The sequence below is a fragment of the Tinamus guttatus genome, unplaced genomic scaffold (genome assembly GCF_059628265.1).
Source record: "Tinamus guttatus ecotype Peru unplaced genomic scaffold, ASM5962826v1 Tinamus_guttatus_pri_ptg000012l, whole genome shotgun sequence".
Classification (NCBI taxonomy): domain Eukaryota; kingdom Metazoa; phylum Chordata; class Aves; order Tinamiformes; family Tinamidae; genus Tinamus; species Tinamus guttatus.
The window spans coordinates 2,105,170-2,177,258 of record NW_028288546.1 but is presented as its reverse complement, the minus strand read 5'-3'; the positions used below and the strand labels follow the sequence as shown (position 1 = coordinate 2,177,258).

Below are 72,089 nucleotides of genomic sequence, written 5' to 3'. Positions count from 1 at the left end.
AAGTGCTAAGCTTTCTTGGTAAATCTGGTTGCATGGCCACTGACAATCATCTGGAGATTTTAAGATTTAAGAGATGGAGCTGAGCGAAGCAGAATTAAAAAAAAAAAGAAAGACCATGTGTAATTCATTTTTGTGTCCTTCAAAGATTTTAATTTTTACAGATCTTTATTTATGCATCTCTAAGGACAGACACTTCATGCATGTTTATATTCACTGCCACCTTCTGCAAAACACTCAGTTCCATGGAAGAGCAAATGAGTAATAAAAAAGAAATGAAGAGGAAATATTTAACTTAAAGATAATACAATTCTGTCTGCATTTGCTCAATATTCTCCTGATGGTATTAATCTAACTAATTCTTTATTATTTATGACACAAAACAAGACCAGAAGATGTGTGACGATATCTGGTTAATTTCTGAGAAAGCTGGATGTATGTTCATACAGTGTCCAAGTAGCATAAAATTCAGGTCAGCTCTGTACTACTGGCCTTTAAAGCAAGTAAGATGTGACCAAAAAAAAAAAAAAAAAAAAAAAAGCACCTGCATACATATTTCAGCATAGAAGAAATTAGTTAAAGAATTTAGGAAATACTTTCTCACACTTGTCACTCTCTAAGTGGAAATGAGAAAATCTACATCTATTTGTATAGCAGCTGGCAAAGGATTATGTACTGAAGTGCACTGTTACACCTGAGCACCTGATACACCTGATATTATGGTGCATGGGCTGTTATAAAGCCTGGACTACTCACATAGTTTAAGATGAGTAAAGAGGGCAGATGCAATTCTGACACGAGATAAGTTGCTAATCCAGTTGCTAATCAGGCCCCACATGGGACACTAACCGGATCGTCTCCACAGAGGCACAGATGATTCATCAACTTGCCCTCAGGATTTACTGTTGAATGATTCAGCACACTGGGACAGTCGGAAATCCTTTCCTTGTAATGACAGTGTCTCATTGTCATCTAGTTGAATGAGCACAAAATTCTGATTTCTCAGCAATCCATTTTCATTCTTAACTTGTATGAACATCTCGCTAATACTTTTTTAGAAGGAAAAGCTCTGAAAAGTTTACAGTTGAAAATGTCAAACGTTTTATTTTAAAAGTGAAATATTTCTTTTGAATAAAGTAAACGAGCTTAATTTGTTGATAACTGAACTAAAGGACAGACAGCAGGAGGAGGTTTGGGAGTTTTCTGTTTTGTTTTATTTTATTTTATTTTATTTTATTTTATTTTATTTTATTTTATTTTATTTTATTTTATTTTTCTTTTGTTTTCCTGGTAAGAAGGAAGAGAAGAGAGTAACTGCTGAAGAGTCAGAAGTGAAGAAGTTCTGAAGAACTGCAGAGAGAACAAAGATGTCTACACGTGGCAGTTCTGCGCTGAACGTTATCCTTGAGCATCCAACAGAAGCTTGTTCCATACTGGGTCATCTGATAGACCACAGGGAACAAAAGATCCAGAAAGGTGCCTAAAGTCCACAATAAATTCAGACAGGGACATAAAGAAAACATGGGAGGAAAAACAAGATCTGCAGATATGTATTGACCAAAGGACCTGTAAAGCAAATCTGTGGATGGGGACAGTAACCCATCATATATGACTATGAGGACAAAACAGAAGAAAAGGAGAATTAGTAGAGAAGCATAGGAGAATGGAACGGAGAAATGAGGAAATGAAATTCAGGAGATGGTAAGAAACAGCAAAAGGCAGGATGCTACTCAGAAAGCTGTGAGAATAGAAAAGAAAGGACTTAAGATACATAATGAGAGGCAGGTTCTCATCACAGAGGAGCTGCAGCAAAGGAAAATTACTGGATGTACTGGGTTAACAGATGTACTCTGTACACAGCTCAGAGGATAGAAAGATAGGCAGAGGGTTCAGTTTCAAGAGTAGGGCAGCAGGCAGAAACATCCTAACTGGGCTAGAAAAAGCCCACAACCCTTCTTCATTTCGGATTAAATGCAATGGCAAGGTTCTTGCTACAGTATGTGTAAAATCACTGTATCATCTTTAAGAAAATACTCAAAGAGATGCTTTAAATCAAAGGAACAAACTTGTCGTGTGGTATGAATAAACCACAGATCCACTAGGGGAACTTCTTATGAATGTTGACCAAATGTTTGTGAGGCAGGCAGATGGTCAGAGAGATATGGCAAGACTTAGGGGAATTTTCCAAGACGCTCAGGGCCAGAAGATTTGGAGCACAGTGACAAAATGTGAGCGATTTGGATAATTATTGCCTATCCTTGAGTCAACATACAAAGCTTTCCCATCACTATAGTATCAAAGCACACAAACAAGAGAGCTCATGCTAACACAAGAGCATGATCCGAAAGCTGCTCAAGGCTCATAATATATTCTTGGCAAGCCAGTTTCATGCTTGTCAGGCCTGCCATCGCTCATATTGGTGCAGGTTTGTGACACTGCTATAAACCTGGCCTACCTCTGAGTGATAAATCCTGAAGTCTGGCTTTCAGAGAAGGGGGCTCATAAACTGCGCTATGGTCATAAATGGTACATACCTACTCATAATCTGGACCGTCACCAAAGAGCCAGTGAATAAGTGAACCACAAGAGGTTCTTTAAAGCTTTGAGCACCATGGAGCAGGCTTATGAGCACCAGCCTGGGAGGCATTGGCAAGATACGCAACTTGTATGTTTGGAAGAGATGGGACACACACACCCTTGGACAGGCTGGGAGCTTTATTCTTTCCCCCAATAACATTTCTCAATAGGCTGCAGGTGCCTTCAGTTATTCTGAAGAATTCCATCTAGCTTCTCCTGCCAGGACTTATGAAGCCAAGTGTACACAGAGAGCATCTACCCAGTGAATTACAGACACATTACAGCCTGTAATGATTGCAGAATGGTGACAGATTATTCGCTGCGAAGGATGGAGGCAAGAAGGCACATTTTCCAGATTCATTTGGATGCCAATATCACAAACACCATACATACAATGATGACCTGCTTTACATTTTGTAACATGGTTTTTTTTTATATTGGAATAGTACCTGGATGCTGATGAACACACCAGCTGACCTGCAAATCTGGAAAGGACTCCCAGAAGCAATGCAGGTCCTAGTTCAAGAGACTAGGGAAATTAGGAAATTCGCTTTGGAACTTTAGTGTATAATGATTACAAATTGTTCAGGTTTGCTTTATGGCCAATAGTGTTTTTATAGCACCTTTGGTTATTGAAATTCTTCACATTTTTTTCTTGCTTACTTTTTCTGCCTTCATGGAAAATCCTGGGAAGGGCAAAAAGTGTTTTACAAAAAGCAACACCACCTGTTTTATTATATGAAATGTAACACATATAGCTTTTCTCCTCTGTATATATACAAATAAATATAGCCCATATGGTATTCTGAGTATGTATGTGTTCGCATTCATGCCACACATAGTTATTCTCTCAAGAAGTTACCTGCTAACTCAAGTACTATTCTGCAAGCTGGAAGTGCTCCTTTCATTGCAATACTTTCATTGCAGTACTGCACAGGAGATGATGATCTGCAAGGCAGATGTTGTCCCTGGTAAATTCTATTTCTCAGCTTATCTAAAACATGGATCTTTTTTCTGTTGTTGTTGAATTAATTTAATTGGAACTTTTTCTCACTGCAATTTTGGGACCATGAAGCACTGTTTCTGAGGCTTGTATATATTGCTTGGTGGTTTGTAATATTTCAGTAATGTCTTGAGGCTTTCTGTTTCATTGCAATTGCATTTACAGCAATAAATTGTTCAACAAACACTGAATTTTATTAAGCTGGAAAAATATATATGATAAAGAAAGCAAAACAAGCCCATAGACAACTGTGCCAAATGCAAAGAACAAGTGTTTTCTTTTAAACACGAAAATAATGTGCAAACAAGACTAAGCAAAACTAAAATGCAAAATAACTCCAGAACTGAGTTATTTTATACACACAGTGTATACCATCACTCACACCATCAGGCAGTTCCACAATATAAGGGATTTATCATTCCAAGTTTAAGGAAATCCTTAGCCATTTTTTTCTCATCCTTGTCCCACAACGTATTGCCTCTTCAATACATACATGCAGACCAGATTCTGACCCTGCACTGGACTGAAAATGACTCTCTTCCTTAAAAGATCTTTTAAAGTTAATCTTAACTTTAAAATTCTACTTAAGTACTGTATTTCTCCTTTTCCCCTCTTGTATTGTTAGACTTCAACATCACAAAGCCATCCTTTGCAGTTTATAATTTTGTTATCTCTACCCATACCTAAGAAAGGTGATTCAGAAGTGAACATGGGAATGCACTGCAATTGCAGTCACAGCACATGAAAAGTCTTTATCTTTTTTATACAAAGTAGGAAATCAGAGAATGTATGGTTAAGAAACATGAAATCCATCCTGTAATCAAACCATTTGCATTTCGCCTCTTCATAATACCCTTCAGTGACAAAAATGCCACAACCAGACAGTCTTTTGTGAAATCAGTCTTTTGCAAAAGTCAAGTGGTCTTCTGCAGCACTTAATTATCTTTACCCACTTGTCCTTGGTGCCCCATCTCAGTGCACAACAAATCTCCTGTCAATGGCACACCCGTACAGTAGATTCAGAGGACCTCTGTCCCTTGTCCAGGATCTATAGTTTTCATTCAAGCTGAGCATCTTGTTAATGTTCCTGACCAGAAAAGAGTGGCAGTTTACACTTGTGAAGAACTTTCTGTCTTGAAAGGCACATTTTTAGAAGCTCGATGACTGCAAAACACACACTTGAATAGAAGGGAATGATTATTTCCTTACTATGCCCATCAGTAGATATACAAAAATTTGCAAATGTCACCTCCTAGCAGGGGGGAAAGATTACAACTTCAACAGTGGAGAGAGGAAATAAGACTCACATGAACTTTGCTTTGAGAAGTTTTAAGTGCTTTTGTGTAAGCAATGCTTTGATTTGTGTGTTGGATATTTAAGATGAGACGCGCTGCACAAACACATTGTTTCCTCCACTAACAATAATTAGAATCTGAGATCATAGAATCATAGAATCACAGAATGCTTAAGGTTGGAAGTGACCTCTAGAGATCATCTAGTCCAACTCCACTGCTCCAGCAGGGTCACCTAGAGCACGTGGCACAGGACTGCATCCAAGCGGGCTTTGAAGATCTCCAGAGGAGACTCCACAACCTCTCTGGGCAGCCTGTTCCAGTGCTCTGTCACCCTCACTGTTAAGAAATATTTCCTTAAGTTCCTGTGGAACTTTTGGTGCTTCAGTTTGTGGCCATTTCCTCTAGTTCTGTCGGTGGCCACCACTGAAAAGAGGCCAGCACCATCCTCTTCACTCCCTCCCTTGAGGTACTTATAGACACTGATCAGGTCCCCTCTCAGCCTTCTCTTCTCCAGGCTGAACAGGCCCAGCTCCCTCAGCCTCTCCTCATAGGGCAGATGTTCCAGGCCCCTGATCATCCTCGTAGCCCTGCGCTGGACTCTCTCCAGCAGCTCCTCAACCCTCTTGTACTGTGGAGCCCAGAACTGGACACAATACTCCAGATGTGGCCTCACCAGGGCTGAGTAGAGGGGCACGATCACTTCCCTCAACCTGCTGGAGACGCTCTTCTTAATGCACCCCAGGATCCCATTGGCCTTCTTGGCCACGAGGGCACACTGCTGCCTCATGGTCAACTTGTCCTCCACCATGACACCCAGGTCTTTCTTCGCAGAGCTGCTCTCCAGAAGGTCGGTCCACAGCCTGTACTGGTGTCTGGGGTTATTCCTCCCCAGGCGCAGGACCTTGCACTTGGCCTTGTTGAATTGCATGAGGTTTTTCACCACCCAGTTGTTCAGTCTGTCCAGGTCCCTCTGGATGGCAGTGCAGCCCTCTGGGGTATGGGCTACTGCTCCCAGTTTCGTGTCATCAGCAAACTTGCTGAGGGAGCACTCTGTGCCTTCATCCAGGTCATTGATGAATAAATTGAACAGGACTGGACCAAGGACTGACCCCTGATAAGCAGCATGTATATAGACGTCTACACTGTACACATCTAAAGTTAAATAAGATGAATCCTACTGCTGCTGACCTTAAGTGTTAACTGTGTCCATGAAGGGAGTTGTATTATTTGCAGACAAGAACACAACCTTGCTTTGACTGCACTTTTCACAGCATTAACACGCAGATTGTAATGCATGAGGGTTTTTTAATCTTATGTAACAAATTTAGTGTGTATATAACAATGTTATGGCAATTAGAATCACAATTTAGATTGCTATGAGGCATTTTCTGCTTGGCTTTTGCTTTTTTAAAATGTTCTTTCCCTCATTTGGCAGCCATACTGATGAGGATGTGGCAAAGCAGGGGAGATGTTAAGGCAGTGGGAAGAAATGTGGAAATCATCCACTAAAGTTTCTATTCCAAATCCAAGCTGGTCACACTGGTCAGAAAAGCCAGAATCCTCTTTAACTTTGTTTTCATAATCGATCCATTAGAAAACTCCTCGCCCCACCCCTGAGATTTTTCATCCAAAAAGGTCTGAAGTCCAGACTGCCCAGCAGCTATGGGTGCAGGTGAGGCTGTGTTGCCAAAAGGATTCTGAGAGAACTTCACCATGTTGTCTAGCGGGGCAGGTTTGGCGCACATTGCTCTGCTCTTGCCAAGGGCTGAAGCTCTGCAGTTGCAGTATCCATAGTTCAGTACTGCTCTTCAACCGTCTCCTTTCTTTGCCCATCTCTGGAAAGAAGCTTCAAGCTGGACAAGTACTGGATGAAGCAATCAGCAGATTAGTACTCAGAGAACTGGCAAGTACCTAATTCAGTGCTTTGTAGCAGGGTATGCAGTCAAGGCATTCTTGGACCTCTAATGAATTTCTTTTGATTTCCTGTTGAGCTGTTTCATATGTTTGGTGTGATCACGGTTCTGCAGTCTGGTAGAATAAAAACACAGCTGAGGAGGCTGCTGCAAAGAGTGTATTACTACTCCTTTGACTGAAATGGAAGTGTTTGCTGTACCTTATCCAGACATGGAGCTTCCTTTAAATATGGACCGTGCTTCCTAACCAATGCCAATTGCTGACAGCAATTGGGCTGTTAAGAAAGCTGCTAGTTGGAAGTATATATTAAAGGTTGGCCAAGCAGCCTCTAACAGTTTGTAAGGAAAATAGCGTATTAAATGACATTAAATACATTGCCACTAAGCTTCTAAGAAGTCAAGGGAGGAAAAGAGCTGGAATAACTGGAAAAGTTAATATTTAAGTCTGAGACCTCACAAGTGTACCTTAATCGCAGCAGAAAAGGGCAGCATATGGTTGTGAGTAGCATACGAGATAAATATTTGTCTGAATACTGAGCAACCTGTACAATGATGAGATGAAAAATTAGAATAAGGATTTTAAGTGGTACAAATAGGTTGTGCATGAATGTCCGGTTTATGTCTTGTCTCCCTCTTCTTGAATTTTCTCATCTTTAATCCTGAGTGATGCCTTTTTGATGTCAAATACCTTTCTGACACCGAAATGCACAGAGTAAAACTGCTAGGCACCATTACCATTTTCCTCAGTATAAAGGCATGTATCTTGCATGGAATCACAGAGAAGTAATTTCTGCTCCTGCTGAAGCTAAAATGCCCCAGTAACACCAAAATGCTGTCAGAAAACCAACTGCTGGTCTAGCATATTTTCTCAGCAGGTATGATAACCAGTCCCTGCTTCACCTCTGCTTTGCCTTTCTTCATAAGGGCAGAAACACAAGCCAGTCTGTGCATCAGTAAAACATCCTGTCCTTCAAAGAACTAATTTCCCTCCAAGTTCAATGACTGTCCTGACAATAATGCTTCAGCAACTTTGTAAAAGTAATAAGATATAGTTGAATACAAGGAGAGAACTTGGAAAAAGGAACAAAATGAGGATTGGGAAAAGCACCGAAGAAATCTTTCTGAGATCGACATGAAGATTATAACAGAGAATATTTTTTTAAATGGACATAATGTCAGGAGGGTGTTAAAAAACATTCTGAGGGCAGAATTCAGCCCAGGGAGAGCCCTGCAACTCCCCTAACTTCAGTACAATTTATTTCAAGGCAGACAAAAGGAGATCCCGAATGCATATGACACACTGCTGCAGCTATGAGCGGAGGAGCCAGAGGGCTGGTAGCTGGAGAGACGGACGCAGGCCGGGACGCAGCGCCAGGCCTCCAGGCACACATCTGCCTGCAGCTCCCCACCGCGCTCCTTCAGGGACGTCCCATGGACCCGCTCAGCTGCAGGTCCTCTGACCGGGGCCCTCCCTGTGACTCTTCCCCATCTGTTCCCATTACAGCCGGCATCTCCGTAGTGCTGAAATGTTTGCTGCCCCAGGAGACGCTCGCTCGCCAGTCCCTTTGCTTCTCATATATGTTTCTGGTGAAAGAGTTTAGTATTGGTCCCGTTGCTTGGGAAAGCTCTACAGACAGTTGTGGGCAGTATTATTCTCATTTTTCCTCGTTATTTCCTCTGTTCTGTTCATCCCAGGATATTGCTGTTGGCTACAAGGAAGAGCAGCACTGTGCTAACTCGTACAGCTCTGACCCCACGGGCCTGCGCAGGGCGAGCAGTGCTGCCCATGGAGAGCAGAAATGGGATTACAACTGAGAGCCAACCTGTCCTCCACTTCCCCTTTTGCCCCTGGCACTAGAACAGGTCATCCAGGAATTGGAGAAAGAAATCTAGGGCAGCCAGCACGCACCGCGCTCGCCCGAGGCCCGAGCAGGCACCGTCCTCTCACCGAGCTCCCCGTAACTCCCCGTCTGCCCTTCAGAAAACGGAGCAGCTCCGAGGCTGCTCGTTATTACTGGTTTGTTAATTGAAGTTATACAACTGCTTACAATTCCTCCCCCCACCTTCACCCCCCATTTTAAGCTTCTGCACATTCATTAATGGATTCTCACATTTAATTAATGCCCACAGGAACTAGTTAAGCCTATTCAAAAATTCTTCTTTCAAGCTTGTATATTCTGTGCTGGCAAATGCTAAAAATTAAGCACATATTAACTTATCATATGCAATGAGAAAAACTCGGAGCTGCAATGTTCACTTTCTTGCTATTTTAAAATCAATCTCAGGAGGCCCTTAGGATCTAGCTACGAGTATCAAGTGGAGGAGGAAGCTTTACTTTACTTGCTTAAGGCTTGCTAATGCTGTCGATTCGTCATGCTCATTTATATTTCTCGTTTTGCCCAGCTTTTCTAAAGCAGCACTTCTTCGCCTCGTTTTCATGCAATGCTAAATGATGTAATCCTGGCAGTGCCTCTGTCTGTGAGTGTCAATAGCTAGGAAGATTTATATTTTAGGCATAAAAAATGTCCCACAGCTATGGTCACCTCTTGTCCTTCAGTTTGGTAGTCATAAAAAGGGAATTAATTCTGAACTGATGCTAATGCTGATTTAAAAAATCAAAATGGTAAAGTTTTGCAACATATTTTTCAAATATATAACCATTTGTTCTAGTCAATCTTAGAAAATAGGAAAGGAAAAACTGAATTTTAAGATAGCAAAATTTTTACATGATTCTACTTCTCATTTGTGACTATACTGTGATAAAACTTAAAAGCATGTTAAAGTGTTCACCTATCCATATTGCCCCTTTCAGCAACCCACTTACAGCAAATTTATTTATTTATTTTCTTAAATATTTTTCTCTTATGTTGGGAAACAGTAATCTAGAGGTAAGCTAATATCTAAAGTTCCAAAAGGCCAGGTAGGATCAGGCTGAAAAGAAGCTACACTATGGCACAATCCTTTTATTTTCATCCACTAATTGATCTTTATAGACTCATCTTTACCATTACTACACAAGTTAATGACACCTGTAAATGTTTCACATGTGAAATGAAGTTTGCCCATACTCTCGGAAGCAGGAAAAAAATGCATATGAACAAGCACTGTGGTTCACGCAGAGGGCAAAGTCAGCACTTTACTCCCTGCTTACATGGATACTGTACTTGTACAATCGTTCTTGTACCACAACAGTTTCAGAGTTGTTTCCTCTTTTCTTTTTCTCACCTGCTTCAGGGACGGCATGGTTGTTATCTTACTAAACCAACCAAAAAAAACAACCAAAAAACCAACCAAATTAAAAGACACCAGACCCTGCTAGGGGAAAATCTTGTATATCTCTCTACATGTTTCATACTTCATAGGCAAGCCATAGGCTTCCGTGCTTTGCTCTATTGGTAATTTGTAATTTATATTATTTTGTCTTCTTCCTTGGGATGTGTCATTTCTCTGAACTGTAATCCTGAGTGAATTATTATTAAACTGACTGATGTGTTTCATTAAAAAAAAGGAAATAGCAAAAAAAAAGATGTTTGTTGTTTTTTTTTCAGTTTCATTTGGCAAGATGCAGCATTAGCTGTGATACTACCAAAAAGGCTAAGCTGATTTTTCTACAGTTTTTAAAGAGTCACCTCAAAATACCTTACATTTGTAATTACTATATGAAGTCTGGATCACTATCCTGTTGGCTCCTGCAAAAGTAGTGCTTGACAGGAGCACACAACACATTCAGAAAACAGATTTCATATGACAATTGTCTTTTTAGTACATTTTAAACTTTATTAGTAAAACACTTTCAACTTGGAATTAAGTGGTGGAGCTCCTTGGCATTAGAAAACAGTTTTTAAAATCACTGTTTCAATTTCCGAGAAGAAAATGCTTAATACCAAAAACATCTCCGTTTCCAACTATAATATTATCCGGCATAACTGGATATTGTAACAATAAATCCCGGCTCTATGTGAGTGTGGAAGGTTTTCTCCTCTGCAATAAGAAGAGAGGAATGCAGAAGAAGGTCCCTTTCCAGCTGGGCAGAACACAGTGTGTGTGATCCTGGGCAAGCCACCCAGGACTTCATCCAGAAGAGGTGGTGGGCAACACTCGCAGCGTAGCACCTGGGGATCCACTCTGCTTGTACTGTGCATGGAGGACTGCATGTCTTGGGAAGCAACCCAAAATAACCAGAGAGCTCTCTACCCCTACCTAACACTGCTTTTGACAACAGTGGTCAGTGCTTGAACCAAACACCTCTGAAGCACAAGTACGTATACTGTATCTTCTTAAGGGTCTGCCCCTTAATCACTCCAAGCGCAGTTTCTTACCTGTGAAACAGGTGTAACACCTACTCTATAGGACTACTAGCAGAATACCTAAATGTTTTTGAAGGGCATTGTAAAGTTAGCTGGAAGTATGGCTTAGCTCTACAAGGTCAAAAGAGTGGTCCTTCCAATTTACTGATTTGAAAGATTAAAAAACAAATAGAGGGAAAGAAAATAAAGGCCTATCTCTCATTACAGAGAGAGATCCTCTGAAACAGAGGATTCATTTTGATTATGGAGTCTGAAGTTCCCATAAGGGAACTTGTCATCATAGAATCATAGAATGCTTAAGGTTGGAAGGGACCTCTAGAGGTCATCTAGTCCAACCCCCCTGCACACGCAGGGTCACCTAGAGCACGTGGCACAGGACTGTGTCCAAGCGGGTTTTGAAGATCTCTAGAGAAGGGGATTCCACAACCTCTCTGGGCAGCCTGTTCCAGTGCTCTGTCATCCTCACTGTTAAGAAATTTTTCCTTAAGTTCCTGCAGAACTTTTGATGCTTTAATTTCTGGCCATTTCCTCCAGTTTTATCAGTGGCCAGCACTGAAGAGGCCAGTACCATCCTCCTCACTGCCTCCCTTGACATACTTATATACATTGATCAGGTCTCCTCTCAGCCTTCTCTTCTTCAGGCTAAGTGGAAGGCGTGTGTTCCTAGGACAAGTACATTTCTGGGAAGCATTTTCTAAACAGACCAGTTCCTTTAACTTATCTGCATCTGAACAGCTAAAAATCCATCATCATTTTTGCACACCTTTTAAGTTTACTTCATCCCTTAAGCAGAGTTGTACTTATTTCTCAATAAGGCAGTGAAGTTGGGAGGCTTCTTTGCAAATAAATCCTGTGCCCAGAACTACTGGCAGCATTAGAGGACGTGAGGTGGCCAGGGCTGACGTGGTTCAGCAGCAGCAGGTCTGGTTGGGGGTGACCAGAGGGAGCCCCCACGCACGTGAGCAGCTCCAGGGCTCTGTGTGATGGTTCGTAAAGCTCTGAGCGCTTTGCAGCAAGCGAACAAAAACGGGTTGTTGTCTTATCCAGCACAAGCCGTGGAAAGGAGCTAGCAGGCAACACGCTCAAAACAAAAGCAGGTGGAGGGCCCACCCCCGAGTTCGTGTTTTGGGCCACAGCAGCATGCTTTGTGCCTCATTAGGTGGGCGCTGATAGTGTATGTGGATTGAAGAAAGACACGGCAAGCTTTACAACTATTAACACCATCCTTGCTCCCGGACAGCCCAGGGCTCGCCCGGGCCAGGGAGCCCTGCGCTTGCCTCCTCCTGCCCTGTCCCCGCGGCTAGATGCGGGGCTGGAGCAGCGGGGTCTGCCTCCCCACGCAGCTCCCCGACGCACTGCGCTGGGGCTTGGGCTGAGCCGTGCGCGTTGCTGTGTCTGCATGGAGGCTCCGGAGCGCTGCGGCTGCTCGGGGCAGCGCGCTTGGCCACGGCCGGCAGCGCAGCATGGGGCGGCACGGCGCGGCTCGGCTCGGCTCGGCCCGGCGCGGCCCTGCTCCGCCCGCGCCGGGGCGGTGGTTCCGGGTCTCCCCGCCCGCGCCAGGGCGGGCGGCCGCGCGCTGCCGCCAATGAGGGAAGCGGCCGTCACGGCGGCGCGTCACGCGGGCGGCGGCAACATGGCGAAGGTCTCCGAGATGTACGACGTGACCTGGGAAGGTAACGCAGCGGGCGGCCGGGCCCGTTCCCTCCTGGCCCGGCCCGGCCCGGCCCGGCCCGGCCCGCCGGGCGCGTGTCCGCGGCCGCCCGGCCCCGCGGGGTCTCGCTGCGGGCTGGGCCGCCGCAGAGCCGCGGGCGCGGCGGGCCTGCGGCTGCTGCGGGGAGAGCCCTTAAATGCGCAAATAAATAACGAGGCAATTCGGGAAGGGCCAAGCCAGGAGCGCGCGGCGGCGCCCAGGCCACCCCAGTGCCCGACCCTTGCTGCTGAGGGAGCCGGGGATTCTGTTTCAAGCGCAGTTGTGCGTTTTGCTTGGTTTTCTCCCGTAGCGCCCCAAGTTCTTGTTTGTTTTCCATGGTAGAAACAGCAAAATCACTTCGAGGGGAGGTAGGGACGTGTAGTGCACAGACAGCCCTTTTCTCGGAGTACCCTGGACTCAGTGTGTTTTGCTGGAGAGAGCCTTTTCCTGCTGGGATAAGCTGTGCCAGTGCTGGATGCTGGGGCTATTGCTCCATCCCGTTAGCTAAAAGTGGAGGGACAACAGGCCAGGATTTAGGCCTTAGGCCCTTAGCCTTTTAGGATTTAGGGTAACATAGAGAAACATCAGAAAAATGGCTAAAACAATCATTAGAATTTGTGGAGGAACAGTCAGAAACTCTGAAGCGACAAAAAGTTTCTGAAAATCCTGCTTCTTAAATCTTTGTATATCCATTTGATCTTAGTGCTTTTATTATTATCACTAGCTGTTTTAAAATAAGAGCTGCGTGTGGTGGTTCTTCCATGAGCAGTTTGGTCTCACGTCTCCTTGCCCAGATGCTGGTTCCCGCAGCACTCAAGCCCATGGGAGTTTCATACCAGAAATAAGCTAATGCTGGCCTGTAGTTTTGGGCGTAGAAGAGGAAGCTAGAGATGGATGGCCCAATATGTTACAGGCATTATCCAGTAGGGAAGACCAGTACGTTGGCAGGGAGAAGTTTGTGTGAACTTGAGTAAGGAGCAGGCAGGGCAATGGGAAGGAGCGCGGTGCACGTGCGTGTCTGTGTGTGCCTGCATGGCTGTATAAGGCTTATTTCTGGCCTTCCCAAAGGTTGCTGTCAAGCAAACCAACCAAAACTTGTGAAAAGCAGGCTTCTAAGAAATCAAGAAATGACAGGGCCAGTGTTGTGGTACTTTAATTGAAAAGAGGGCCATCTGTTTTGAGAAAGTTAAGTTGTTGCTGGCCTATTAGTGATAGTAGGCCCTGTGTTTGGTTTACTGATACAAATAATGAAAACAAATCCTTAAAACCAGACCAAATGTTAATGCATTCTCTTTGGGTTTTTGATTATACTTTTGTTTTATTTGAATATAAATTGCTACAAAAAATGCATCAGATTTAAAGTTTGGAAAGTTTCACTGTTTGGAAAGAGAAAGTAAGATTTTTTTCAGTCAGGAACATGTTTTGAGGATGCTCCCCCTGTATCATTAGCTCACCCTTGTTTTGGCTGACAATATTGCAGAGTCACTGTCCTTATTCTGTAAGCTGAAGGTTATGCCCAGGTAAGAATAGGATGCTCAAGCTTATTGCTTTTAGACTGGGCTTGGGTGATTGCCCTGCTCTCTTGGAATATTCAATTTTCAGAAGGCTTTAGTTGACATTTGTGTCAGTGTGCAAGGTGCCTGTTTTTGCTAAGGGGATACTGACCATGGGAAAAAAAAAGAGGACTAGTTGGGGTGTTTTGTCATACCAACTTTTGAGTTGATATCTTCCAGTTTACCTTGAAATGAAAGACTTGGGCATGTTGGGGAAGACCTTGAAGATTCGTTTTGGTACCACAGTTGTTTCTGCTTTAGATAACACACATTTGAAACCTTGTTCTTCTTCATGAAACAAATGTTCTTCAATCATGCTTTAAGAGATGTAAAATGGAGTAAAAATTATCAAATTCCTGCAACAAACTCCTCTCGGAGAAGGAGAAGGCAAATGAAGTACAATATGAACCTTACTTGATTTTATTCAGTCACATTCTTTGTGCTTAACAGTGAGTAAATTGCACACTAGGTAGGTGCACTGCAAAACGAGGTGCTTAGAAAAGAATCTAAAAATATTTGTAATTTCTGCAGTTGGAGGCGTTTCCTTCATTTTTCTTTCTTTATGTTACTCGTGTCTTGAGTTTTAAATTGTTTTCTGAAAACAGGAGAGCAGGAAAATGTCTCTTCCCTATCTTGATCAATGGATTTATATAATGCAAACATGGCTTCAACGTGCTGTTGTGGTAAAATAAATGCTTACACGTAGATATTCATCATATATTTTACAGCTTGCTTATTTAAGCATAAGGTGGCATACTGCTTTTGGAGAGGGGTTTTTTGTTGCTTATTATCCCATGGAAAATGACCTTACATTTGCTGGCTTCTTTCTATTTCCAAGAATTAGAAACTGTATCATGACAGGGAGCCAGGCTGTCTGGCAAAGACGTGTGATGCTGCAGATTTAGCACATCAGCAGAAAATGGGGATGTGCCGTCGTCTGCTCTGGGAGCCCCTTAAGACATGTAGAACTTTATAGATACTGTCAACCTAAGTAACCCAACGCTCTTGGCTTGCATCTGTTCTGCTTGGGTTTCTTTCCAACTTTTCTTGCTGTTGATGAACATTTGACATGATTTCAATGATAGATTAAAGATGAGTTTGGCTCGTGAGTCGAAATATAAAAAAGACACTTCTATAAAGTTATTTTAGGAACTGGTTGTGTTCCCGCAGAACTTGGTCTGCATGTGCAGAATTAGCTCAATTGGCAACCAAGAAGCAGTCATGACTGTTGAAACTAAATAAAGTAACAGTTGGCTTTCTCTGTAAAACTCATCTGATATCTTGTCAGTATTGGACAAAATAAACCGAGTTTTCTTTTCCTTCTGCTTGCACAGAAGCACAGTCGTGTTAAATGCCAAATGCAGTTAAACTGAAGCAGTGCCTCGCAGTTAATGATAGATATGTCTTCTGGAGACCTCGGGGTGCTCACTAAGTACAAAACTGAGTCCAACACTTTGTCCTTCAAAATCCATGCACGCTTAAATGTCTATGAGAGTATTTGTTGTGCTGTAATTGGGGACAGATCAACTTCAGATTTTGACAGCAAAGTGATGTGATTACAGGAGGCAGAGGTGAGATCCTGAAATTTTAGCTTGTTATATGGAGAGGAGGCAGCAGTATTGTCCAGCTGGGTTTCTGTTGCCTCTTGCTGTGCTTGGCCACATGTTTGGATGGAGACAGGGCTGGAGACCACGACACAGCCTGGGTTGGGGTCACCCTGAGGAGCTGCTGCCCCGGAGGGACCCTTTTATTCACTCATGGATCTGCCCCCGTGTAAGTTGGCAGTGGGTGCAGCTGAGGTGCTCTCAAAGGTTGGGTGCTTGCAGCTGAATAATAATGTAAAAAATGAGTCCTAGAAATGTGCTGCTTACTGAATCACTGCTCACTGACCGTGTAACTGCTGTCATATGTTCAGGTAGTGTTTTGAAGTGTGTAACGTACGTCCCAACAAATAGGGGATAACTACCAGGTATCTTCCGATGTTAAGCATTGAAAGCTGTATTTCATCTAAGCACTCAAAAAATAAATAAGTATAAAAGTTAGTTACTGTCTAATTGCCCAGGCCAAATTAACTGAAAGCGGAAACAAAAAAAAAAATACAAGTTATTTCTTTTGGCTTCCTACACCTTATTTGTATTTTTTTAGGGATCAACAAATATCTTGGCAAGTTCGTCTGTTTCTTTGAACTTAAAACACTTTGATTTACTTACGAACAGTTTGCTATTAAAAAAAAAAAAAACAAGACTAACACAGATGTATCTATTGCCCAAAACCCACGTATGTATATCATAGAAGTATAATTGTAATTAAACTTAGTCAAGATTTTTTTCAACTTCAGTGTATCTTTTTTTCTCTAAAATCACAGCTTGCTATTGCCAAACCTTGTATTACATATGATACATAGATTTGTCTACACAAATTATTATTGTCTGACTCTTGTAAAATCTTGCTAAGTGAAAATTGGTTAAGTTTGAGAAAGCTGTAAAAAAAAAGTAAGTTTTACTGTATTTTTTAGCATGTTCTTCTGCACGTTGCAGAGAATTCAGTATTTCTAAAACTGTCCTTTTGACAGATGCACCTGAATGACAGCACCTATTTTTGTTTTCTGCTTTTCATCATCAATGGGGTTTGCCTCTCCTGGTGTTTTTTTGTCCTCAGTTGAAATTCTGCAATTAGATGCTGAATGGTAGATATAGATTCATTTAATAAATTAGACGTAATTATGTTTGGAATTGCACTGGAAAGGTGATGTTGGTTATTTCCAAGTAAATGAGTCGGTAAAAATCAGATGAGATATTTTTATGTATGTAGCTTGACAGTTTTTGTGAGTGTCTATGATCTTTTACATTCTTGCTGTCTAAATTTGAATTTCCAGGGACCATCGTGTGTCTAGAACCATTTGACTTAACTCATGCGTGTGAAGCATAACCCAGTGGTGGTTTTGGTTGATTTTCGAAATACAAAATATAGCACAGTAACAGTTTTGTGAGTGATCTGATATCACTTCAACTAGATGGAAGAAATTCTGTGCATAATTTTCAACTGTCACTTATGTTAAAATGAGGATTTTGAAGTACAAGAAAAACTGACAGTGTTTAGATGTACGTTTCTGTTTGTTTTTCCAGCTGTTGTAAAGTAAATAAAAAGTTGGAAGCATTCACAGTACCTTCATATTTATAAAAACACTGTATAATTTTGAAAACTATTCCCTTTATGTTTCCTCAACCTTTTGTTTTAGCATGTGGAACAGATACAAAATTATCTTCTCAATAATTTTTCATTTCAGGGGATATATAAAACCTTGCCTAGTTGGTGCACTCTAGATGAGAATGCTCTGCTACTCAGGAGATCTGTTTCGTAGTAAATGTCCTCTTAGAATTGAAAGCAAACAGAAATCCTCATGCTAAAAGAAGCATTTTTTTTTTCTTTTTCTATGTTAGCTAGATAAGGAATAAGTCTTTATGCCTTTGGGCTCTCCCCTGATAAGAAAGCCCTCACTACCATGACTGTCCTTCCTGGTGCTCCTGCCCCTAGGAGTGTGCTGGATCTTTCTAGGCTGAAATTTTACAACGTTTTATTTAAATTGATCAAAATGAGAGGCCGAAGTTCTCATAGTTCTGCTGCTTGCTTTGGGTGAGAATTTATTCGCTTGGAAAAGATGAAGCAATTTTGGCATGGTTTGCAAACAGAGGTGTAAAACCACTTGGACTCTTGAAGCTTGTTTTCCACTACAATGGATAATGTCTGCTAAATTTGATTAGTTATTGGCTAAAGAGAAATCAGGGGAAATCTGCATATGTTATTAACCATATAGCCTAGAAATTCAGAAGCCGACTTGATTATATATATAAATTAGCCCAAGCAAGCCCACAAGCAAGGTTTGATGCAATTTTGGAAGCCAGGTACATCCATTTCTCCGCAGCTTAATTTTTTAGTATAAGTGGAAGTCAACTGCATTCCAAAACCATTACTCAGATGCTTTTTCAAAAGATATAAAATTCAAATTCTGTTACTCTCTGGAAATCTCATTTTTCTTTTGACTTCGCTCCCCAGATATGCGTGATAAAATGAGGAAATGGAGGGAAGAGAACTACCGAAACAGCGAGCAGATAGTGGATGTGGGAGAAGAGTTAATTAATGAATATGCATCTAAGCTTGGAGATGACAGTAAGTACATGTTATTTTTAAAACTTCCATGTTTTAGCTTTTATTGCATGTGTCTGGTATTGTTTATGCTGTTTTCTTCTCTTGCTCTGCATCTAATACTTCTGTGTGCTTTTTTTTTTTCTATCTGCTGATGTTCATAAAATATATGTTGCTTCCTTAGTTTAATAGGCGGTCTGAATTCCCAACCTCGGTTTCTTTACCGAATATGGGATGCAGAGAAAACTGATGGAAATGTTACCTAGCTGAACCCTTAATTTGGCATGTTACTAGTTAGACCATTATGTGAAAACTTGGAATTAATCTGTTATCTACCTGTCACTCAGCTGATGTCATGTTCTTCAGCAGCGTGACAAAAGTTGGAAAATATCCTTTTATAGGAAAGAAAGCTATTCCTTAGTTTAAGTCATACATAGTGCAAGAATTAATATTAAGGCTGTTTTTCTTACAGCATTACATTTGTGATACTGTATTTAAAGGTAAGTCTAGGTTTCTGCTATCCATAAAATTATTATTTTCAGGGGATTTTAACTATGTTATTCTAATTCTTGGTAGACAGAAACTTGGCATATAATGTTTCACATGAAAAGAGAATTGTTTAGAGCCATGTCACAACAATGCGATAGCACTTTTCTGTAAGAATGAAGCAAAAGATGAGGCATAACTCTGTCAAGAGTGTAGTTGTAAGTTTGCACATTAAAGTTACACAGGCAGTTTAACACAGACCATATAATTTTCTTGTAATACATGGAAGTATCTGGAATTTATTTAAATATTTTTACTCATTTTAATTTTTGAAAAAGAAATACCAGCAATAGAAACCATATGCCATAAAAAAAAAAAAAAAAGAAAAAGAAAGGTACAGTGTGCCTAGAATTCTTGGGTAGCCATGAAAGATAAAGGAATCATCAGATATGATGGATATTAGTCTTGTTGATTAAGGTGCTTTCAGGTAATATCCGGATGTTGTCATGATTAATTTCAGAATGCATATGGAAAGGAAAATAATGAATGGAGTAGGTTAGATTATTTGGGCAGCTCTTTAACTTGATTTGTATATATGTAATTGATTTATATATGTAATCTATATTTTGTGTCTGATGTGTATATTGCATGAAAAAATGTATAATTTATGTTATAAAAATAGACTACAGCTCTTACAAATTGTTCAGAGGGCATAAAAGGATACAAAACAAGTTGCATGTCTGTTCTGTTATGTATTTAGAAAGAAAGAATATTGTCTTAAAATAGCAGAAACTCATTAAATAGAATGTACATTCCAAAAAGGTCATGAGGACCTTTGTTATTTGCTGTCTTTATTTTGCGGGATACTTGCTTCTGGTTTGGTTCTGTGATACACTGAGTATCCCAATTTGACTTACAGGAGTCACCTGGTTCTTGCAATTCATTTTGGATGTTTCCTTCTGCCCTAAACCATCTTTGCCATAGTCTTTGCAGCTGCACCTCTGAGTTTCTTTCTTCTCTGAGTTACTTTCACAATGCAGTAGAGCTTAAATAGGAATAACACGATCTGCCATTGACTTAGAGAAATTGTCCCGTTTCAGGAAGAAAGTCATGTTTATAGGAGTTTGGGCAGTGAAACAGTTAAATAAATTTATTTTCTTTCTAATCCCAATGGCTATTCTCCGGGTCTGATCAGAGAGAAGGTCCTAATGGATATCTGTTTAGAAAATTGTAGATAAAATGTTAGAAAAAGAAAAGAATTAGAATTTTTTGCCTTTCAAGATGTCAAAAGGTATTTTATATTACTAAAAGCAATAAAAATACTTAATTAATTCCAGCAGTTTGTTAAAATGGCCCCTTTTTCAGTAATGATCCATAGGAGCAGAAGGGGAAGAATATACAAATTTCATTAATCTTTTTTTGCATTTTAGATGTTTCCCATTATTTTTTAAAAACTATATCTGTGTTTAATGTCTTTTTTTGTGTGTTCAGTTTGGATAATCTATGAACAGGTGATGATTGCTGCCCTGGATTGCAGTCGAGATGATTTGGCATTGGTAAGTTTTCAAGTTGACTTTTCCCTCAATCCTTAGGTTTTCTTCCTGTGAATCTCTTCCAGATAGTTATAGGATATTCTGAACTCCCTATCTTGGATTTGTAGATTATTGAGAAATGCACTGCAGGGAAGAAACTGCCTCCACCCACCTTCCCTAATGTGTAACTTTTGTTTAGACAGATTATGTCTCTTCCAATAGCCATGAAAATATTTACAACTACTCTGGTATGGGCTGAATGACAAGAATAATACTAAAAGTTGCCATGTTTTACAGAGGATGTTTGTTTATTGAAAACCTCTCAAATTATATATTTTTTGATTGTTTTGGGTTAAAATGTCATGCATGTCTTACTATTTGTCATGTGGGCTATTACCACAGACAAGGATTGATACAGTCAATGTAGAGTAATGCATTTATGGCCAGTGTATATAATTCCAAATGCTACAGCTGTACTAATGAGTTATATTAAAAAAAAGTGTGGTTGTATCCATTTTTGCTCTTACTAAAATGTCAAGACCACATTATAAACTTATGACTGTTTTTTTAGTTTTCTGTTAGCTACCTGTTTTTCTTTTTTTCACTTAATCCTCCCTCATCATCTGAAGAAGTGGCACAGCCATTTCTGTTTACATTGTGAGCAAAAAATAAGGGCCTGAAGATGTTAAAAATCAGTGAAAAACTTCTTTTGGTCTTCAAATCAAGTCTGGTTCCTAAAGGTAGGAATATCTTGCTGTTAACTCTTTTTCAAGATGGTACATTTCAAGTGTAGGAGCTGATCGTCAAGGAAATAACTTCTCTGCGGAGTATTTTCTGCTTTTCTCTATGGACAGAGCATGTGCTTAAGGTGAATTCCATCCAATAGAATTAAAATAGGGACTGGTTTTCTTGTTAGGTTTATCTATTAGGTAAACAGACCACTTATGTTTGAATTGCACTCTTGTAAGTTAGTTAAAAAAGTTCCCTTCTTAAAGCATTTGCTTCTGTCATTAGGTAAAACTCGTATTTACCTTACATTCTTTAACAGGTGATTCCTCAACTTTACTGTATCATTAATGAGCTGCTTTTTATTTTTTTCCCCATGTTGTATTTGAAGAGAGAGCATTTATTAGCACCAACATAGCAACATAGTCAGCAGGCTGAAGGAAATGGAAATGCTTTTCTGTTTGGCCCTGGAATACTGTGTTCCAGTTTTGAGCTCCTCAACACAAGAAAGACATTGGTTTATTGGAGCAAATCCAGTGGGCAACCATCAAGAACATTAAGGAGCAGTAAGGCATAATGCATAAGGAAAGGCTGAGAGATCTGGATTTACTAAGTCTTGGGCTGAGAGGGCTTTTTCTTGCTGGCTTCAAATATATACCAATGGGAAGGTGCAAAGATGGAGCCAAAGAGAAGAGCAACAGACACAGGTTGCCCAAAAGGAAATTCCAAATAGAAATTAGGAAAATATTTGTAGCAATAGGATGGTGAGCCCTTTGGAATAAGTTTTCCAGAAAGACTCTGGAATCTCTATCCTTGGAGGGATTCAGAATTTGACTGGCAGGAGTCCCCGAGCCTCCTGTACTAACTTTGAAGCTGACTCTGTTTTGAGTGGGGATTGGTCCCAGGTGACTTCCAAATGTCCCTGATTTTAGTATGAATACTTTTTATGGATATTTAGTTATAGTTGATTAGTTTGTAAATTTATTTTCAGGTATACAGAAAATGTAAATAAAATGAGCTAATGTAAAACTGTAACACCTTTTCACCAGATTAAAACTGTAAAACACAAACTTAGTTATTCCTTTGCAGGCAGGAACTGGAATAAGCAAAAGCCTCCTTAGCACCCAAATGTTAATGAACTTTTCATCCATCCTTCACAAAAGGCTGGAGAAAGAGATGGGGCTGATTTGTGCCCTGAAAGTCAACAATCTTGGACTTGCTCTAAGTAAATAGTTGATAGAGCTCAAGTCATCTGTGAGAACTGCTCTGCCAGGGTTTTATTCCCCTACAGCTGGCAAGGCACTACACAGTCTTTGAGTCTCATGCTGGGTGGTTTGGGCAAAACTCAGTGGTCTGTGCTACCCAGGGGCTCAGGCTAGAGGATGTACCTGGGAGAAGGGCAGTGGAACTAGAAGGGTCTCAAATCTGTATCTCAAATTCTGTATGTATATGGTAAAATGGAGTACACTGAAAAATACAGCACAAAATACTGAACTTCTGGTGAACCCAGTGAGCTTCCCTTTCTTAGATAATTCTTGTGTTTCTCAAAATACTGTTTTATATAGCTGTCTGTTCAAACAAAAATAAATAGACTTAGTGTTTAAATAATGTATTTCTGTGTGCTGATTTATATCAAAAACATTTTTGATCTTTATTTTGAGGGTCGTCTAGGAAGAGTCATGAAGTTGTTGAGGGAACCAGTGTTGAAAGATCAGTTGTGAAACGTTATTTGTTTTTTCTAGCCCTGGTGGAGATTGGGAGTTTCTGTGCCGTCTAAGTGATATCGCTTCAGATGAGAGGGCAACAGTTTATGCATCTTAGAAAGTAGGCTAAAAGCCTAGAGGGAAATTCGGATTTTTCTTTTTAATGTGATTGATTTATAATAAAGAAATAGTTAATTCAAACAAGCCAACATCATATGTGGGTTTTTTTTGCTACATCTGTAGCCCCGAAGTAGGACAAACCGCTGTGCAACTTCTGTTTTTTAGCAGTGAGCTTTTGACAGCTGTGATGCATTTTGCTTAAGGGAATGGGTCTCATCTGCTCCAAATGAGCAGACTGAGATGGTTTTCATGGAATCACTCATCTGGCTTCTTTTCCCTTTTTTTTTTTTTTTTTTTTTAATTTTTTCCTTTCTTTTTTATTAGCGCTGTCCTCTTTGCCTTGCCCCAAGTGAGTGTGCGTTACGCATGCAACCGCTGCAGTTAGCCAACTTGGTCTTTCACACACATGTTTTAGTGAAATCACCTGCTTTTGGCAGGCACCTGCACTGTGGTGTCTTACACGCCGCAATGCAAGTTCAATTACCATCGGGAAGTCGGATCTGTATGAAAACGTTTCAGGTCTCAGAGTACCCCCTACTGCATCATCTTCTGCTCTGATGTCCATGGAAGGTCTCTGGATGCAGCAGTTTACAGTTTTTGACTTCCTAAGTTTATTGGAGGAAAACCAGAACATACTTTTATTCTGAAAGTTGTTGTCCTTCAGGATAGGCAGATTATTGGACAAGGTAATGCAATTATGGGCTGCAAAAGTTCTTTTTACAAAACAGAGGGTTACACTTGAATTATAAAAGCAAGAGTGAAACTACTTCTCTGGAGTTTTATGCAAGCTTTCCTGTCTCTTGAAAATGCTCACAGGTTAGTTCAGATTACTTAATGTCCTGCTAAGAACATGTAGTTTTCTGTAACATCTGTAGTTCAGAGCAGCCCCGTTTGAGCTGGCCATCATTAAAAGTGCCTGTAAACTGTTTCTGTATTAAGTCTGGGACTTTTGCTACATGAAATTACATTTTGAAATCTTGATTGATCCATGCAAACAAGATCATGATGAAAACAGCCTGTGCTTACTTGAGGCGAGGCATTTTCTCCCTGCTTGCTGTCTCCGTCCTCCCTCTCCTCTCTGTATTCTTTTGGACCTGGGTGATGGGAGGATTTCCCCTGTGCTGTGCTCTAGGAACAGAGCACAAGCAGAGAGGGAACCTGGAAATTTTTACCATTACTTATCTGTAGGTATATTTTTTGCAGCCAGTGGATGTGATGAGATGGATCAGACTATGTAGTTATGCTTCACCAGCCCCTTTGAACTGAAGAACAGGTCTTACACTGATTTGTATAAATCAATGCCTTGAAAAGGAGGGTTCTGTATGACGCTTTTAGCGTGATTGATACCGTTGCTCTTGGCAGAGCCTGGGACCCTTCCACTTTAATGGATCACTACAAACGTTGCTCTGCTATCGAGGCACATGCGTGATATGCTGAGAGTTGGGTTCCTTTGGGGAGGTTCTGACTCAGGCCCTCTACAAACATCCTTTTCCTCTAATCCTGCAAAATCTGCCTGTGATGAATTCCTTTTATCCAGCCCAGGTGTCTCATGGATTTCAGACGTTTTGCCTCCTGTGCCAGCAGGCTCGGTTTAAGCCAGTGACAAACATTTTCTTTGGATTTCAAAGTTTTATTTTAAAAATAAACACAGTGCATAGTATTAGCATAGTTTCTTCCATTGTAAGAGAAAGAAGTATCATATAAGCTCTTCGTGTCTTTATTTTGGGTTTTACTGTTTTGTATTATTATGAGGCAACTAAATAGACTTCATGTTTTAATAGTATCAGAAATCTTTTAGTAGATGAGTATAATTTTCTAGATAAATAACCATTTCCAAGAAGCCTGACAATCGAGCGACGTGTATGGAAGAGATTTCTTAGAATTAGTCTTCTAACACTAAGAGGTTTCAGTTTCTGAACTTCTCTTTAAAATATATTTTATTGCTTATTTCAAACATTGGTATTTGCTTTCATGCTCTTGAAAAAAAAAGTTTTTTCTTCACAGCTTATGTGTGGGTAATTATATTCACAAAAATATATTTCATTTGTTTATTTATGTAGTTTTGTCTTCAAGAACTAAGGCGGCAGTTTCCTGGGAGCCACAGGGTTAAGAGATTAACTGGAATGAGATTCGAAGCTATGGAAAGGTAAAAGCTGAATTTAAGCAAATGTAATTCCTGTCTGGAAAAGGTACTTGCTATTTCTTAAAAAAGAATTCGGTCATGGTAAGAGGAGAGAAAAGTAGTGCTATGTAGTTTCCTTGCAGAAAGTAACAGGGTGCATGATGATTTTACAATGCTTAGACATTTCTATTGCATTATAGTTTGGACTCTGCAGTCCTACGTTTTTCCAGTCTCCCCATCAGACTTCACAGTTTAAAAGGGTCTGTTATGTGCCAGCATAAGTCATTATACAGTAAAACACTAGGTACTTTTTTGGCAAAGTCTGTAAATTATACATCTAATGTTGCACATATAGAGCTGCCTTTGAAAATCCCTGACAGCCTTTTTGTTCTCCTTATTCTCCTGTGCTCCTAATTAGCAGGGAACATCTTAGCCCACGTATGGTGGGTCCAGCAGAATTTAATAAGGATTAAATCTATAGGATTCTTTATAGAAATTAGTCAAAAGCCATCCAGAACAGAGTAGCAGAACCTGAAATACAAACTTTCTGAAATAAGCCTTCTTATAGAAGGGCTATAACTTAGTAAGTTTAGGAGGAATACATAAAATAATGATCTGAAGACTTTGGATTTTTTCAAGAGAAATTGCCTCAGGACTTCAGATTGACCTTCATTGTCTGTCTCTGTTCTTTTAATATATCCTTTCTATCAACTCTCTCTTCTAATGCACTTTTCTTGGATATTGCAGAGAGCAGTTCAAACCTTGTCAAGGACTTTTAGTTTCTGGTAGCTTTGAAGGCTAGTAAATCTCTGCTGTGCTTCTAGTTGAGATTCAGAGCTTTTAGGCTGGCTTCATGTGGAGGAATTAGAATTTAGAAGTGTTATTTTTTTTTCTATTTAAGTGTTTTCTTTGATATTTATCAGATATTTTTCATCCATTTCCTTGCAAAATGAACTCTGCAAATATAATTTGCTATCAGCCAGCTGTGAAGGTCCATTGTTTGGATCGAAATAACCAGACTCCAGTACCACCAGACCAGCCTGAGGGCAATTAAAGTTTTGACATTCACACTCACTTTGAATAAAATATTATCCCTGAAAAAATCCCATTAAATTTAGCTCTCTTTCTGCCTTCATTTGATGTAGGGTGGGAAGATTGGCAGCAGATTTCTCCTTCCCCCACACCTATCCGCAAGTGCAAAAGACCATAATTCTCTTCAGACTTGTGTGACTACATTAAATATGTTTCTGCACGTGAAGAGATGTTTGTGGGAGGTGACTGCTACACAAACATTATGTGTTGTTTCAGCAACCAAATTGCAGTTTTCCAAAAGTGTGCCTAAAAAATGAGGTTAGTTCCTCACGTGACACTGCAATATCCTGGGAGCATTGACGAAAGATGAGGTTTCATCTCCACAGGGTTCCCCCAGAGTTCAGAGATGGGAGAGAGGTTTCATACCTGGGTTATCCTGTGCAGGAGCCTGTCTTGGTACAGGAACTCCGTGATGTCTTTCTCTCCAATGACTGTAAATGAAGCCCAGGGGCACCTGCTAGGCTGATGTGATGACACATCCTGCTGAAGTCTGAGTGACTCCCAGGATCTGATAAGATCCTGCCTTCCGTAGCAGGAAGGTGAAGCAGTGAACAACAGCCTTGCAGATTGAGGACATCACTCACTAACAGAAAGAATAGAGTATTCTGGAACTTCACAGAGTAAAACTGAGTTTATGGTCGTCATGTTCAGGCTTGTAAAATATGCTGGATAAAATAGTAACTAACAGGCTTCATGAAAAGAACATTTTGCAGTACTTCTGCTTAAGTTGTCTGTAGCAGTCACCGTCTTCTCATTTCTGCTTTTGTGCAGAAATTTTGTTTCATGGTTGTTTTTATATCTTATGGTGATCTGGACTGGACAGCCGAGTTTCACAAGGCCCAGTGCAGCTGAGGGCAGCGTGTGAGTGTGTAAGTGGGTGTCCAAAGGGAGAAGGGACTGGGTAGCAATCAGTTTGGTCAGCAGCACTTCTGCAAAATTGTCAGACTGCACATTGAGAGCAAAAGAGTGTCCCCACTGTGTGGTGACAGCACAAGAGCTGTATAATCAAATGTGTTTTGAACTGAATTGTTTTATTTGCCCAGTGTGGGTTCTTTATGTGGCTGGCTAAATGCACAAATCTGTTTACCAGAAGATTTAAAGCATTTATAGCAGTTGCAATAAATTATTTGTGGCATACTTCAGGAAACAGAATTAGTTAATAAAACCTATGTACTGATAATGGAAAAAGTTTTCTTTTATAATCTGTGGTAGTGTAGGGGTTGGACTCTTTTGTATTGACCTTATGCTTTATAAGGTCATAACAAAATAAATTTACTTGAAAAAAAGTGAAAAGTCTATCACTCTGGATGTCCTTTCGAGTTTTGGGTTTTATGCTCCTTTGGCAAAGAGAAGAGTTGGGAAGTGGTAGCTGTACCTATTAGGTACAGAAAAAACAGAGAACAGGAAAAGAACTGAAACAATTTGGGTGTAAAATGTGTACGTTGTTGCTGAAATAGTATTCCCTAGAGGAGTTGCTTTTTTTTTTTTTAATATTGGCATAAAATACTACAGTTCAGATTTAGAACTCACTTAACAGGAATTTTGCAGAAATCCAGCTCTCAATGTTCAGTATGAAAAGTTCAGCAGTGCTATTAACTGTATTGGAAGGATAGTTGGAAAGTCAGGAGTTATTAGCAGAAATAAATATGACTGATTTCTTCCAACAGGTATGATGATGCTATCCAGCTATATGATAGAATTTTACAAGAAGACTCAACCAACACAGTAAGTTTAAAAGATTTTTCTGAACTACAGTGTAACACTGTTTGAAGTTTTCCTAACATTTTGTGGGATTCGCTATGGAAAAGCATTTTGACTGTATGATTTTTTGAATTTGTTTCCTTTAACTTCTTAGTGTAATCACTTAGAACAAATGAGATTTTTCGCATAAACAGAAGGTGTGATTTAATGCTTGCTTAAGTGCTGAGTTTAGAAAACATATTGTTGTAACTTGTAACCCTTTCAGTGATTGCGATAGGGGTTGCATTGCACCTTTCAGCTTTTCCATTTCCCCTGAATATTTAGTATTAAAGGATCAATATAGTCTGCCATGTGTCATCTGTCTTCCTAACACTTAATCTTACTTTCAAATCTGAGTACACTCAGGTGGTGCTTGAAATACCTAGTTACTTTGATTTATTATCTGGGACGCTTTATTAGCTTTTGAATGAAAATGCTATAAAGCTTGCCAACCTTAAAAACAAAACCTGAGACAGACTGTACTTTTTAGGGATTTCTTGAATAGTGGTTGTATAAGAGTCCCTGAGATACTAGATGCCAAAATGAAAGTCTAAAAAAATCTTGTAGCAATATATTCCTACTTTTTGTTTTCTCCAGTAAAGATAAAGCTGGAAACATGAAGAAATCATGAAGTTCCATATTTTTATATCACATGGTGCAGTTCCAGTTAACAGTAACTATTGATCATTGCCCATTTGAGAGTCTGTATGTCTATCTTGATTGGTTTGAAAGAACTGTGTCTCTTTATTGAGCAGTCATCTAGGTAGGTGCAACACTTCAGCTATTACTGTAGATGTTTTGACAGCCTCGTGCAAACCTTCCTCAGTACATTTAGAACTGCTGCCTTTCTGCAGTCTCACCTGGTGTGGTTTGTCCTTCAGCATTGCTGACCTCCAGAAGCAGATAACTGGGCAGGGTGTGCCACAACTGGCTATAGATAAAATGCCATCACTTAAAGTAAACTGTGGAGAGAAAAAACAAAACCAACCCCAAGAAATTATCTTTGAGTCTACATTTAAAAGTGTAAATAACAAGCACTCAGACAAGAATGATAGAATAAAGTCTGCATCTTTTTGTGCTGGTTTAACTGAACAAATGTTTGTGCAAGTGTTTTTGTTTGTTTGTTTGTTTTCCTCTTTGTTCTCCCTAAAGTCGTACTACTTGATCTGTGTTCTGCAAGATAAATATAAATGGTCTGTGCTTGTCCTTTGGAAGTGTATACAGTATTTCTGAGTAGGAGTTTGACTACAAGGTGCATCATTGTCTGCAGTAAAATTGGATGGATTTTAGCAAGATGTGGCTCAAAGAGGTCTAGAGATGCTGTCTTCAAACTCATGCTAAAACAAGATGGAAACAATCCTGTGCAGCCACAAGAATAGGTCACCTAGGTGCACATTTAATGACCCTCTGCTGAAGCCAGTGGAAAATGGAGCCCCATATTGCCATGGCTCCTGCAGACCACAGATCTTTGAAGTGTGCTTTTTTGGCAGTTTTACTCTTCAGCTGTCTCAACATGGCTAACGTCATGCGAGTAAGTGGTTTGTTGGATAGTTTTATAACACAGAATGATATATTTAAATAAGTAACATGCATGGCAATTACCTAATTTGGATTTCCTTCTTTAGAAAATCATAATGATACATAAAATGTTAATACTTAGAAGCATAAGACCTAAATATTAGAACAGCTGCATGACCTATTGGCTTTCTTTAAATCTGAGAACAGAAGTGAAGAGGCTATTAAACACAGAGCAAATGTTCTTTGTTATATAACTATAGAATAGATTGGCTCAGTTTGCATGTGCAGAGTGAAAGTTAAATAGAAAGTTTTGATAAATTATCATATGTTAGAATTCTTTGTGTCTTTTACCTGTTAATTATTTCCATGCACACATGTGGCTGCTGTAGGAAAATAAATATCTCAAGATTTTAAAAAAGAAACTGTTGCTGAGTTTGTCTTGGCACTCACCTCACCTTGCAGCAATTTCTTCTGGTGTGCTGACACATGGAGTTGCTTATATATATTAAAAGTTCTGGCAAGTGCTGCAAGTGGAACACGGACATTGTTCACACGAGTCATGTAGAAATCCTGACAGTATCAAATTGAGAGAAGCATGGGAAAAGTTTTCTTATATATTTTTTTAAAATCATTTATTTTTAAAATGCTGCAGTCTGTTATGGAAAGTGAACTTAGCACTGATGTTATCTAATGGACCTTCACACATTTATATGAGTCTTGTTTGCATGCAAAATTCTGAAGTTAAGATAATAGTAATTATTTTACTTCACTTTTTTGGGCAGAATTTCAAGTACTCTTTGTAGCAGAGGAAGATGAGCAGTCTGTCCATGTTTTATCTCCCTTTAAGCTACCTGCTGAACCAGCCGCCGCCTGGGCAGTGGGGCCGTGTCCATGTGCTCCCTTGGGGGCTGCAGTTTTGCTGCTCAGCGTGTGGAGGCAGCGACTTAGAGGCTGCCCCTTCCCTAAAGAGGTTGCCATTAATGGGGGAGCCTGTGAAAAGCACAACTTGTGTGGATGTTAATACGTTATCGGGGGGAACCCGTCTTCTTTCTAGACCGTTTCACTTGAAATCTGGGAGTATTAGAGCAGTAGCTGGCAGATTATTCTGTAATTAAGGCTGCATAACATTTCCTACTGTAGGATGTTTTTATTAATTAAAATTTAATGTTGTGTCTGACACGTAGATGAAAATCTTTATACCAATGCCAGACAGTGGCTTCGTTGTTTGTAGATCTTCTGATAAAGTGCTTGGTCTGTTTCTGAGAACAAAACAGGGGGGACATTGGTCATCTTAACGTGTTTGGAAGAAGGATTTTATTGCTGTTTGTTGTTTTTTAATGTGTTTCATTGAGAAATCAGTGTGCTCCCCTCGTTTAGAGAAAAGTCTTGGATACTAACAGGAAAAGAGCTCTGAGTAGAATATTACACTGTGAGAACAACATCCAAACTGGCCAAGTCGCAGACATTTGAAAATCTTCATTTCATGTGCTCGGTGTCTACTGCTGGAATTTTTATTAAACTCATCTTCTTAAAATTCCACTTGTGTTGAGTGTGATCGATCCCAGGCTAGAGGGCCTAAGCAGGACTTCCCTGCAGTTGTTCCCCATGGCTGCAGTGCTCTGGGAAGGCACAGAAGTAGGGAGACTTTCTTGTTTTCTGAGTTGCAGCAATCAGGAGAAGGAAAAGAAGAAGGAAAAGGAGGAAGGGAAAGAAAACAGTCTGGAAGCAACTGAGTGATATGAAAAGGAAGCAGAATTGTGAGGACTGAAGAGGAAGGGAGAGGTGAGCTGTTCAGGTAACATTAGGAATCAGGTCAGAAGTAGGAGATGAGAGAAGAAAATGTGTTAACACTTGAGTCTTGGACATTTGTTTTTTTTTTTTTTTAAATCGCATCTTGCCTTGAGGCGCTGTATTTTCTGTTGTCGGTAAATAGTTTTAAAACCTACTGGTGAGATGTGTCTCTCATTCCCGCTGGTACCTGTCGTGTGCTGTCAGTAGCTGACAAAGATATCTGTTGTGGGGGAGCAATTTGAATGAACACCATCTATTTTAATAAAATACCTAAATATTTTTGTGAATTGGTCAAGGTGACTTGTTTAAGAGTACAGAGAAGATAGATGAGTCAAGTCATGTCCAAGGAAGACTGCCAGAACATAGTGTCAGAAACAGGGGAAAATGAGGTTACTGACGCATGGAATCTTGTCTTAATCTAATCAATGGAAAATCCAATGTTTTTATTGGGTTACTGGTTCTACTGTTTCTTTTGCCCCTTTCTCAGCTAAGCTTCTAATTCAAGAAGACACTGTATGTGCTTGCTTGGCTTAGGACATATGGATAATCCTGTTAACTTTATGGGTCTGTTCATATAACCGTGGGTTATTGAACAAAGAACTTAATTAATGACAAGTTTTTTGTTTTTTCCTGGCCAAACTGGACATGTTCCAGAAGAGGCACTAGAGATAGATAAAGACCTGTGGGAATCCAATCACTATTAGAAAAATGTGAATAAAAGGTAGGACTGTATGCTGTTGGAAAAATCTAAATAAAAGATAGGGCTGTATATCACTTACATAGGCAGCATTTATGTGTCGTTAATACCTCAGCTCTTTCAAGCTTTCTAACAAACCTTTTGTCATCGTGTATTACTATCATCTTGACTATATAGATAACTTAGTTTCATCCAGGCCCTTATCCTTAACAAACATGAGGAGAACATTGAACTTTAAGTACAAGCACTTAGCATTTGGATAGTGATAATTCTTTAAAACTCCTGCATTTGCTGTGCATTCATTTTAGGCTGAGAGGGACGTCTTGTGAAGCTCTTGCAGATCTGTACAGCCCACAGATACTTTTAAGTTTCAAGAGGGAAGTTGTTTGCTCAACGAGTACCTGCTAGTGGAGGGAGTTTTCTGAGGTGATGCGTGTATGGTCCATAAAATGCATGGCCAGCACTGCCAGGGAGGGCACTAATAATCCCAAACTGAAGTTTGTTGGATGGTAGTTTTAAAGGGAATTGAAAGTTTGGCCCTTGTCTGATACTGGCTGGAGTTAGTGAGTGGTGTGAGGAGCTGCAGCTGCTGCTTCAGGTGGTCCCCAAGGAGGCCGCATGATTAGGTTGGGGATGCAAATGTGAATCTCCAATAAGTGTTGTCTGCCTTTGGTGGTTGGAGCATCATTTACCTTCACTAGGGTGTTTTTTTGCCTTTTCTTGAAACATGAGTGGTGAAGTGAGAGATTGCGTTCGGTGTTTGACTTCTGACCATGTTACTGGGTGTAACATTTTCAAATGTTGATGGAGATTTTGTCCCTTGGAATTAAGTATTTGAAAATACAAGAAGAGCTATAGGGAAGTCGTGCCCAAAGTCCATTTAGCTCCTTGTTCTGTTTCGGAGAGTGACCTGTAGAAGCTACCAGGAGAGGTGAATAAGAGCAGGGCAAATGCACAGCTTGCCCTGTTCCAGTCTCCCAGCTTTTAGTCTTCAGGTCATGGATTCCCTGTGCCAGCAGTGGTAGCTACTAGCTCTTCTAGTAGCTACCAACTGGAAATTAATGCAGAAAAATTAATTTCTGTATTAAGTTTTTGAGCCGCTTTCTGAATCTTTGTAAAATTTGTGCTTGTATACCTGTACTTACAGCACAATTTGACAGTGAATTTCCATAGCTTACTTCTGCTTTGGGCAAATCTCCTATAATACATTTTGAGCCTTCCACCCATCAATTTTGATAACCTTAATTCTTTTCTTACAGGCAGTTCTCATTTTCTGTTCACTGTAATAATTTTCTTGTTCATCTTTCCATAACGGAATAGATTTCCTTCCCCTCTAAGCAGAGTCCTAACCGGTCTAGCAGTTCTCGTTGCCTGTTCTGGGCCCTCTCTGGTTGCTCTACTTTTCAGACAAGGCAGGAGAGCATGGAAGTGCCGCTAGTGTTCAAAATGAAAGAGCATTATGGACTTATGCAATGGCAAAAAATGTGTTCTGGTCTGTGTTCTTTTCTGATAATGCCAGCACGACTGTGTTGTGGGTGTATTTAGAAAATTTCTGCACACTACACTAACAGTTTGTAGAACATTTTATTGCAATTCCAACATCTTCTTCCTAACTGCGTGCACTCTTGAGAGTGTTGCAGTGTACATTAAATTAGTCTGGTTCTGCCCTTTGTGTATCTGGATTAAATTTCAAGGCCTTTTTTTTTTTTTTTTTTTTTTTGTATATATACTTGAATAACTTACTGTCATCACTTGGCTTTGTCTCATCACAGTTAATTCCCATGTTAGGACACCTACAAATATGCTGAATGGTAGTTTTTTACAGGTGACTGTAGGTTTTTGGTAGGGGAGAGTGACTAGTAGACAGGAATGACCTTCTCCTGTTTTACATCTTTTATCTGGTTTACTCATCTGTTTGAAGACCTCTCTCTCAACCTGTGTCAGTTCAGGTTCCTTAAGAGCATTCAGTGAGACTTTACTATGAGCTATCATTCATGGGAGTTCTGGACATTTTAACACATTAAAAATAGACTCACATTTTCTACCTGATGTTGGTCAGAAGCTCTGTGCCTGCATAGATTCACTTGCAAGATTTGGCCTGGTGTGACTGCCTTTCACGGTTAACTTGGGGGAAAAAAAAACCCTAAATCTGGTACCAGTATATTCACTCCTGTGGTTGGATTCAGATCATAACTTCCATGTTCTTCCTTCCCTTTAACTTTGTTCTGGCTGCTTACACTTCTGTTTTGATTACTACATTGCAATTTGAAGGAAATCTTTGTCATTAGTCAAACTTTTAGACCAAATGCACCTTTTCTAAAATGTTAAATTCTTCATAAAAACAAATTGAAAGAATTAATTTTGAAGCAAATCATAAAGTCACAAAATAAAATTTAACACTGCAGCAGTTACCCAGACAGGAAGCTGTTCCTTTCTTAAGAGAGCCAGTAACTGAGAAGGCTTCTCCAGCGAATACTTTCTTTGCAACCATGAAATTTAGAGCGATCTCAGGCTCTCTGCTGGTGTGTTTTTTACTAATCAAATGCAGAAGTTGATAAATGTTCAACTCTTTGCTTTGCTTTGAGTGTACTTAATGCTAATTAAAAAGAATCATGACAAATGGAGGATTAGTTCTTGTGCCAGATTGGGGATTATTAGTTTTAAAAGAAATAGCTTGGAAAGGTTCACTGTTTAATAAATATGTGACATACTAAAGCACCTTACTCCATATGATACTGATTATGGTATAAGTGTTCCTTTAAGATGACATATATCTTTCCATTAAGAATGCGGGATTTACAGAATCAGCCAATAACCATTCCAGTGTTTTGTTTTAAATGCTGGAAAATTGAAAGGGGGAATTCCATGTCATAGGTTCTGCATGGTCAAACAGTGCATGTCTTGTGGCAACATACTTTTATTTTTTTCTCTTTCCTTCATGATTTAAGGTGGAGGGAGAAGGGAGAATGGCTTCCTTTATGTATTAGAATTGTTATTAAAAAAACCTTATTCTTATGATACAGAGAATTCAAATGAAACCCTTGGGGAGCCTTATATTTCTATCTTGGTGACATAATTGTTACGGCTACTTTACTGCGCTTCATAGATTTCATAATAATCACAAAACTTGCAGTTAAAAGTAGGTCACTTAGTAATTTTTACTGGACTTGAAATTAATGAGTTTGAACATATTCCTAGTCTATGTTCTGCAATTTTTTGGTATCTTGCAATACATCTACTAAAAATTAATTCACATTTGGAAATATGAGGTTTTTACTAAAATAAAGGCTGAAACACAGTAAAATATGACCTGCTTTTTTATACTAGCTAGTGATGAAAAAGGTGCTAAATTGGATGTAGGAAATAAAAATACTACTAAGTAAATCTTCTGTAGTACTAGTGGCATGTTCCTTTTCTTGCAAGAGTAATTAATTTTGTCTAGTAAGATGGTGTTGCACAGTAAAAAGAAATTGCTTGACTTGATGCAGATAAATAAAAACTGGTTCTAAGTGGCTAATTTTTCATTACATACCCTGTTGATTAAGCACCCTAGGAGTGTGATGAGTTATTCCCAGTTCAGCAAGGAAACGGACTCACCCAGAGATCTAGATAAGGGATCACAGGTGATAAAAATCATGATAAGGAGTAAAAGCTGGCAACACTCGCACTTTTCAATGTCCTGATTTTGATGCAGACCCATCTATTTTTATATATGTATTTTTTTTATACATATATAGGTATGTATGGTTTTTTTTTTCTTGAAGCATTGACTGCTACAGGCATACTGAATTTCAGTCTTCATTTAACAAGTAACTGATAGCCCTTGTGGTCTAAAAAAAGCTAGAATTAAAGTGTAGTATATAAATACAGATAAAACCAATGCTGTTTTGTTTTCATTTGTTTATTTTTAGTTTGTCTTAGGATTTTTAGGCATCATAGATCTGAATACTTAATATCACAGCTGTTGAATGCCTAAGTTCCTATCTCATGGTGATATGTACAGAATATTTTTGTTTTTAATTTTATTTATGTGATTGGAAAACAACGCACAGATCCTCATTGAATTCTTTTGAGCAGTTTTTAATATGTTAAGCAAAATGCTGACTTTCAAAATTTTGTTGCCATTATAAAATATTTTGTCCATTCAGTTACTAGATTTTCCTTTAAAAATATCAGCACTGTGTTAAATGTTGTGCCTTTTTTTGAACTAGAAGTTCTCTATATTCCAAGATTTTTGAAGGTATATTTGAAAGGGAAGAGAGTGTGAATTTCAAGCACAGAGGCTGTTTTATCTTTAGTGGTGCGGAAGATGAATGAAAAATGAAGTTTAAAATACTATTATTCTCAAATACGAAACAAAATTGTAGTTTTGCAGAAACATTGTGGGATTTGGAGTAGGAAGATACAGTTTAGAAAAGAGGAAACTCCACCAGGTGCATATATACACATCTGCGTTTTACTCCAAATGCTGCTATCGAAACCTGTTTATTTTACCTAATCCTTTGGTCCTTGTTATTTGATTGCATTAGACAAAGTGCTTCTTACAGGCACACGTCAGTTTATATTTGTGACTAGAAATAGCTGTAATTTTCAGAAGTTACCATCTTGTGCTTGTACGGGTGTGTGTGGTTTGGGAGTGCTGTGGTTCGGGAGCGCAGCCCCCGCTGGAAGCAGAGAGGGGCGACTCGCCTAGACGGCTCCTGTCATCGCAAATTAAGTTGTCAGCTGCACTGATTGATTTCAGATATTAAACAGTACATTTCAGTTGTTAAGCAGTTTGTCTCTTGATTGCTTTTTTTTGTATTTATTTTGTAGATAACTGTTGGGTTTTGTTCGCTTGCCTGCTTGTTTTATAATCCAAGTGGTGGATTTTAAGGCAGGTTTCCGTAAGCCGTCACCTGCAGGAGGGTTTGTGCCTTCGCAGGCCGCGCTCCGCGGTGGCCGGGCCCGCGGCTCTTTGCCTCCCTCGGTGGCCCTGCTCCGGGCCCGTGGCGGCGCTGGGCAGGCTGCTCCGGGAGGGACCCTTCACCGAGGTCAGTGCTGTTCCTGTGGGGCCTCACGTGCGAGGGCACATGGAGGGCTCGTTGGGTTGTGCGCGGCCTCGCTGGGGCCCGGAGCGTCGCGGCCGGAGCGAGCGGGCCGCCCGCTTTGTGTAAGGCCTGGAGATCTCCTCAGAAAGAGGGAGGGGGTGTTTTGTGTTTTAGAAGTAGTGACTGTGGGGCAAACATGTGACATGGCTCCTTTTTATAGTTGAAAATTTTAAAAACTTAATTACATTAGTCGTCCTTATTTTAAAAACTCAAGAAAATAAGGACTGTGTGTTGTTATTGTAGTGATTTATGGTCAGTGGTTGTAATTTCCAGAGTCCGCTAAAGGTTTAGCCCAATGTCTCAAAATTAGCAAGGTGAATGTGATTTCACAGGTTGCAGTTTGACAAAGAAATGAGCAACATGACTCCCAGTCAACCTACTATGCTGTCTATATCCCAATTTATCTTCTGGTAATGCCAGTGAATTTTCCCTATCTGTGCATTGCACTTAAGCAAAGGAGCAAAGCTTTTTTTTTATTATTTTATTTTATTTCACTTGCATCATTTTCAGTGCATGTGCATTGCCTGTGTATTTGTGGGAAGTTAAATGCATTCCTAGCTATGGTGATGCCACTTGTTTGTTTTGCCAGCTTGAAATAATTTGCTTAAATGATACAGGCTGGCTGTTCTTCTTCCAGAAGAGATTGAATTGGTCAAATGATGATGAAAGGATAACAGATTAAGGGAGAGAGTAATCACAGTTAAAATACTGTTAAAGATACAAAAAATTCTTTCACATTGTATGTGATTGAAATCTCAAGAAGCTCGGTCACAAAGAAACAAATTTCACAGCTAACCTGAATTAAATATTAAAACTTCCAAGCTTTCACTGAAGAACTTTGTGTTCTCTTGCACTCAAAGCTTCTGCAAGATACCAACCAAGCTGTCTAACATGTTCTTTAAGATATGAAGTGGAGTTATGAGGGGGAATAAACAGTGGGATTGTGTTACAGAAAGAAAACGCACTAACTTTCCATATTCCGCCATGGAGAAACAGGATGTGTGTGTCCGTACATGTACAGATCTACTGTGCAAAACAGAGCGTTTGTCACACGTTTTGACTACAGCAGTTGTGGTGGCCCAGGAGCTGCCACACAGGGGAGTGGGACAAGAGTGGTGTTTCTCTGAGCCTGTTACACGGGAGTTTGTTTTTCCTCTTGGTTTGTCAGATTCAAGATCTTTCAGGCTGGCCGAGGTATTTTGCTATTTGCTCCAAACTCTGCCAGACTTGCTGGGAAAAGGTCCATTTTTTTGAATTGCAACATAAATCTACCTTGATTCAAAATTTCTCGAGGTCAGAAAACTGCTTTTAGAGAACTATAACCTACATACTTCAAAAATTGGAGTCACGTCGTAATTCAGAATAATCAACTATTAAAATGCTGTGTATCTTTTTTCCTGGTGGTCTGCAGCAAATTTTATAGAGTTCCAAATGTTATTGCTGTATAATACTTAAATTTTCACTTTTCATGTTGTTTATTCTGAAATACATTTTCCACCCACATACTGAGATACTGGTTGGTTTTGCTATGGAAGAGGCTATTTTATATTGCCTTTGCATTAAAAGGTCTACTTTGCGCTCTAAGAATGCTCAGAACTTGTTTATGAAGTTGGTGCATATTTAATATTGAAAAATGCCATTCAGCACTTTGACAGAAATCTTTGAAAAGGGCAGAAAGTCGTTTTTATACAGTGGCAGCCCACAGGCATCCGTGCGATCCTCTCAAACCCGGCCACTATAATCATGGATCTGGTGAATGAGAAGGTGGGGGGCTTTGGCCTGGCTCGAAGATTAGCTTCTCCTGCTGTTTTGTAATTACCAGAATCTGGACAGTCATTTGTCTCACTGAAATAGCGCATACAGTTTGTGCCTCCAAAGAAAAGCACACATAATGTGATTGCAAGAAGAGGTTTTCAGTCTCTCAGTGGGATGTCACGGGGTATGTTTATAAACTCCAGCCTAGCAGTTGCTCTGCAGTGGAATTCCACTGGTATTGAGATAATAATTTGCACAGTCAAATTGCTTTCTATACAAAAACCCAGGGAATTATGAGGCTCTAATCCTTTATTAATGTCAACCCACAGGCAGCAAGAAAGCGTAAGATTGCCATTCGAAAAGCCCAGGGGAAAAATCTTGAGGCCATCCGAGAGCTGAATGAGTATCTGGAACAGTGAGTGTCTTACAAGAATGCTGATTGTGTTTTGCTATTCTGATAAATCTTTTTAATTAAAAAGGAATTTGCATTTGATTTAAGCCTTTGCTTCCATGCTGGTCATTTACAGAATCCCTCTGCACATTCTTTTTCTTTTTCCTCCCTTGCTTTCTGTATACAGATTTGTCGGAGACCAAGAAGCTTGGCATGAACTTGCAGAACTTTACATCAATGAACATGAGTAAGTTGTTTGCTAAGTCCACATAAATCTGCTAAATTGAAGTCTATTCCATGGAAGTCAAAGACATCAGAGATTGTTTTGACAGACCAGTGTTAGAAAGTGGACAGCCTCATTTCCAATAGAGCAAGCATCATCAGGAAATAATTAACAACCTTATCTGACTACTGAATGATTTCTCAAGGCATTTATTTTAAAGCAAAATCAACTTACCGAATTACCTATGTTTCTTAAGGAAAAAAAAGTATATATGTGATATATATATAAAAAAAAAGGTGTTATATGTGTAGTGGAAAACAGAATACATTTGCCATAGTTTCTCATTCAAGTGATGTTTTAGTAGTAGTAATTTTAAATTCACAACCTCTGAAAACAATTAATTACAGTAACTGTATGTAAGATTCTGTTTTTCTGTTAGTTTACCTCTGAAGGAACTTGTAAGTTACACTTTTAAACCTGAAGGGAAAAAAAGAAAAAAGAAAGAAAAACCACACAAAACCCCCACTCACCCCCAGAACGCATGGATCCAGAGCTGGAGGCATTTGGTCGCCTAGGTACAAAAGCCAGTGCCATCAGGAATGCTGAAGGTTGTAGTCACTTGCTTATTGGATATTTAATGTTTTTGTTAGCTTTTTTATTGCTGTAGTGACAGGAGGAAATCCCAGTGTGAGAGGATTAGCTCAAAGCCTTAGTGCAAGTTTTCTAATATCACAGCATTAATTCCAACCTCTGCCCAAAGGCATCTGCCCCCCTCCCCTTCAGTTCTTCAGCCTGGCCTGAATTATATCACATTGTTTGCTTCCTTCCTTTCTAGAGAGTAGTAAAAGAAACAAATTCTGAAGGAAAAAACAGCCATTCTTGTTGTCACGAAAAAATTGTTCCCCTCTCACTTCTCCTACTCCATTCTCACCAAAAATAATTACTCAGCTCTTTCAAATGCTGATTTAAAGCATAATCTAGGATTTCAGTATCCATAGTTGCATTTGCTTTGGGAAATTTACCAGCAACTTTTCCAAGAAAATAGTTATTTAAAAAAAAAAAAAAAGAACTGAACTCCAATGTATAAAATACATTTAACCTTGTCAGAACTGTCGATACAAAAATGAATGATAGAGTGGGGCAGACATATTTATTTTTACTCTTTCCTTTCTCTTTGGCTATGATCTTCATTACAAAATACCGTAGTGGAATTTGAGAAATAAATTGCTTTTGCTTTTACTTACGTTGGTCTGCAATTCCAATAAAAATAGTGTGCAGAGTTTTCTCCAGGTCACTGAAAAAAAAAATTGACTGTGCTTAGTGTACAGTTCTGAATATTATTATTATTTGAAGTTTAACTAGGAAAAAAATGGAATGTGGGTCAAAAAGCAACTAAAAGTTCCTTTTTTCATTAAAGGAAATAATTAGCCAGTTTACCTATTCTATCAATATACCAAATTTAGCCTTGTTTGTGAAATTGCCATGCTGGTACCATTGCTTAAGGAAAAGCCTGGATTTGCAGGGTTTGTGTAGTCCCCAGGTCCATGTTCTGTCCCGTTACGAGGACTGTGGCTTCTTTTCACCTACCACTTTTGGTGAATGAGCTGGTGACTCTTTTCTCTCTGTTTCTAGGCTGTCGTAACATTCATAGAGGAAAACCACGATACGTTTATTTTAAAGATAATGCAAATTTTATGGTTTAATATTGTCTCATCTTTGCTAATTTGTCTTTAATATTAAATATTTGCCAATACTTGGGTTACAGACATTGCCTCTGTTTTTTGAAATCCTACTATGCAAACCCTTCTGAGCATCTACCTTTAGTAGATGCAACTTCTGTAGAAAGTCATATTATCTGAAAGATTGTGAAGTTACCATTTTGGTAATCAGTGCAAATAAAATGGCATTGTGATCTAATAATTCATGCTGAAAGCTTTATTTTAAACAACTGCTAGCCTTTTCTTTGGTAATTAGGTGTTGTTGCCCGTTTTGACTGGTTTAATGCTATCTTCATACACACATTTGGACTTTTTGATTTTGAGCTGTTCTCATTGTATTTTTAAGCATGAACTTGGAAGCCTGAATTAAAGTAACTTCGAGTAGTTAAAATTTGCCTGTCCTGTTTCCTCTAATCATTTATTTATAAAAAATGGGTAATTTTTTAAGTTTTCCTTGAGCTGTTCAATATATGGACCATTATATTTGGTAAACATTTCACATGGTAGAATATAAAAATAGTAATTTGTAGTTTCAAGTATCATTTAAAAATATAACATTTCTTTTGATCATAAGTCACATGAAGTTATGAAAGAAAATTAAGTCTCATTTTCCTGTGTTGTAGTGAAACTGAAGCAGAGAGCTATACACTTTTTCATTTTTATGTCACTTTTTATATTCCTTAGCTATGCAAAAGCAGCCTTCTGCTTAGAGGAACTTATGATGACTAATCCGCACAACCACTTATATTGTCAGCAATATGCTGAAGTAAGTATTTTGAGAAAAATCTATTGTGTTTGAATACACATTCTGTTTTTATATTACTTAAGTGATGAAAGTGGAGTAAAATAGTTCTTGTTAATTTTTCCCTGGGAGATTTAAGAGAGTACACAGAGAACATTAGTTTAAAACATCTCGTAGAACTTAACATGTTAAGACAATCGTGTTTTGTTATTTAATACAATAATGTGACTAAACTATAAATAAGAACAAGGGCAAAATTATTGAATTTCATTTTTTAACTGAACTATTCTTGTTGAAGGGTTTATGCACTTTTCAAATTAAGTGTATGAGAAGAGGTAAAACTTTTTCATAATAGTGATGTCTAGGAAATTACATACTCCCTGCAACTGCAGAGGCAGACCTTGAAACATTTTGTGTAGGAATTTTTGTCTTGGAGAGGACCCTTAAAAGATTTTAAAGGTTTTTAACAGTTTATAATAATTTTTCTTATGTATATATTTTCTCTCTAACTTACATTGTTAACTGCTGGAAAAAGATTTAATTTATTTTGTTAACAGGGATAACATTGGATTAACATTAAAACTCGAAAGCCTGAATAGCTTTGTGGTTGAAAATCTGTGAAAATCTTCTACTATTTATCCCCTTTATGTTTTTTGATTTAATAATAGACAAAATTAACATTTAAGTAATGGAATCTTTAGATTTTGTGTATTGTTCAGCATTTGAATACGTCAGAAAATATTGAGGAAACATAGAGTTAGTGTGTATTTGTAGCAGTCAGAATTTAGCTTTAGATTTTAAGCTGGTTGTTTTCATAGGGGACCATCCCAAAATTGTAAGTAATTCATTAATAGACTCAAAATAATCACTCTTTTATTATAGCAGCTGTTATTTAAATTAGTGTTGGCCTTTTTCCTATAGTTAAATATTTTTTAAAGAAATTCTTTATTGAAAGGAGCTCAGACTGCTCCGAGTCCAGTGTTTTGCCTTTGACCGGACTCACCCAGTTTGAAATGTGAAATACAAATCTGAAGAGACATTTCATAATATCTTTGATTCAAGAGTGAATGCCTGATGATATGTGCAGGTTTCAGGAGTCTATCATTTTTACAGGTCAAATATACTCAAGGGGGGCTTGAAAACCTTGAGCTATCAAGAAAGTATTTTGCACAAGCACTGAAGCTGAACAACAGAAATATGAGAGCTTTGTTTGGACTTTACATGGTGAGCTTGATTCTTTTTGTTATCATTTTGCACGTGTTATGCATGTATTATTATCCTTTACCATTTGATGATTTTTTTTGCTTTAACACTTCAGTTTATTAATCGTCTTATTAAATACTAGATATGAATAATTTTATACCAATGATTAATATTTGTTAAAAGAAGTCAAATCTGAATTCTGCGTTCCAATATGTATGTCCTGGTTCCCCCATTCCAGATAGGGTGATGATTAACCCTAATCTCAAAACATTTTACTAAAATGTCACTGTAGCATTCACCTGGTGTTAGTTGTGCTTCCTGTGGAAGCAAGGCCGTAGGTGCTTGTCCATACCTAAATCCAAACAATATATTTTTTGGCTTGATGTTCCCCACTGGGATGGTCATGTATTTTGACTATTGCTAGGGTCAAAAATGTGCAGGGTTTGTTCATGTCTCAGTTTTCGCCAGCTCTCCAAATAGTTTGAGCTTTCTCAGTTTTGCTTGCAAACAATGTTGCTCTGTTCTCTCAGGTTTATTTGATTGATGATCTCATTTTCAAATATTGTAATAGTCATCTTCATTATTTCTTAGAATTTCCCTTTATTTCAAGTCCTTTAGAGGAGCTCAGTGCTTCCAGAGGTTTCACAAGCCTCATGCTTATAAATGACTTAACCTAATGAATCTCAACCATTTTCAATGTCTGTCAATCCCCTTATTTAGGGCTTTCAGTTAAGCTCCACTTTAATTTCTGTATTCCATCATCAGATGGTCAGTTGTGTCATATATATATATATATATACACACACACACACACATAAACGATCCATTTTCTTAGCAGTAACCTCCTGTGCATGTTTTTCAATTGGTATGTCTGTAGGACTGCTGCTGGAGTGCTAGGTTAAAGTAGAACTACCTTTCTCTTCTACTTGTGGAGACCTCATATACTTTGATACTTGTCATGCACACAACTTGAGAAAGCAGATGTATGCTGCTGCAGTCTTTCTTATTACTCAGTGCTCGTCAGCTATAAATCTTGCTCAAGTTTTCCAAAGAATTGTAATCACTGCAACATTAAGATGCCTCTTGCAAAAGGATTTAAAGTCACACTCCTCTCTATAGAGTGGTGGACTATGGAAGGTAGTGCCTGTGTTTTTGTTTTTTCTCAACTTCCTTCTTTGTTTTTTTTTTCATTCCAATTTTAAGTGGAACTTCCTATGTCAGTTTCAGAATCAGGGTTTATCCTGTCCAGCAGCGTTCTCTGTAGTGTGGCAGGCACCACAGCATGTACTGCCCTGAGTGCAGCATCTGCAGGAAGGATGTCCTGACACCAGTGCTTCAGGGTCTGCACAGATATTTAGGCCTCCTTGGAAGGCCTTTCTTGAGGTCTTAAATCTTTTAAATTATCTTTTTAATAACAATTTTTTTTTCCTTTTGGGAGGTGTTTGCAGGGAGAGAGCAGGAAGGAAGCCCTAAGGATTCTTAAAAACCCCAGGCAATGGGAATTCCTGTCAAGTATCACTTTTTCTTAGACATCACATTTAACACGTGAGACTTAGACCTAATCTTCCTAACCAATCTTGGATTGGTAAATAGATGCTCAAGGAAGACAAGGAGAGATCTCCTTTAGAGATTTAGCTTTTAAGAAATAAGTCCTTGGAGAAAGCGTTAATGCTGTGTAAATCAATCTGTTCATTAGCTTCAGTTGATTTTTAGGGGCATATACACGTAGAGAGCTCAACTGATTCTAGAACAGCCGTAAGGATTTATGATGGCCAATCTTAGTTCTTGTCCTCTGCCAGATATTATTACCTCTCACCAGTTATTTGCAGTCTGCAAAGTAGATGGTGAGTCTGTTACTGATGAGAAATGTGGTGCCTGAGTGTCGTATGCAGCACTCTGGATGTGTGTAACAGGTAAACTACTGCAGAGAAAGTGGACTTGGCCCAAATTCCTTCCCTTTCTCTCAGGTGGTCGCTGTCAAGATTGCATTGGGTGGTTTCCGCAAGTGCAGCTTTATTTACTTCCCTGTTTGTGCATCTGCCCTTTGGCTCCCAATGTCTTTGGAACCCTGTTTCCAGATTTCAAGATCTGTTCTTACCGTAGCTGCTACTTTTGCACAGACATGCCAAGTACCTGTAGTCCCTGCAGAAAGTCCATATCCCTGATAAATGCTCCACAGAGGTTTGCAGCCCTGTCTGCTGAGGGAACTTATGTATAAATGGCTGGGGCTCCACAAGTAAAGGTCTCCATCTGTTTACTTCATGCTTATATATTTATATATTTTACAGTTCAGCTATTTTTTCTTTTGTGTTCCCAGTCTGCCAGCCATATTGCCTCCAACCCAAAAGCAAGTGCAAAAATGAAGAAGGATAATATGAAATACGCCAGCTGGGCAGCCAACCAAATAAACAGAGCCTACCAGGTTAGTATGGAATTGTGTTTCCTACTACCATATACTTTACATCCTCTCTTCTGTGTTTTTATCAGATGCTATTTGAAAAGTTAGATATGACAGTTCATATAAATCAACATTATTTGCTTGGATTACGTTGTGTTTTGCTTATGTTCATTTTCTTGGAAGTCTTAATACAAGTAAAGTTGATATTTTACATTTATTAATTTTTATTGTGTACTCATTAACTAAAGGTTTCTTCTTCTGTTTTGCTGTTCAAATGACTCCCTCCCTTTTATTAATAAAACATTTAGGTGTTCGGGATGGGAACACCTAGGCTGGGAATATGAAGTCAGCAGTAACTGTAGATTGATGTCATCCCAAGATATAATATCTAGAAATTCATAAATACATTTTTTTAAATAAGATGAAAGTTTAATGAAAGTTTGGTTATGGCAGTTCGTACTTACTTGATGCACAGTCAGATAAGGTGGGGTTTTTTGTTTGTTTGATTTAATATAGCTATTTGTTAGCAGCTCTCTGAGGAAAAGGAAAACCTCTGAGAAAATAAGACTTTCATTTGCTTTTAACCCTATTGTTTCTGTGAAGTTATTTAGGCACTGAGGTTAAGTATTTTTGGCTGATACTTACCAGAAAAGGTCACTTTAACGCAGCTACTGTATGTTTAAAGCAAATGTCGTAACGACTCTGTGACTTCATGCTTTGTGATGCCTCGCGTACCCTCAGCTGGCTTCTTAGCTGTATCATCCCGTGAGAAGCATCCTAACTGATCAGAAGCACAGAATCCCAGAATGGTTGAGGTTGGAAGGGACCTCTGGAAATTATCATCCAACCCCCCTGCCCCAGCAGGGACACCCAGAGCACGTGGCACAGGGCGGCATCCAAGCGGGTTTGGAAGATCTCCAGAGAAGGAGACTCCACAACCTCTCTGGGCAGCCTGTTCCAGGGCTCTCTCACCCTCACTGTTATGAAGTTCTCCCTTATGTGGGGAATTCAGCTATGCAGAAGGTGTAACTGCCAGGCTACGTTTTGGTGAGCAACCAAACACCCTTTCTTTCCCCTCAGCAAAGGAGCGCAGGAAGCTCCAGTGAGCCCAGCAGGACGGGAGGGCGCCAGCCCCGCCGGGCTTGTTGCTCAGACAGGACGCAGGAGGGTTTGGCCACCCAGAGTTCACGTGAGACACTTAACAACATCCAACTGCTGCAGCAAGGGGTGTCTGGTGATGCAGGAGGTGGCAGGTTCCCCTCCGAGTCGCTGTTGCCTCGTTGCCCCTGCAGCGTGTTGAGCAGTTGGAGTTGGTCCTCTTTTGGACATACGGATCTGTTGGGTCAGTGGGAGCTCTCCCTCGCGGCCTTCGTCCATTAGAGCAGGATCGTCTAGCCAGGTTTTAAGCTGGATACCTGCATTATCTCTATAAATCCTCCCCACTTCCCCTGCATTATCCAAAGCTCTTTGTAAAGTGAAACAAGAGCCCTAAGAGCTTGTTGAATTTGGCATTGACTGACTTTATTAGTTGGACCTTCTGATAGTCTTAAATGCAATATGATCTGTAATGATGTCCCAGAGAGTAAGATGTATTGGCAATCCTGACTTGGGTGCCCAGTCAAATTATAGGGATTTCTGGCTTTTAAATATGATGTTATTAATTGTGAAAAATTGCTCTTTAGCAATTGCTTTGCAATGAGATCTTTCCCCATTCTCAATCTGGATTTTGAGCTTGGATTACCACCAGTTTGCTCAGTAATTTTGGAAAATATCCTTTATTTTTTTTAAGTTCAGGGCTGGCTGTAGTTGCGTTTTTATTTTTCATGCAGTTTACTTGAGATATTTTTACTGGTCTGCTTCTTTCTGTTTATTCCCTCATTCAAGTGGTGTGCTTTGGCGTTGGATTTTTACTTTTCCTGTGCATTCCTGTTTGAAATCTAAGGAACTTTGTGTTTATTGTCATTAATTTTTTTAAAAAATCCTTTGAGCATTAAAAGAAAAACCTACCTTTTTTAAATGCTTGTTAGATAGTGGAGCAGTTTCTTTAAAGGAAGAATAAGTTGAATTAAATACTTTTTGCAAGAGCACAGATATTTGTTTCATCTGGTTAATATTCTTATTTTGCTGTTGAATATGGAACTGCTGGTACTACTTCTCTTCAGTGCTTTAATCAAGGAGAAATGTAAACTTAAAAAGAAGGTGAGAAAGGTTTTGTGTCAGAGCTTGAATTCCCAGCTCCTACCACAGGCTCTCGAAAAAGGTCATTATTCTGTTATATCTCTAGGCCACTTAAATCTAATTGATTGGGTAAAAAAAAAAAAAAAAAAAAAAAAAGAAAACCTTATTTGAAAAACATTATAGAAGTACTGGTTATTGAAGGACTGTTACAAGCATAAGCCTAGTTTTGCATTAATTTGTCACTGGAAAACTGCCTCTTCTATCAGAGCAGGTTCTGGGAGGGAAGGTGGAGCTGCCCCAGCCTAGATGTGAGTCACACGGTTGCTTTAACACGGAAGCCAAACAGGGCTACCTGGGGCTCTTCGTTTAGCTAATTGGTTTAGCATGGCCCCCGGTCCGAGCGTTTCAGCGCAGGCAGGAGAGTTTGATTAATGCTCGGCAAAATCTTTAATGTGATCCTGGTCATGGTAATTTTCCAGATCCGTGCTCCTTGGGTACGCCGCTAAATTCTCCCGCGCTGGCAGCCCACATGTTAATGATGGTTGGAGAGGTGATTTGGTTACAAACCGTTTGGGAAAAAGCAAATTAAATCATGATTTTAAGAAATGGATTCCGGCTCAATCAGTCAAATTGCAGCGTAATGGCAGAATAGACAAAATAATTGTTCGTCAAGGCAAATTTGAAGTGATTAGATTTCCAGGTTGACTTCTGTTTGTTATGACGCAGGGTTGGGTTTTATTTGTTCAGCGCAGAGCGCCCGTCAGTAGCGCTCAGGCCGCCGCGCTTGAGGCGAACAAGCCCCGCTCCTCAGCTAATGCCCCGTGTCAGCTTCGCTTGCAGGGCCCCAATGGACAAGTAAAAATAAGTAAAAAATCTTTTATTTTGAACCCTTCCTCTGCTTCTGGGTATCTTACATGCAGCTTTCTGACCGTGGTATATTTAGGCTTCGGTGATTTTTAATGAAAGTCTCAGAAATGCTAATTGGAAACAATGATTTCAATCAAGGATTTGGGGCTTGGAGGGGGGGTGGTCTGTCTGTCTGGTTTTATTAAAAGATTTGCACCTCCCCACTTCTCTATGTAGTATAAAGAAAAAGGGAACACTCTATTAAATCCAAACCCTAGCAAAAGCTACATCTTTCAGCTGGGACTGTATTCGGAAATTTTCTGGATTTTCTGTTTTTCTTTGGAAGTTGATTATTGCAGGTCATTCTGAAAACTGCACAACCCCAAAAATAGGTTTATCCTTACTACTACAGTCAAACCACGGGGCAGTTCATATTCTGGAAATATGAAATAAGAAAATACGGTGTATTCAGTATGTTCTTTAAGCATATTAAGTCCTGTTCTCTTAACAACATATTATTTTCCTGGGTGTTTAATCTGAAACAGCGTTTGTTTGGTGTACCAAACCTGGGTCCATAAGGACGAGGCACTGACTGGGAATCGCAATGTTGGATTTTAGCAGAGGGTCACGAGCAGGTTAGCAGGTTTTGCAGCTTGTTGGCAGTGTGATATTACGCGTGTCTGTTCACTCAGTCTTTCTTAACAGGTCACAAAGAGTTTCTCAAGTTAATTACAAGAGAAAAGGGGCACATTATAAATCAAGGACTAAGTGTGCAAGACAGCAGCAGTATTTGAAATAAAAAACATTAAATTGGAAATTTATTGAGTGTTTAGATGTTAATGCATAGAGAATAAGCAGTTTTACTAATGGCAAATTATAGTTACTGCTTCTGTAACTTCTTTACCAGCCTCCTGAGCCCTAAGTGCAAAACTGCGTTAATACACATGTATTAAAACTGGGATTTTCACATGACTAAAGCACCAGCCTAGTCCATAAATCCGTGCTAAGTAAGGCTGATGAGTGATGGGAATTGTCAGTACAGTTAAGAAAACTCCTTTGGAGATCAGCGAGGGGTAGTCAACAACTCCTGCACATCTTCCTCCTCTCCCAACCTTGGCTCCATGCACTATAGTGAATATAAAGTCATACTGTCAAAAAGTAGTACTTATCAGGCTCTGTCTTCCCTTGTTATCAACATAGGTTTTATCTCAAAAACTTGGAAATTGCAGTGTAATAGATTACAATCGAATTAAAGGTCATTACTTTGAGTTACTTTGAACCATGAAATGTAATTATATGATGACTGAATTGCGTTATAGACATTTTGATAAGTAGCTCATTCTTCGCTGTCTTGCTATAATAAAAATAGACTTGATTAGCTTTATATCAGGTCTATTTAAATTATGAATATAGTTTAAATCATAAGAAAAAATAAGTCTGAAATAAAATCTGTGTTATAAGTCACAGCAGAAAAAGCAGCGCTAAGATTTTCTCTTTATTTAGATAGGGGTTAATTTCCAAGTAATATATTTTTTTAGTCTTAAAATCTCAAATTCAGAGCAAATGAATGAAATTAAGGAATTCTATTAACATTTTCATGACTTATTAGAGGAAGGCGGGTATATTTTGCATTCTAGTAAAAATGATAAATCTTAATGAAACATTAAAGAGACTGCTTTTGAGTTTGTATTAGAGCTGATGCTTTTTAGAGTCTTTCTGCTGGAGAATTTCTGATATATGACAAATAACTTTTTTTTTTTTTTTTTTTTAAGTTCGCAGGCCGCAGTAAGAAAGAGACTAAATACTCCCTGAAGGCAGTGGAAGACATGTTGGAGACCCTGCAAATCACTCAGTCTTAGACTGGCACAAAGAGATACGATGTTAAATTTTCTAATTCTGTGATCAACCTAAGGACCTGTGGGTTAAGTTACTGTAGTGCTGTTAAAAAGTAATTTTGTATTGATTAATATGGCTATCTAAAAAAATGTTTTTATGAAAAGTAAAATACCTATTTATTGCTGCTATAAGAAGTGAATACACACTGAAATGAATAACTTATCCCAGGAAGACAGCTTAAAGGAATTAAATATGTTGCACAGTCTCTAGATTTTGTATGTACAGCACCTGCTTTTAAGCCATAATTTGTAGAAATAAACCTGTTAAATGATTTAAAAAAAAGTTACACTCATTTATTGGGTCTGCCAGTCAAAGTTAGAAATTTCTGTGTTGATGAATACTGTATGATGGAGTACATTCTTACTTGTATATTTAAGAGTTGAAGGGTGCTACAGGGATACTTTTTGGCCAATGTTTACCATCCAACAAGATGTGATTGCTGTGCACGAATATACTGTCTTAGAGAAAACGTTTCAATACGGTGGTGTTCCCTGGTGTGACAGAGATGGAGAAAACCTGTTTGTAGGCTTTGCTCTAGTGCGGCTTTTGTATTGTCTTAAGGCCAAAGACATTCCTTTCTGTGGCTTTTGTGGGCAAATCCTAGCATGTCCACTTGGTTCTCCAATCGGTGTATATATATGTATGTATATACACTTTTTATTCTGTCTGTCCTTTGCTGTGCATATAAAGCTTCACATGAAGAGCTTGAAGACCTTCTGAAAACAGGGCTGCATGTTCGTCGCTGCTAGTTTTGTAGCTAACGTGCTCTACCTCCTCACTGCTGGAAGCTATGGTACATTATGTTGGTTTCTGCACAGTAACTGTTATTGCAGAAGAAGTTTGAAGCAGTTCATTCTGCAGCCTTGTACTCACTGAAGGATAAAAGTGTGCATGCATGAATTGTAAACCCATACCAGATTTGCCCTTTAGGAACTTGTTTATTTAATTGGATATTTAATCAAACACCCTAATTCATGGATTTTGCAGTACTCGCTGCTTTGTTTGTTGTCTGTAACTATACTGAAAATTCAGTTGTGCAGGTTTAATTTTTTGTGGCAGCTCTGGTCAGGGTACATGACAGCAGCAAAACATGCTTGGCAAATTCTAATAAAAATATTGCTGTGCCATTTGATGATTGTTACTGCCATCCAGAATAACTGATTCTACATGTAGTAGGAGGTATAAAATTTGAAAGGTGCAGGTTAAAGGTTATGCATTAAGATGTCCTTTTTATGACCCCAGACCTGATCTAGTAAAACAAAGCTGCACTCTTGCTAAAACAAAACCAGCAACAAAAACTTCCCTTATGGGCTTAAACGTGAACATGTGTATAATGGTGAAGCAGGGCCTACTGCAAACAGAAGTTCTCATTTCCATTTTCTGTAAAATAGGCTGTCCCAGGCAGTGAGTGTGGTACTGTGGAGACCACGGGTGCTATGCCATGAGAATGAATTGTATGAAGAATCTTAAATTTATTCAATGTTGCTGAAGTACAAAACTGTTAACAAAGTTTGTAAAATAAAGTGTTATCTTGAATCACCCAATTTGAACCTGGGGAAATATTGCAGATCCTTTATTATAATAACTAATTAATAGACTGGCCTCAAAACACTATTTAAAGATAGATTATATATATCTCAGGTGGAAAAATAATCTCGCAAGTGAACATATGTACTTCTATTCAGTTTTCAGTCTTTTATTGTATGAGTGTGCCATCTAGAGTTTTAAATCTTCATTAGTCTTGTTTTTATTTTACCTACATCTCAAATATTCTGAAAGCAAAATAATGGAAAACTCCACTGTAGACTAAAATTACTCAGATTAGAGAGTAACGCACCTCCACTCTGGAATGTTTCCTTTACCTTTAGGAAGCACATCTCTGCTGAGGGTTTTACTGGAACATGTAGCCTAGTTAACGATGCTATAGCAAGCACAGAAAGGCCAAACTAGGTTGGCATCTGAGTCTGTATTGTGCTAGAAAATGCACGTTGTGAAGTTTCACCTTGTTAAGTTAAATTTATGATAGTGAAGCCGAGAGACAAAAGTATCAGGTTGATTTATAGAAAGCTATTCACTTTTTTTCACTAACTTTTAATAAGACAAGGAATTTAGGTGTCAGATATACAGTGTACCTGCGTCTCTGTAAATCTGTTCTGTTCATTGCAGTGATTCAATGGCTCACTGAGAGCCTCACTTAGAACCGCCTTTTGGTACTTTTTGGTACTGCTTAACTTTTTTAAAAAAATCTATTATTTAGCACTACAGAGCTTAAAAATTAAAACTAGCAAATATTTCTGATAAATTCTTGTTTACTTAAAAGGCAAAATGAATTACTCCTCGGAAAGTGCATGGGCAGTTTTTGAATGCACTACTGAATTCCCCAGTGGTAACTTAGTGTTTTTTTCCTATATTCAAATGAAAAAAACTTTAAGTCCTGCCTCTGCGGGGAAATACTTTGTAAAATAGCCTGCAATCTCAGCAAGGGAAGGGTACAGAAAAGAAGCTATGACGTGAATTTTCTTTTTTTTTTTTAATTTTAGTAAATGATTTGTAATATATTACTGGTGTCTTGGACTAAAGAATAGGCTTCAAAGACGATTATTTGGTTAACAAATAAACTTGATGATATTCTGTATTGTGCTTCGATAGTGACAAATGCTACATAAAAATATTGTTTTCAAGCATGCAGTGTCCTCTGCATAAAAGCCTACGGTTTCATATTGCTTCAACTGGCAGCAATGATCTGACACTTTGCAATGCCAAACAGTTAAGCAATGACTTATGCCTATTTTGCGCAGCTGTGCTTTGATAACAGACTTGATAAGGGAGGGTTTGATATCATCTGTTGAATTGAAGGTAATTGACAAGGCAGCAAAATCTCCAATTCTACCTTTATAAAACAAGTTACTGATGACTTTTTCCCAAAAGTTATACAATTCATATTTTTTAGTTGCAAAAAGCACATCTTGTTTAGAATATATCCCTAAATCTCTTCAGTTCGGTGCCCAGAATATCTTGCAGTTGCTATTGGAAACTCTGTTGTTAGTCAACGGAGGGCTTCCTCTTGGCCGTGCTCTATTTGTGATGGCATCTGCCTTTGCTGGTCACTGCACTTACAGTGGAACTTGTACATCAGCCAGCTTTGGAAGGGAGGGGAAAAGGAAAGCAAATTAAACTTGACTTACTGGCATGAATTTGTTAGCTTCTTGTTACTTGCAGCCTCATCTTCCAAGAACACCAACTAGCTATAGTCAGGTTTGCAATAATAACTATTCTTCTTGTAACTCAAGGGCTCCTATATATTCAGCTGTAAAACCAACACTTTATTAAGATCTAAACATAGAGATTCCAGTTAAACAGCGCTATGCAATGTGTCCTTACCTTGATGTTCAAGGAAGGGGCAGCTCTGCTACCCTCCCTGACTCAGGTTGGGATCAGAGTGGAGGATGAGATACTGGTTTACTTACTTCTGTGTAGAAAACTGATTTTGCTTAAAACAGGTGGAAACACTGCTTTTTGCTTGCGTTATTCAGTGCTGAAAGAGAATTTTAGCACAACCTATTGTTTTACTACAGATATTTGAATCTACACGGAGAGCGAAGTACTCGGAATTAGTCACTAGTCTTATCCGAAAGGGCTCTGCACCCTGAGAGATCTCTATCCTCTTGGGAGGCACCAGCTGGAGGTTGGATTTAACCCAGAGACTAGTTTGCAGAAAGAAATGGCCATTAATCTCTCTGCCTCTTAGATCAGTGAAAAAAAGATGTTAGAGAAGGTTGTTTTTCAGATGCTGCATATGAAATGGGAAACCTTTATCAGTGCAGTTCCTAGGTAAGTTTATTCTGTCCTGTTAGGAGAAAATCCTCTCCTGTAACAAGCAGTTCAAACCTCCTGCCCCTCAAATATGAAGCAGCAAGGCCTGTGTAATCCATACGTAAAAGGCCTTTCTAGGACAAGTTCTGAAAAAAACGGCATTGATCCCATAGGCTCCCACAGGTGAGCACTGCTGGCATGCACAGAGTTACTTCCACCATTAAAGAGCTGAGCAAGACCCACCTGGCACTGCCCAGAGCCTGCAGCAGGTGTTGGGAGGGTCCATCATGGACATGGGCCTACCTGGAAGGTCTGTCCCTGTCCCGGCCTCTCCTTCCTGGGTTCCTTGGGTTCCCTGTCTCTGGGAGCTCTGCTCTGTGTGGTGCTGTGGCGGCTGTAGGTGACCTCTCATCCCCTGGGATTTCCTTTGGGCGTGTTTATGTTTGTGTAATGGGCTTTTATTAAAACATGTTATAGCACAAATATACAAGGGGCATGGAGCAAAAAAAGCGAGGGAAAATGTTTCCAGATGGGAGGCCTGTTAGCCAAGCTCATAAGGACAGCCACAGGAGAGCTGCATTTTCAGCCCGCGTTGGCCAGCGCTGGTCCAGACACTTGCTTCCTTGCAGAAGATGACCAAGGATGCTGTGTTTTGGCATTGAGTAAATAACGAGAGACATAAGGCTGTATAAAAACAAAAAAAGCAAAAAAACAAGACAGAAACTGCAGTGCAAATTATTCTTTTTCCTCATCTCCCTGTATTTTAACAGTTGTCCATGCGCCCTTGCTGACGTTAGGGTCTGTCATGCCATTTGGCCAACATGTAGGCATCCGCCTCAGGGCTAGCGGTGGCGAAGGGCATTACTGGAACAAGGGCTCCCTGGCATTGAGGCACTCACATGTGTCCATCATGGCAAGAACGGATCTCTGTGCGTGGGCAGCAAAGCTCGGCTTGCCCTGGAGACCCCACTTTGAGAAAGACTCATTTTAGGACTGAGACTAATTCTCCCCCCAAAATCATAATTTACACAGGTTTTTATAGCAAGCTTTTAGTTTTTGGACATTGTGTTTGAAAACGAAACCTTAAACTAGGCAGATACAGTCCTCTGGGGAAAAGACTGCAAAAAGCAACACTGGGGTGTTTCAAGAAGGAGGGAGCAGGAGGGAAAATCAACCATTGCTTCTGTTTACGTAGGTAATTGAGCTTGACGCAGCAGTGCGCCTGACAAGTTGGTTTGTGTTTTTTAGTCCGTTAAACACAGATCCAACACTCCAAGCTGTCACTAGCAGTCTGAGAATGTTTCAGTTTAGACTTTGGAAATTGTGTAGATTCAGATAGCTCACGGCGCAGGCAGCAGCCTTGCAAACCAACCCAGCAGAGAAGTATCTCATATCTCCTTTCCCTGGGCAGCTGGTGCAGTTTGTTCCCTTTAACTTAGAATCAAGAACGAACACCATGAAAAAATAGGCATATTGTAAGTCAATAGCTGTCGTGTCCTTTTAATTAATTCCGTAATCAACACTGCTATTCCTTTTCTTGTTTTTTTTTTCTTCATTATTTGAGTTGCTTGAGCATTATTTGTTTAGCTGGTTTTATTGTAAGCTGGAAATACATTTGGAAGAGTTTAAAGGAGGATGAAAATTCTGAAAAACCTATAAACACCTTGGTCTTGCTGTCTGAGATCAAGATAAATTGTATATAAAATGAACACAGAATTTTTCTTTTAAACATATCAATAACATTTAGTGAGTTGTGTAACAATATTGTAATTGTAGCCATGCCAAGCTTTTTGATCAAAATTTCCCAGAAATGTGATGTGTGTGTGGAGCCAGAAGTTCTAATAAGCTTTTAAATAAACTTTGATTTAGTTATGTATAGGCAGTGCCCAGACTGAAGAAGAAATCATTGCTAATATGGATATCTTACTCCTCTTGGGAAACTCCCGTTTTCAGGTGTTTTTAAGCCTGATTAGCTATAGGGAAGAAGCAGCTGCACCTATTATCAGACTAGACTGAAGGCTTCCAAATGCCATCACGATACAATGAGTGGTTTTTGGTTTTGGTTTTAATTTATTTACCACTTTAGAGGGCATCAGTGATGTCATTTATGCTTCTAGCTGTAACACATACAAATATTTAAAAATAAAAGAGCTCCTAGTCCTTGTTCTTGAATTGCTATTTAGATACCAAAATAAGAGGTTGAATGCTCCAAATCATGTGTTGGTTCTTAAGTTTAGGCTTAGAAGCAGAATGGGTAGTTTTCTAGATCAACCTGGCTGTGTTTTTGTAAGGGAGCAAGTAACTGAAAAAGGCCTTTTCATATATGGTTTTCGGGGTGTTGAGTCACAGTGAAGAAAGCAGGAACCGCAATGAGTGTCCAATGCAGCTAGAACAACACTTTGAACCAAATGAATGCAAGAAAACTGGGAATCAGCAGTTACTGTGGGAAGAGGTCAACATGAAATACAGAAAATAAAGCAAGCCCTGAGCTCGGCTGGGTGCAGGATCTTTTGTTGTTCATGCCCCTTCCCCTCCTGCACCTCCTCCCTGTTACCTGCTACAAGTTGTAGCTTGTGCCCTGGCTCTGTGGGCCCGGGTTTCTGCTCATGGGCCATCCATGGTGTAAGAATGGAGATGTGGCTCACAAACTATCAGAAGGTGCCAGACATGGGCTGTCGCCACCAGCTTCTGATCACCTTCAGGCAGTGAAAGGAAGAGAGGCCTGCACTGGCGGCTCCTGGGGTCCTGCAGGCCGCCGGGAGCCTGCAGGCCGACTCTTCATTGGGCCATGGGGGGTAGCAGCGGGGAGGATATTGCCACTTCCATCTCTCTGAATGAAGAGCATTATTTAAATGGGAAACTATTGCTGAGGACTGGCCAGAATGCAAGAATTTTGTTATACAATAAAGCTGAGGTTTGACTTCTGTTTTTGTTCCATATTAGAAGAAAAGAGAAACCTTTTCAGTGCTAGAAAAGAAAATCATCCCTGCGAGGTCGAGATCCATGCTGGATTACCAGTCACCTAACAATTGAGTCCTTTCCCTGGCTGGAGGAGATGCAGGCTGCAGTTAGCTCTCTACCTGATCGTGAGAGAGCCCTTGCACTTCAATTTCTCTTATTCCTGGCAAGTGAGCTAACCGGCCTGCTGCTGAGTCAGACTCTGGCTACTGAAAGCTGGAAAATGGAAGAACTGCGGAGAGATTGGTGGTTAGCTAGGTAGTTGGGTTTGTACCTTCCCTAAAATAAACTCTGAGAAAGCTCCAGTGAAATAAAGGCATTTCTCTGAAGAGCATCTGGCTTTTATGAGTTGCAATGATTTTAATATTAGTTGTGGTCTTTCACAACCAGGATATTGAATTTACCGTTTATTAAATACACGGTGGCTCTGAGGCATTAAAAAATAATCACGTAACTTGCTTCACTTTCCGCTAGCAGATCTGGAAATTTACAGGGAAAGGAAAACTGGGAAGGGTGTCCGTGCTCGCTCCTGTTCTTTGCGTGCTCATGCCTGGTTGCCACGTGCCTCGTGCCGTGGGGCCGGGAGGTAGCTCATGAGCGCTCAAGACCAGCAGAGCTTCCTCCCACCGCAGGAGGTGGAGGAGAAGGGGTGGACAACCGAGCTCCTCGGGGTGACCAGCTTCAACCAGGCTTCCCCAGCGCAGGCCAACTTGCTCAGGACACCTCGGGCATCTCTGCAGAGCCCAGGGCCTTGGTTAATCCGTGGATGGTCACCCAAAAAACTCATTACATACGTAGACATTCACCAGGCAGACTTCAGCTCAGGGAATGGGCACTGCAAAGTGGGAAGCCTGGAAATATGTTGGCCTCATGAGATATGTATATATACATATTTAAGGGGGAATGTAGAAAGAAAAAAATTACTCAAAGCAATGATTTCTGTGATTCTGCTGACCTAAGTGCCATATTGTGTAACTGATATATTGGAAATAATTTTAAGGAGTGTCAATAAGCACAAAGGAGAAAACAGTGACCCTTTTGCACCTCCCCCCCCCCCCCAAAAAAAAAGTATGACCAACTTAGTAAATCTTAATTTTTTGGTAGTTTGCGAAAAGAAACATTGCTCTGGCATATTGCATTTCTTTTGTCCAGAGCTTCATATATCTTCAAACTACTGAGGTGACAACCCTGACTTATCTTTCAGGCATATGGATGCGTATTCACATCTTTACATTCAAGTAACTTAGTACAGACTTTTGATCTACTCACTTGGCTGAGAAGGCACATGTAGGAAGCTGGTGCTGATAAGGATGACACATGCTCCTTCAGCAGTGACACGTCTTAAAAAAAATTTCTTCCCTGCTTGAGAAGTCAGTCTTTTCATTTTTTATATAGACCGGTCTTTCAGTTATGTGAATTTATCTGAAAAAGACATTTCTAAATGCTGATTTTTGTGTAATTAATAAATTATGTCATTTCTGGAGCCATTAGCCTGAAGGATGAGGACCTCTTTCCCTCTAAGTCATCTAAAAGCTCTCAGATTTTTAATGCAGAGAAAAAGGTAAGTTTGCTAGAAATGATTTAGTCAATTGTTTTTTCACCTTGCAGAGGGGAAGTGAAGTTAATCTGTTAGGATGACAGAAATCTTTCTGACATGCAGGAGGTGGTACAGCTTTGCATATAGCATGGAAAGAGCCCGTCACTTTGTGAGTTACGTTGTTGACTTCGCTCCACAACTGAAAGTAGTTTAGTAATTAGGCTTTTTCTGCCTCAGATGTCTCAAATGCAAAATAGGATTGATAGAATCTGTTGTGCACACAAAGTCGCTGCTTGTACATGTTGCCATGAAATTAATATGGTGCTTATCAATTTTATTCTGCTTTACATCATAAATATTATATTACTAGTTGGCTGAGCAAGCTGCTACATCTGTTTGGGGAAAGAAGTAATTTCTGTGTCCAGCCATTTCTCACACGTAACAAGAAATTTATGTCATGTGGGTCACCGCAGGCAGTACTTAGGGTGACAGGAAAGTGTAGGGTAAATTTGGCAGAATTCAGGAACATTTTATACAGACTCCAGATGTTTTAAGTATTCTATGCATCTGTTGAAAAAAAAGTCTTTTAATATTTGAGGTGGTTATTCATTTTTTTTCCCAAATTCCACTTTATTATGAATAGTTGATGGCTTAAGTTAGCGTGTCTTTCTAACTCAGGACTGCCATTAATTATTCATAGTTTATTTTCTATACGTGTGAAGAGCTTCTGATCCTGCAGTCTTCGTTGATTTTATAAAGGACAATCTGCCATCTAGATTAACAAAAGAAATGTGATTGAAATATGTCACATGCAAAGTTTTTATACAGTCGACTGCAAAATGATCACACAGTGAAGGATTTTGTAGTACAGAAAGTGCTCGAAGAGAAAAAGGAGATGTGTTTCTGAAAATTAGAGGGGTCACAGCTAATCCTGTGATAGGTTGTTCTGTTTGTGCTGAGTCTGGTTGAGCTCTGATTTATTTCAGCATGAGTTTTCATTTTGATCTAAATGGGAACTGGGTGTTGTGAGTTTTAGGGAAATAATTCTGTTCTTTTAAAATACTAATTTGTATTTTATAAATCTATTTTAGACCATTTTCAATTATAGCCTTAGCTCTCTATATATTGGAAGTGCAGTATTGCCAAGTACCTTACCACGAATCAGACGCATAACAATTCAAGTGTTCACAGTGCATGACAAAATAAGAAACTGATTTAAAAAATTCTCTTATTTTTAAACTATTTTCCATCTTAACTCTGGAAAGTAAACAACTGAATTTTTTTAATTATCATTAGGCAGCTCTGGTATAATTTATGTTAAGAGGTTTTGGCCTGTTTATGTGTGCTGGAATTTGCCAAAATTAGTAATGTGATATTCCATCCTTAGCAAGCCTATAGAGCAATAAATAATGACACATGACTGTATGTGAGTGTTGTTAGTTTAATTTTTTTGTGGTGTTCATGAAATGCAACGATCTTCCAACCCAAATTCTGCAGTATTAGGCAGCAAGTTGTCCTCTGAACTAAACCAGATGCTGATCAGCTCTGTTCCTATTATCGACTTGGGGCAGAGATGGTAACCAGACCTTACTCACAATGTTAACATTTGGAACAGATTAACAGCAGCTAGGCTGAAATGAGAAACCTCCACTTTACTGAAAAGGTTCAAAACATACAATGCTGTAAAAATCAGGACGTCTGTAGTATGTTAGATGGGAATAAATAAGTTAACTGTAGGCCACACTTTCGCCATGCAGGATGTGTTGTTTCCAGTTTATGAGTGGCCCTTTTAAAGGACATGTTTATGAGGTATGGTGAGGTTTAAGTCCTGATAAACCGTCTACTTGATGGGGTACCACACTTCAGAGCTTGCCGACCTTGTTCGTCGTGGCGGTTCCGCGATAGCCTTGCCTCACTCCAAGCGATGGAGAGGATTTCTGTCTTGGGGACAAATCCTCCTGGAGCTTATAAAGCTGTGGGAGCCTAGGATTTGAAGGTTGCTGAATGCCAGTTTTCTGCCGTGTTCAAAGGCTGGTCAGTGAGGACAGCCCCAGAGCTGCCTGGCACAGGACCTGGGGCAGGAGGTGGCCCCCAAGCTGCATGCTGGGCTGCAGAGATTTCCTTCTCTGCATTTTCATGCAGTTGTAGAGCATTCACCAGGGACTCAAAGGGGCTTGATATTTCCTTCTCTGGGCATTTTTATGGTATCCTAGAGAACTGACTGAGTGCTGGTCAGAAGCAGCAGAAGCTTTTCTGCTATGCTAGTCCAAGCCTCATCACCGATGTGCTGTGAAGGCTGCGCAGTTCTGGCTGCAACTGCACACTTCTACTACACATTACTGTGGGGGCTGTATGACCTTTCTCCTTCCCAATACCTCCTACCGTTCTGGTAAAAAGGTGAAATTGTTTGTATAGGAACCAGTTTGGCCAAGGCCATCCCTGTCTGCAGTTCTGCACAAGAACTGTGCTGGGCAAAGCACTGCGAGCTGGGGCTTCGTTCATGGATGGTGGTTATACAGCATGGCTGAACTCTCACCCGTGTAAACTAAATGGGAAATTAAACCTAATCTGCTGTAATTACACTGGGTAAACTACTGTGTGGATTCCAGTTTTGTTTTCATTGACTTGAAACAGCTTTTGGTTAAAAAGCAGAGTAAGTGTGACTTGAGATATGCATTGGATCTGTAAAAGGAGAGCAGGGACAGCACTGGGATGGGAAGTAGTGCCAGAACCATGGCTTGAAATGCTATCGAAATATGGGGATGTTTACTTCATGTGAGCTAAAACATCCTTAACTGTTGGCAACCAAGAAAGGGATCCTAAAAGCACTAAAAGACTGTCAGTTTGTAATGTTGTGTTCATGTGCAGCAGGTACATATTTATGTATGCGCTGACCCACGCTACTGAGAGCCTCCGTTTTCTCTCCCGACGTTCATTCTGAAGAGAGAATTACTTCCTGCGTTTCAGGCTGGACTTGCTTGTGCCTACAGGCATGGATGTGAGGCAGGCCCAGGATCGCGAGCAGACTCGAGCCAGCCTTGGAGTGCTCTGTAGGAACAGGCCTCCTGTGGCAGGAGGCTCTTTCCAGAGGCTACCCTCAGCTCAGTGTTACAGGCGTGTGTCTGGGGAGCTGTAACCTCCCAAGTGAATCCACGTACAGGTCAAGCAGTGATGTGGTTTTGGGTCACTATTTTTATTCCTTCCCCAAATTTATTATAGAGTTTATGTTTGCCCCCCCCCCTTTTTTTTTCCTTCTTTTGATCATCTGCATATGCCCTGTGTCTCTCATTTATGTAGGATTTGGGCCTTATGAAAATTGATGAAACTTTCCTTGAATTACAGGTCAGTGTAAAACTACCCCTGGTTGTGGTATTACTTATGATCTGGTCTGTAGTTCAGGTTGTAATCAGACCTCCTTTTCCATGCTCCCTATAATTCAAATCAGGAAGAATATCAGATGGAGGAGAAAATATGTGAATACTTTGCAAGGAATAGTATTTTCCATGTAGAGGTGAAAAAGTAGTAAAAGTAATAAGCTGCTGGTATATTAAAGCCTGACCTAAAAGTGTATATTGGGGAGCTTGAAGGGGATATTTCTATCTCCCCACAAGTAAGATCCCATCACAGAGGTAGCTTAGGTGTGAGAAGCTTATGGCACTACCAATGCAGAAACGTGCAGACAAGTAACTCTGAGATGGTTTTACGTAGCTATCTTTGCTTAAAGCCAAAGAAGACTTTGATCTGTGAGACTTAATTTAGAGTATTTTGGTAAGTAAGTGCAGTGAAAGCTGGTGAAGCAAGAGCGTAACATTGCCAGCCTGCTGCTCAGCATGCTCATGTTTCTACGTGGCTCTGATGCTAATATATCCTACTCTGAAATAGCCATAACAATTTCATAAAGCAGGAATGTTGCTTAAAGTAAATGAGGTAAACTATTGAAGAGAACACCTGAAGTGGCACTGCTGTACACCAGGTTTTAGGTGCCTGATCTTTCAGCCTGTCACTTACATCTCTCTGTTTTTCCTTCTCTTTGACGGAGAGTGGTGCTGCTTGGCTGACATTTCAGAATCTGTTTGATCTGTTGCAAAAATCTAATTTCTTCTCTAGCGAAGATTTTGCTCATCATGTATATCCTGGTCTTCTGCGAAGTTTTACTGAGCAACAAGGTGTTTTCATAGGCCACTTTGTGCAGTGAAGACAACTCATACTGATTCTACCTCCTGTGTTTTAACTTCTCCCTATGTGATCATTGCAATGGGAATTCCTATTTCGAAGAGTTCCTTAACCTTTTCATAAAATAAAATGTCAAAGGTCCATTTTCCTTATTGTAGGAAATCTACCATATTGGAACTGATGACTGAGTTTTGAATATGGAGTTGATACATTGCAAAAGCTCACTTACAGTTTCTAATATATTTAGATTTAAACCCAGCAAAAATGCAATTGCGGGATAAAAATTGGCGATGTTCACAGCCTAGGAATTATGTTTCAGACCTTGGAAAGCAAATGGTTTGGCTTATTTTTTTCCGCTTTCAGGAACACTATTATTTGCTGACTTAATGGTTTCAGATGCTGTTAAATGAAAAAAATATTTCTGGAGTAAGTGTATTTTGCAGGTGCTTTGTCCTGAGGTGTCTCTCAGTATTTTGCAGTTTGACTATTTGTGAAAGCAGCAGGTCACAAACTTTCATGAAGCGGCTTCCAGAGAGCTCAGACTGGTGCTTAAGTGGGCAGCTGTGGTTGCTGGTTGCAGCTGCCACGTCTTGGATGTCACCCAGACTGTCCTGTCCAGCTTAGCTTCTTGCCTTGCCTGCTGGTGGTGCAGGAGGTGACAGCATGCAGTGATTTCCTGAGGAAAAATGAGGGCAGTATTTCTTGCAAAGCCTAAGAAACAGGACTCCGCTTCTGCAGTCCCAAGGACAAAGGACTCAGCATGTTGCATGTGTGCAGCCCATCTCAACTGGGGAGCAGCTTTGATTTTATTTTGATTGATAGTCATCTCAACGGCCTCTATCAAAACCTACCGCTCCGTGGTCTGCTCTGAGGTTTCAGCACGTGTAACTGCTACCGGGTAGTTATCTTGGAAAGATACTAATTCCTGAAACAGCTGAGGTCTCAGCTATTCCTTACCACTGTGGATGCTTTGTAGGCAGTCCTGAGAACAACTTGGAAAGTTAGATGATTGACTGTCCCTGGGGAATGGTAAGGCTATGTATTTGAAATGAATCAAGTGAATAACAGCCTATAGTTTTAATGCTTTCCTGCCTCTTTTTGAAGAAAAGATCAATTACTTTTCTGCCAAAATATTTCTTTTTTCACCATTTTTCCCATCAGAAATTTGTATTTCAAACAACAGAAAATAATTTTTCATGTGTTTTTTGAAGTAATGGAAATATATTTTTTATTAAATTAAAATGTGAAATTTTCTGCATTTCCAGTTCTCACTTACAAATACATTTGTTCTTTAATTTCTTAGGTAAATCTCTTCTTCTGTCCACCTCTTTTCAATTACATAAAAGTCTTTTTATGGAATTTTCCATATGCCTAGTAGGATGTTCTTTCTTGCCTACATGCTTTCATTGTGGTAGAACACAGATGCACTGGATCTGTGTATATCATGCCACGCTACCTATCCCAGAGGCATTTCTATCTATCTAAGACAGCAAGCAACAGGCAAACTGAGTGAGCTAGTGGAGGGAGGAGGGATGGGAAAGCAGTTTATGCTGAGGAAGACACAAATGGGCTGTTATTTCCAAGAGTGATTAGAATCACGTAGAAGCTCTTTTCTTTAGGAAACAAGTAAACATGCATGTTGGCACTCTATGTGTATGGAAGCAGCTGATGATGACCGGTATCGCGTCTCGCCTGCACTGCTCTGCTCACGGGGCTGACACTGGTGGTGCGGGCGGCTGTCACGGCTCCGCGTGACACCGGGAGGCTGCTGTCACCCAGCTGTAGCCTTCAGTCCTATGTGGCAGCAGTTGCAGGGGAGATCCCTGCTTGGAGCACGTTGGGTGGTGACTGGAAGAAGGTCTCTCTCTCCCTGGCCTCTGCTCCCATTCACTGGTGGAGAGGCCAGAAGGAGACTCAGAGAGTCCCAGGACTAGCACTAGTCAACACTAGTGTGGAGGGGAAGCTGGAAACAATTTCTGAGAAGTGGTAACTTTTACAAGAGTCTTTCTTACTCGAAAATTTTCAATAATAAAACAAAAATGCTCCAATTCAGCAGTGATCAGATTTATGTATTTCAGCGCTTCCTACCGCATGAGCAATTTTGAAAGTCATCTCTATCTTGTCTGTCAGTAACTTCCCAAGGCCCAACCAAAGTATTCGAACAGTATGGGATTTTCTTCAACTCATTAAACATGAAAGAGAGGCAGAAGAATTGCTAATCAAAGAAGGGGGTTTTACATGTATTTCTCATTCACTTGATGTCAATTAAATTCTTCACAGTGTGACTGGAATGCCTTTGAATGAATTCTAGAAAGGTTATACCTAGCTTGGAGATCAAAATAGTCCATTTTGAAATAATATACAATTAACTTTACATATAGCCTTTAGTCAGAGATGTATGTCATTTCTATTTTACAGCTGTCAAGACACACTTTAAAAAATCTAAGCCCTATTCACCAGATGTTTCTTAGTCCGGTGTGGTCTACCTTGGACCCATTCCAAGCTTGCCTGCATATAATTTTCAAGTCCCAGCAGCCCTGCAGTGCTAGGAGATAAAAACTGACCAAAACTATACCCTTCCATATTACTCAGAGCTCACTTTAATTATCTGAAACACTACCAGATAAATAGTTCAATCAGAAGAATTCCACCTTCATATTAACTACTACCACATCAATTTTTTTTCTAATTTGAGACAGGTTTCAAATTGCTAGTTCTGAGGTCTGCAAAGTTCCCATCAATGATTAATATAACTATCTAGGGAATGTACTTCTTTAAAAAAATGAATAATGTAGTGCATTTATATGACCTTTGTAACTTATTGAGCAAATCACTCCATGAATTTATGTGATCTAGCTTCATGCACAGATGGGTGGGGTGCGTGTGTGTGACTTGGCCCTGATAGTTTTAAATTTCTTGTCTCTAAGTTTACATAGGTTCACCTGTACTAAGCATGTGATTTGCAGAGCTGCTAAGCAACCCGTAGATCCCTTCCCTGCAGAAGGATATTGTTCTGAACTCATTTTACTAATTTAAAGATGGATTTAAATCCGTACTTGCAGTGCTTCTAAAAGTCTTTTCAGAGACCCTGTTCTGAAGGTGGGCCTAGATCCGAAAAGGTATTTAGATTTTCTGGCTCTCCTTGAATAGCTTTGTGGACCCTGAAAACACACAAATTAAAACTAAAGTTCTGTTGAAAGCCCCACTTTCTTTAGCCAATACTTTTAATAATGTGTTCATTGCTTTCTCATATTACAACAGAGTTTTAAAATAAAATTTAATATTAGAAAAGCATCTTAATAGTTTGGTTATTTTATAGCCATTGCTGATTTTCTTCCTTATACCGTTTATTAGTATATGAGTATGTTTGCATATATGGCTATGATAAACTTGTCTCACTGGACTTTGAATTGTTACATTTGCAACATAACTGTTCCTTTAGTTTTGGAACAGAAATTGCCCAGAGAAGCAGCAAACTGAGAAAAATGCTAGTGAGCATTTGCACCAAGTAATGATTGAAGCTCGGTGTGTAACCGGTGGATGCAGAAACCTCTTGGTTATGGTTTCATTTTACTAGGGAATAGGATTAAGATTAGGACCCACGTGAAATATCAGAACTAATTAACAAGTTTGATAAGGGATATTAAATAGTAACCACATTCCTTTTATGGGCAATCTACAGCTTGGTTGTTATTTCCCTGGAGGATCCATTAAATTTGGAGTGGTGATACTGAGGGATAAGCCCGAATCTGATAGAAGTGTCTAATGGAGGAAATACCTAGTTCTGCTCCACTCTATGACAAGCTGCTTTTCTTTGCTAATGTATTTTTAATAGAAATAACAATGCTAATAAGAAATATTTCCTGCTAATGTATTCTTTTAAAGGTTTCCTTTGCTTTGGTTATTACTGACTTTGCTTCACTTTTTTTTTTTTTTTTTTTTGATTCAGGTTGTCTTCTGTTTTACCTTTTCGTTTGTGATCTCTGTAAATCTGCCCAGAACAACATAGAGTATTACAAATTCTGCCTCTTTTTGCCTTGCATTTTAAGAGCACCTTTGCTTGCCAATACTGGCTTCAAACTTGTGCACAAGCACGTCTACCTCTGGACGGTCCCTGCGCTGCTTTCTCAGGGCTCTATTTGAGCTCCTGCTAAAACTGAAAGCTTTGGGGGGAATAAATCTAAGATGTCTGTGACTTAAAGACCTGTGCTGTAAGTTTAAGATGTTTGCATAATATCACATCACCAAAATGGAGCAGATAAAGATGAAGTGTAAAGTATATGTAACATGGTTTGCAGTTAAATGCCGTAATTGGAGAATGCAGGCAGTAGATCGGGGAAGGTGATAAGGTAAGCAAAAGCTTCTTGGGAAAGGTAAACTATCTGAAGAGCTGACAGTGATATGCACTGACTGGAAAGAGCCCAAAATCGTTTTAGCCTTTAAGCATCCAACAGACATTGGAGTAATTGAGTAATCATACACTCTGGGTCCAGTATTCCTGTCACTGATACCCCATGCATCTCAGTTATTGGTGCAATTTAAATCTGATAGCCACATAATGGACCAAATTCACTTCTCTTTACTTTTCATAAGTTGGTCTGTTGGACCGAATATGAAAAATGTTCACGTAAGTGCAGTGAGCAGAGTTTGTATCATAAAGGCTTATTTTCCATCTCAAAAATGGTATCTCTGCTGTAGGTACTGTACATTAAACACAGAATATTCATTCTAAAGGAAAATATCCTGAAGCCCTAAATGGTAAACTCACAAAAAGATGTCAGCTTTTCAGTTTCCTTCAGTGTTTAGGCAGATTTTTTTTTAACATTTATACCAAAAAATTGTCCCCAAGTCTCTCTCTCCTTTGGTGCCAGCGCTTTAAAAGCGTGTCAGATTCTGCATCGTAAAAGACGACGCCTTCTCAAACGACAGTTTCTACCTTTCAAGGGTCATTTGGGTCAGAAATTTTCATTTAAAAATATTTGAGCACAAGCCACATACCTTGTCTGTTTATTCAATTTTAATATTCAACAAAACATTTCAATATTTCTAAGCAGCCAGATCAGAGTAGGCTCATTGGAGCAAGGGACCATCTTTTTGTTCTGCTTTTATATATAGCACCTCATACAGCTGAGGCTCAGGGCATGCAGGCTCTACAACAATGCAGACAATAAATACGAACAACCAGAAGAGCTTTAAGGCGTGACTTTTGCAATGCGCCTACAGATTCATAAGACAATCTGGCCCTAATTTTCCTCTGTAAAATGCGGCCAGTGTTCTTGTTTGCGTCTCCCCGGTACTGGGATGATTGATTAATACCTATGGAGTGCTATAGAGCAGCTAAAATTGATCTGATTGGCCCCAAAACCAGCACTAGTGGAATTAAGCCCACAGCTTAATTCGGAAAAATGGCCCCTTAAAGAGTTTTTTTGACTGGTAGTAAATATGCAGTGTGTGAAGGCTTTTGGTGGTGGTGTTGCACATTGCATATGTTACATGAGTTACTTAAGGCGGGAGTTTGACTGCAGGATTCTTTTGCTGACTCTCCCTCTACCCATTTCCCATTCTCTCTCCTCCCAGTAACTGGGATATTTTCAGGTTGGGTCTAGTAAAGTAACAGTAGTCTAGCAAGCTGAATTAGCCTTGCCTTTGTCTAATAAACTCCACAAGCCATGGCAATCAGGCAATCAGTCATGCCCTTCAGGTGGTACCAGACTTTCTGGCCTGATTTTCATAGAATCATAGAATGCTTAAGGTTGGAAGGGACCTCTAGAGGTCATCTAGTCCAACCCCCCTGCACACGCAGGGTCACCTAGAGCACGGGGCACAGGGTGGCATCCAAGCGGGTTTTGAAGATCTCCAGAGAAGGAGACTCCACAACCTCTCTGGGCAGCCTGTTCCAGGGCTCTGTCACCCTCACTGTTAAAATTTTTTCCTTAAGTTCCTGTGGAACTTTTGGTGCTTCAGTTTGTGGCCATTACCTCTAGTTCTGTCGGTGGCCACCACTGAAAAAAGACCAGCACCTTCCTCTTCACTCTCTCCCTTGAGGTGCTTATAGACACTGCTCAGGTCCCCTCTCAGCCTTCTCTTCTCCAGGCTGAACAGGCCCAGCTCCCTCAGCCTCTCCTCATAGGGCAGATGTTTGGCTGGGACAAGCCGTGGTTCTCCAGACGGCGCGTGGAAGAGCTTCCCTAGCAGTGCAGGGATCGGGGCTAGTGAGGGACCCTCCGAAACGCTGCGGCAGGCGAGGCCCTTGGAGGAGGCAGAGCGGGGCTGCCGGCATATGGCATGAACCACACTGGGCCAAGCCAGAAAACAGTCGTCTGGCTCGTTTTATTCACTAGGACAGGCACAGCTGTGTGCTTCTGGTGAAGGGCTGACAAAAACTGATTCTCTAATAGTAAACTGGATGTATTTGCTCAAGCTCCCTATAGTAACCAAAATACCCTGCTCCCTTTATACTAGAAAAAATGGTCTACCAGTCCCCCAACTTCTCCTAACCCTTCTCTTACCCTGTTTATTGCAGATAGCAGTGGCACATATCTCTCGCTCCATAAAAAAAACACAGGTCCTCTACTTGCAGTTCTGTCAAGGTTTTCACATCTGGAAAAGGGAGTGGGAGGGTGGGGAGAAAAAGAGGTTCAAGTCTGTGAGCATCTCTAAGCCATGGCCTTTCCTACCAATGTGCAGAGCTAAAGCTCTCCTTGAAACTTTCTTTGGCTTGTGTCTTGATTTCTCCTACATGCTTTTTCTAGTTTTGGTCTAATTTTTGTCTTTTTTCCCCCCCTTTTTTTTTTAAGTTTCTAGTAAAAAGCAATCTTGCCCTGCTCTCTGCCATTGAGCATATTGCTGCCTAGCTCATTTTCTTGCCTTGTTTCTTTGACCATGACACTTCTATTTATCATCCCCTCCAGCTCCCTTTGTCAGGTCAGGTTTTAAGGTCATTAAAACCCTTCAAAAATCTCTTCACCTCGACTACTATTCAGCATGGCAGCATTGACTCCGGCTTCCATTCACACTTCGGGGATTTTCAGGCAGTTGTGGCACTTCCTCCCTTGCTGCTCAGGGAGGAATCCCTGTCCGTAGCCACCTCCCATGCAGTCATGCTAAAACCTTTCTTTTTCCTGCTGCTTATGGAAAACTAGTTAAACATGAAGCACCAGAACCACTGCTTGTGCATAGCTACTGTTAATGTGTTGCTTGTTTGTACGCCTGGGATATCTGTATCTATCCATTGTCTTCTGTTCATTGAAAGCTGAGGTTCTCAAATATGTTTCAGCTCCTTACACCTCTGATTTTTAATAGCACCTCTGTATTTCAATATTTTTGTGAATTTGGGCTACAATTCTTCTGAAGGAGGGACCATGTTTTTGTTTGAAACAAGACTCTGATCTAGGAGCAAGACACTTGGGTAATGCAATACAAATTGTTTTTAAAAAGTAGTGGCACTTGGAAAAATGCCTGAGTACTTCTTTCTGCAGGAAATATACCTGATCTGCTGCTGCCTCACAGTGTTGGTCTTTTTTTTTTTTTTGTGCATACTGCTGCACTTTTATTCGTTTGGCCTATTTAAATTCCTATTTCTGATTACAAAGCAAGTGTTGCTCCCAGCAATTTCCTTAAATGTCTTTTGCAAGTTAAAGAAAATCAGAACAGAATCTCGTTCAAGGATATATCTGAAAGAAAATGGGACATATTTGTCCCTGCTTAATTCTCAATGCAGCTAAGAAAAAAAAAAAAAAAAGTAATACTAGGTTGTTTCCAAAAGTTTCTTTTAGAAAAAAAGTCACTTAAAAAAACAAGGTGATTTTTATGGCGAATAGTTTTCTTGCTGTTTTCTGCCTTTTAGAAAAACACAGTTAATTTCTTCAGTGGTACTAATGAAACACAAATCATACAATATGTATGATTTTATTCTAAAAATGGATTCAGCTGCCTTGGAGATTTGTGAATGTTGGAATAATATATGAGATTGCCTTTCCCAGTGCCCTGTAAAGGTTAGACTTTTCCACTGAGAGATGTCAGCTAAGGTGATTATTCTGTAAGCAGACTAAGCCTTGGGATTTCACAGCAGATCTCAAATGTATTTAGTAAGGCTAATTAGCTCACTTTAAACAGGAATCTGCTATTTTGTTAAAAGAAGAGCACATTTATATTCTTTATAGTATTTCTATAGGACTACTTCAATGTAATTAAATGGAAAAATAATGTAATAAATTCTTGGAAACAATCCCCTAAAAATATTGGTTTATCATTTGGAATTCTCCTCTCATTTCCACCGGATACCAGTGGGATTTGTATATCCGCTTCCTTTATGTTTCTAATTAAGAAACCACGTCAGATTTGTGGAAAACCTACACAATCTGTCACTTTGACTGCTGAGGAATGGGCATGCTTCCCTGACCCCTATCCCCATCAATCTGAATAGATCCAATTTCATTGATTTATATTGAATAGAATTTCATTGGTGGCTACTGCATAAATCTGTGACGACTTTCACATTTTGTACCTAAACAGCGCTCGGCTGGAATGCGCGTGCTTGAAAGTGACCTTTCTCCAATTCTTGAACTTTGGCTTATAATAGGAGGGGAAAAAAAAAAAAAAAAAAAAAAAAAAAAAGCTTTAGTTCCATTCTCTCAAAATCATACGATGAGTTTTGCAAGGTATTTGGTTCATTTAAACTCTTCCCCCCCCGCCCCCAAAAATCCAACATTTTATCCTGCCTAAAATGCAAACTATTCAGAAAGCAGCTTTAACAAATGTAAGATGACTAATTAGGATTGGGTTGATGTTAACTTTCTAAAATAATGTTTTCTTTACAAAAACATATGTTATTTTGCATCAACACCACGCAGCAGTAAAGCCAAGCTGAACCGCATTAAGACATGCGGGTAATTTGTTTCCTTCCTTGTAAACATTGACACGAAGGGTTTCTGGGACGGGGATGGCAGGGAGCTGGGAGGAAGGTTGGCGGGATGCAGAGGAGCTGCGGCCCTTCCGTCAGCAGTGCTCAGTTGTTGCAGCCTCCTTGCCAGGACGTGGCCACCAGCACTTGAGCCCCTGTCCTGGCCCTGCTTGGTTTCCACATCGGGATGCAGCATCGGACTCACCAGTTGTTATCAGAGACATAATGTGCAGGGAAAGTATCTAACCAGCTTCACCTCCA

General features: G+C 39.7%; 1 protein-coding gene across 1 annotated transcript; it reads left to right on the top strand.

Annotated features, from left to right (window-relative positions):
• The first annotated feature begins 12,677 nt into the window (after window positions 1–12,677).
• Window positions 12,678–50,605, top strand: EMC2 (ER membrane protein complex subunit 2). Its single transcript, XM_088523105.1, has 11 exons — window positions 12,678–12,765; window positions 18,389–18,502; window positions 20,456–20,520; window positions 25,106–25,191; window positions 27,927–27,984; window positions 39,180–39,265; window positions 39,429–39,488; window positions 41,867–41,948; window positions 43,038–43,148; window positions 45,445–45,549; window positions 50,322–50,605. The coding sequence occupies exons 1-11, from the start codon at window positions 12,678–12,680 to the stop codon at window positions 50,406–50,408; spliced, it is 942 nt and encodes a 313-aa protein (XP_088379231.1). The 3' UTR covers window positions 50,409–50,605.
• The last annotated feature ends 21,484 nt before the right edge of the window (window positions 50,606–72,089 follow it).

Bases quoted from the DNA above. Each gene is read 5' to 3' on its own strand.
- EMC2 (XM_088523105.1), top strand. From the start codon at position 12,678: ATGAGGGAAGCGGCCGTCACGGCGGCGCGTCACGCGGGCGGCGGCAAC. The intron at 18,503-20,455 runs GTAAGTACATGT...TTGTGTGTTCAG, and splicing joins ATCTAAGCTTGGAGATGACA to TTTGGATAATCTATGAACAG. The intron at 20,521-25,105 runs GTAAGTTTTCAA...TTATTTATGTAG, and splicing joins GTCGAGATGATTTGGCATTG to TTTTGTCTTCAAGAACTAAG.